This window comes from Tamandua tetradactyla, chromosome 13 (genome assembly GCF_023851605.1).
Source record: "Tamandua tetradactyla isolate mTamTet1 chromosome 13, mTamTet1.pri, whole genome shotgun sequence".
NCBI lineage: Eukaryota > Metazoa > Chordata > Mammalia > Pilosa > Myrmecophagidae > Tamandua > Tamandua tetradactyla.
In genome coordinates this window covers 28,011,481-28,066,995 of record NC_135339.1, presented here as the reverse complement: position 1 = coordinate 28,066,995, position 55,515 = coordinate 28,011,481, and the positions used below count along the sequence as shown (strand labels likewise).

Sequence of the window (55,515 nt, the reverse complement as noted above, 5' to 3'; positions counted from 1 at the left end):
TATACTGGACTCACAAAATTAGTTGGCAAGTGTTCTGTTCTCTCTTCCTCTAGTCTCTTAAAAAGTTTGTCTAAGAAGTTTGGCATTATTTCTTCCTTAGATTTTGATAGAACTCACCAGTGCATTTCAGGGCTTAAAGTTTTATTTTTCTGGAAAGATTTTCAATGTTTTATTCAATTTCTTTAGCTGTATAGGATGGTTCAGATTTTCTATTCTTATGTAAGTTTCAGAAAGCTGTGTTTTTAAGAACATTATCTATTTTTCCTAGGTTGTCAAATTTACTGGACTAAAGTTGTTCATAATATTCCCTTTATCCTTTTGACGTCTATAGGATCTAAAATGTGTCCCCCTTTTCATTCCTAATATTGATAATGTGTGTTTTCTCTTTTTCCCTTGATCAATATTGCTGGAGGCTTATCAATTTTTTTTTATCTTTCCAATTTTTGGATTTATTGATTGTCTATTTTCCTCTATTTTCTATTCTATTGACTTTTGCTCTCTTCCTTTTATTCTTAGCATTTACTTTTTAAAGCTTCTTTAGGTGGAAATGTAGATAACTAATTTTAAGCCACAGATTTTCCTCTGAGCATTACCTCAGCCAAATCCCATAAACTTTACGTTGTATTTGCATAACATTTTTAATTCACACTATTTAAAAATTTCCATTGATTATGTTTAGAATTATATTGGTGAGTTTCCAAATAGAGATGAAGCAGAACTCAATAACAAAAAGATAGCTAGGAAATCCCCAATTTCTGAGACCATATTCTGATTTCAATCCTCCTAAAATTGACAATTGCTTTACAGCCCCGCCTCACTTGATTTTGCTGGGTTATAATTATGGTATGTTCAGAGGATTCGTCTTTTTTTTTTCTTGTCTTGGTTATGTATGGACAGCACTGTGGTAGATCAACACTAGGTTTATTTGTTCTAGGTCCTCAGCAGCATTTCGTTTCTCTGGAGGTGTTCTAGGTTTACAATACAGTGATTTAGGACGCGGGTAAGGCCAGAGGAGTCTTTAGCAGCATCACCAGACTTTTAAAGGAAGGGACATTTTTTTGTTTGTGTAGGGTAGTACAAATGATTTGAGAGCCCTCTGTGGCTCGGGACGGATAAGGAGTTTACAAGCTATCCGACGACTTCAGGAACCAACGGATGTTGATTTTCTTCTCAGCGCAGTATCACAAAGATCAGTTAGTTTTAGAACGCAGAAGCTCTCGGAAGGAAACAGCGCTTTGAAGTCCAAAAAGGTGGAAGAACGCCTCATCCACGGCTCATTGCGAGGTCTCAGGCAGCGCGGCCTCGCACTGCAGACTCTCTTCGCCTCGGTGACTCAGTAACCCAACCACGAGAGAACCTCCCAAACAAACGCATCCCTCCTTCCCAGACACTCAAACTTCCACAGGGAGAAGGAACTGGGTGTGGTAAAGGGGCGGGTCAGAGACAAGTCCGCAACCCGCCAGCCACATGACAGAGGGAGGGCGAAGACGACCAGAGAAACCTACTTCCGCCCAGGCTCCTCCTACTGGACGTCGACCGCGTGGCCCCTCCCCGTCCGCCTAAGGGTGGAGCACGAGGCTCCGCCTGCAACCCTCCTCTCGAAGCGACCACGGTGACCAGTAGGGCGGGGCGAGCGGCCCGGAGGAGGGGCCGGGCGCAGGGGGAGGGGAGGAAAGGAAGGGAGGGGTCACGTGCGGCGGGCGGTCCCGGGTCACGTGACGGGGCGCTGGGGCGGTGGGAGCCGGGACTGGGAGTTCTCCTGAGGGAAGAGAAGTGAAGTGGGGGGGACGCGGCGGCGGCGGCGCTGACAATGGTGAGTGTGCGGCGGCCCGCGTGCTTTGCTTCCCGCCCTCGTCTCGGAGCGCGCGGCGGGCGGGCCAACGGCGGCCCGGGCGTTGCGGGAAAGGCAGCGCGGAGCGGGAGAAGGGGGCAGGCGCGCAGGTTGGGGAGCGGGGCTAGGCCTTTCGGGCCACCCTGAGGGCGTAGAGGAGCAGGCGACGCTGCCTCTTCCCGGTCTCGGCAAGGCCCGAGCTCCTGCGGGCAGCGGCGCGCTCTCCTGGCCATGTCGGAGCCTCTACCAGCTTTTCTCCTCCGGCGTTGGGGGCCCTGGCTGAGTACTCCGACCCCGCCTCTGCGGGGACTTGTCGCCGCCTCCTCCTCCAAGGTAGCCAGTCCCTCTGCTCTTCCCGGGCTGCCTCGCTTCCCTTTATGTTGGGTGACCTGTGAGTCCCCGAGTTCCAGATTCTGGGGGGACTCGGTTATTCTCTGTCAGTATTTCACGAGCTTGATAAACTCCTTGATTTTTTTTAAAAAAACCTGGATACGGTAATATTCTGCCGTTTTTTGACCCCAGTTCAGGGTTGATATTGACACTTGTAGAATGATAGTGAAAAAAGAAAAGACGTTGGGAGGGGTTGGGGGGCTTCTTTAATTTAAAAGACCCTGGTTTTGTGCCCTCCTTTAAAGTATTGACTCTCATTTCCTCCCCCAAGAAATTTCTTTAAACTTAAAGCTTTGGGATGTTGAACTGGCCTAGAAAACGGGAGGGAAGGAAGTCGGTACTCTAATCACAGTTAAGCGGGAAGCACAGGCCTGGGCACGATGGCATTGAACTTTTTGTGTGTCAGTGATCTCTAGATTGGATCGCATTTGGATCATTTTATTATAGAATACGTTTGTTCGATTTCATTTAACAAGCATATGTTTGAGCCCCTACTGTGTGTGCTTTATTCAAGCTGCTCTCCTAAAGCTCATCGGTTCTGTAAACTGAGACTTTTAGGCAAAAGGCCAAACTAGGTTTATTAAAAAAACCAAAACTTTGAATAAATTACTTTTACATTCAGAAATTGTGTTGCTTTAATTTTTAAAAAGTGAAGACAGGCGGGTTTATTCTTAATCTTGGAGCCTTTTTTTTCTTTTTCAACACATAATTACTTAGGCACGCCCTGAGGCAGAGAGCAGGCTGGCCCCTGCCTTCTTGCAGCTTGCAATCTAGGAGGAGGTGAATATATAATTGTGTAATTATTTGATGTGTAAGTTATAATTGTGATAAATAGTAAGAAGGAAGTGTTGGGGGACCTTGCCTACCTTGCCTTCAGGGAGTTAGGGAAGGCTTCTCTAATTGAATAGTATTTGAAAAGAAAACAGGTCCTCCTTATTTTTTGCTTATATTTATATTTGCTATTTTTGAATTATGTTCGAGAGCAGTTTAAAAAAATTTTCAAGTTACTAATGAAACTAACTTTTAAAGCTTTAAAACATTGAAATGGGCATGCATATGTATGAAAATTTGCTGTTTCATTGCTTGTTTATGGGCTAACTGAATAAATTTTGAGTGTCTTGCCCCACCTTGAGTTACATTTCTTTGCATCGTTGGAGTTTGTGAAATTTCTTCAGTGAGAGTTGTAAAGTTTGCTGCTTTTGTTTTCATTTATATATATTTAAATTTATTTATTAATTAAAAAATTTAACAAATGAAATATAACATTAACATAGATAAGTAGTAATTCACATCATCACTTAGTTGCATATTCATCATTTCTTAGAACATTTGCATCTATTCAGAAAAAGAAATAAAAAGACAATAGAAAAAGAAATAAAACGAAAACAGAAAAAAAGATTATACCTACCATACCCCTTACCCCTCGCTTTCACTGATCACTAGCATTTCAAACTAAATTTATTTTAACATTTGTTTCCCCTATTATTTATTTTTATTCCATATGTTCTACTCGTTTGTTGACAAGGTAGATAAAAGGAGCATAAGACACAAGGTTTTCAGAATCACACAGTCACATTGTGAAAGCTATATCGTTATTCAATCATCTTCGAGAAACCTGGCTACTGGAACACAGCTCTACATTTTCAGGCAGTTCCCTCCAGCCTCTCCATTACATCTTGGATAACAAGGTGATATCTACTTAATGCATGAGTAACCTCCAGGATAACCTCTCCACTCTGGAATCTCTCAGCCATTGACATTTTGTCTCATTTCACTCTTCCCCCTTTTGGTCGAGAAGGTTTTCTCAATCCCTTGGTGCTGAGTCTCAGCTCATTCTAGGATTTCTGTCCCACGTTGCCAGGAAGGTCCACACCCCTGGGAGTCATGTCCCACGTAGACAGGGGGAGGGTGGTGAGATTGCTTGTTGTGTTGGCTGGAGAGTAAAGTTTGCTGCTTTTATGTATCCACGTGTAGTTTTGCTAGATGGTAATGCTCAAAGTTGGATTCATGATTTATGTGAAAAACCTTAAAATCAGTGATAAGAAGTTTAAGCTTAGGTTAGAAAACTATAAAAGCAGTTGTAATGTTTTAATAGTCACATATATTGCAGTTTAGTTATTTAAAAGCGACCTGAGATTTTTTACTTGCATATTAATTGTCTAGTATTGCTCCTGAAAATCTCTTATTCTAGATATTCACTTCACGATGGCCTCTCCCCAAGAATTTCGTAGTCTTAAAAGGTCACAAAACTGCCTTCTGTAATTTCAACAAGTCTAATCTTTTTTTACATTAATATATCTTAACCCTCTCTATATCTTATTTCCTTTCTTCTTGTCTTCATCATCCCGACAAATCTGTATTTTACTTTCTCTTTACATATCTGGAGAAGTAATATAATTTGATTGTGAATAATTTAAAAAGGATTTTAATTTCATGACTTACTTGAAATGATAACGTGTACATCTTAAAACTTTCAAGAGCAAGACTTTGGGTTAAAATCTTTTTCTTTCAATTTATTTTTAGAAAACAAAAATACAACTTTTTTTTTTTTTTTTTTTGCATGGGCAGGCACCGGGAATTGAACCTGGGTCTGAGGCATGGCAGGTGAGAAGTCTGCCTGCTGAGCCACCCTGGCCCGTCCCAAACCTTTTTCTTAGTTATTTATTTCCTTGTCTACTTGTTAAATGTAAGACATTCATAACTGTGTGGAGTTTTAAGTATAGTTCATTTTTGATGTCAATGTAAAAAACTGTGTGCTAATCCAGTGCTGCATTCTCATGGCGTAACTAGTTTAACCTTGTTAAAATGGTATAGCTTATTATGAAACTATTATTCTGCATATGCTCTTCCAGACTTTTTATATAACTTCTGATCTCTCCCAGTTTTAGAGTTTTGTGTGTTGAAAAGTGTCTACTTTTTATTTTTTGTTATAAAATATTTCATGCATTTAGAAGCTAGCAGAGGCAGACATATAGTTATTACATACGTTTCCAGTGCTTAGGAAGTTTAACTTCTAAAAAAGTGAAATAAAACTCTTTGCATACTTATATTATTAATTTAATAATTAGTTAAATATTAGTAAATTTCATAAAACTTCAAGTCTGTTTTATGCCATTTTGTTTCATGCTAATTTAGTTTTTTATTATTTGATTTTTTAATATCAGCTTTCAAATGCCACATTCAGCTCTCTGTGCTGAATATGTGAAATAACTTACCATATTTCCTTTTATCTGTAAAACATTTTTCATAGTTTCCTAATCTCATTTTTCCTTGATCAGCTCTGGGAAGTGTTAGGGGGGATGAGAAAATACTCCTGCCTCTATTTTATAACTCAGATGTGTAAATGTATAAATGTTGGTTTCCTAAAGAAGGAGAGCTCAATTGCCAGTTGGCAATTATCTTTTTTTTTTTTTTTTTAGCTAGAGTTTCCAATGTATTTTCTCAGTGAAGTTGTAAATTCCTTGTTATAAACTTCAGTGCAAGTGGCATTTTTAAAGATTTCAAGAGAGATACAAGTAATAGGGATTTTTAAATTATCATATAGTTATAAGGAAAAGGAATTTTGGAAAAACAACCCCAGGAATCTTCTCATGTGAACACAAATACATACCCATCCACACACTTACAGGTTTGATTGAGTAATCGCATTTCTGGAAAAGCATCCATAAGAGATCCAAAATCAGGAATTAAAAAATTTTTTTAAATGCATAATTTTTAAAAACTTTTAAAATTGTATAGTATACAAAGCAAAGAAATAAAAAAGCAATAGTTTTCAAAGCACTTTTCAAAGAGTGGTTACAGGACAGGTCCCAGAGTTTGTCATGGGCTACCTACCATATGATTCTTTCATATTTTTCCTTCTAGCTGCCCCAGAATATAGGAGGCTGGAGGACTTAAATACTTTTTTATCATCACAATCGACTTTTTTTTCCTTCTCTTTTTGTGAACAATAACATATATACAAAAAAGCTTTAAATTTCAAAGCACAGCACTACAATTAGTTGTAGAACATATCTTAGACTCTGACATGGGTTACAATTTAACAATTTTAGATTTTTACTTCTAGCTGCTCTGAAATACTGGAGACTAAAAGAAATACCAATTTCATGATTCAGCATTCATATTCATTTGTTAAGTCCTGTCTTCTTTGTGTAATTCCACCATCACCGTTGATCTTTCCGTACCTCTCTTTGGGGTTTTTGGGCTATTGCAATTCTAAATTTTTAATATTGGGAGGGTCTGTCACTAATATGGAGTAGGAAGATGGAACTATATGATATTTTGGAGAGGCTGGGCTAGGTTTCAAGACTTACCTGGACCAGGGACCCATCTTACGTAGGCAGTTATCATCCTTTTTTTTTTTGCATGGGCAGGCACTGGGAATATGGCAGGCGAGAACTCTGCCTGCTGAGCCACCGTGGCCCACCCCTCAGCAATTATCTTTTTATGTATCTAATTTTGTTTCCCCATTTAAAATAGCTCCTTGGACACCTTGTCTTCTACACTTTTATAATTACTATTCTGCAGCGACCGTCCTACCAGTGTTTTGCACATAGATGATAATTAGTAAATATCAGCTGATTGATTTTGAACTACTTTTCATTCTTATACTTGTAATCCTTAGGTGAAAACGTATAATTTTCATGTTTTACTCTTTTGAGGAAGTTTTGAGTTTAAGATTTGGAGTATGAAAGCTAAGTAGGCAAGGACAGTACAGGTATTTATAATTGGTGCTTTTTGTTCTCTTTTGTAAATTAGTTCAGAGTCATTTAATACTGTGTTCTGATCAAAATTGAGTTTGTTATGTGTGTAATGTTGCCAGAGAAGATAAAAACATCTTGTCAAAAGGAAAATTTGTGGTTTGTATGTTTGGTTTATGTTAATAGTAGTAATCTGGAAGTTCTGTTACTTGATTTCTTGAAATTATAATCCCTTTTGTTAATGTAGGATTAATAAAAACAAAGAAGCAAGTCCAAACTTTAGGAAAACAGTGTCTTGTTTGATCATATTATCATCCTGTGACTTAACATAGCCTTAAAGGGTCATGGTTTACATATATCCTTGATTACTCAGCTCTAGTCTCTGTTCTTATAACTGCTATTTCCTGGGAGAGACCAAGTCTTACTGAATATTCTTGATTGCAGCTCATTTCTTTTGTGTATTTTCTGTTATTAGGATAGCAGGTGTTTTGTTCAAGATTAATTTAACATTCAACATGTATTTGAATGCTTTCTGCTGACTGCTAGGCACTGTCCAAATCACTGTGTCTTCAAGTGATGATCAAAGGACAATGTGTCTATCCCTATGGAGTTTACAGTTCATTTGGGGAGTCAGACATAAATAAGCATGTAGACTATAATTAAATTATAAAGTAAAACTACATGATGTTTTGAGACCTAAGTTTGGAGAACCAAATTTTTATTGAGAAGTCAGAGAAGGCCTCTGTTGGAGGTGACTCAAACTGCAACTTGAAGGGTGAATTAGCTAGGTTCAGGATATATAGCTGGGCTCTTGAACAACAGGGAAGGCTGGCAAATTTGACAAACTATTGAAGAAGAGCTTGAATCATTTGAGGCTGGTATGGCTGGAGAGATGGGTAGGGTTAGTTACATGTAGACCAGTTTAGGGAACATGGGGTGTGTGTATGATTGTGTGTGTGTGTGTGAATATAATACTTAAGTGAAGTAAGCATTACCTAAGTAAAAGGTGGACAGATAAATGAACATGTCTGTCAGGCCCTCAGATTAAAAGCAACAGCTTTACAAGTACTCTGGAACCTACTTTTGTGCTTACTTCCATCTACTTAACATAGTGTAGCATACCTGGTTTTGACTTTTTATTTAAATGAAATCATACAGTGTGTATTCTTTTTGTGGCCTTTTTTCACTCAACATGTTGTGTATATTCTTCTACTATTTGGTATTACCATCGTATGACTATATGCCAAAATTTATCCATTCCGGGCGGGCCACAGTAGCTCAGCAGGCAAGAATGCTTGCCTGCCATGCCAGAGGACCCGGATTCGATTCCCCGTGCCTGCCCATGTTAAAAAAAAAAAAAAATTTATCCGTTCTGTTGATGGATGTTTGGATTTTTTCCATTTGGGGCTGTTATGAACAGTGCTGCTGTGAACAGTCTTAAATTTGTCTCCAGGTTCCGGTGTGTTCGTTTCTGAGTTGGGTATAAACCTAGGGCTGGAATTACTGGGTCAAGGCATAAGTTTTATCTTTAGCATTACCAAATAATGACAAACTGTTTTCTAAGGTAGTTCCAGTTTATGCTCTCACCAGTCCATTGAAGGATCTTAAGCAGGGAATGATATGATGAGATTTATGTTTTAAAGAATCAGTCTGGTTGTTGTGTAGGGCAGAGTAAGAAAGGATGTTAGGAAGATTTGATAGGCCATTCTCTTTGTTTAAAAAAAAATTCTAGAAGACTACCTTTCATGGGTACAAAAATAATCCAGTATCAGAATTGTTAGTGAATTATGTATTGTTATTAGCAGCTAGTGTGTTTTGGTATTTTGAAACAATTGATTTTTTTTTCTCTCCCCCCCCTTTTAAATTTATTTTTTATTATCAAACCACAACAACAACAAAAAACCATGAATATTCTTTTTTTTATTTAATTTTTTAACTTTTTTATTAATTAAAAAAATTAACAAACAAAACATTAAGATATCATTCCATTCTAGATATACAATCAGCAATTCTTAATATCATCACATAGTTGCATATTCATCATTTCTTAGAACATTTGCATCGATTTAGAAAAAGAAATAAAAAGACAACAGAACAAAGAAATAAAACGATAACAGAGAAAAAAAGATTATACATACAATACCCCTTACCCTTCGCTTTCATTTACCACTAGCATTTCAAACTAAATTTATTTTAACATTTGTTCCCCCTATTATTTATTTTTAATCCATATTTTTACTCATCTGTCAGTATCGTAGATAAAAGAAGCGCCAGGCACAAGGTTTTCACAATCACACGGTCGCATTGCAAAAGCTGTATCATTATATATTCATCTTCGAGAAACATGGCTACTGGAACACAGCTCTTCCCTCTAGCCTCTCTAATACACCTTAAATTTAAAAGGGAATATCTGTAAAATGCATAATAACCTCCAGGATAACCTCTCAACTCTGTTTGAAATCTCTCAGCCACTGATACTTTATTTTGTCTAATTTCCCTCTTTCCCCTCTCAGTTGAGCAGGTTTTCTCAATCCCTTAATGCTGAGTCCCAGCTCATTCTAGGATTTCTGTCCCATGTTCCCAGGGAAGTTTACGCCCCTGGGAGTCATGTCCCATGTAGAGCAGGGGAGGGTGGTAAGTTTGCTTGCGTTGTTGACAGATAGAGAGATAGGCCACATCTGAGAAACGAAAGAGGTTCTCGGGGATGACTCTTAGGCCTAATTTTAAGTAGGCTTAGTCTATCTTTTGTGGGTATAAGTTTCATATGAGCAAACCCTAAGATTGAGGGGCTCAGCCTATTGATTTGGTTGTCCCCATTGCTTGGCGAGAATATCAGAAATTCTCCAAATGGGGAAGTTGAATTTCTAGCTTTTCTCACTGTTACCCCAAAGGGACTTTGCAAATACGTTTTTATCCACTGTTCATATCACTCTGGAATTTATCGAGACATCACTCTGGACAAACCTACACAATCTCATGTCCTATTCAAGGTTCCATGTACTTATGGTGTTCAGTTAAACTGTCCATGTAAGTTATATTAGCAAATGCCCTGGTCAAAATATAAATTTTGTGCCAGATAAACATTTTTTGCTTTAGTCTCACACATAAGTTAAAGTTTTAAAATATGAATGACCATCTATTTTCAACACTGTGCAATATTGACATTGCTTTGTTCTTCCACATACAAAAACATTTTTAAATTTGTACATTTAGTCACTATCATTTTACACTCTAGGCATTCCTCGGGATTATACCATCTCAGTCTGTCTTTCCCTCTGGTTCCATATGTGCCCCCAGCCCTCCTCCCTCTGTCCTTCTCACATTCAGCTTCATTCAGTGTCCCAACATTATTGAAACAATTGATTTTTGTTCCCTATATTTTTGTCATAGTCAAGATTTATAGAACAAGGCTTATAAATTTTCTTTACAAAAATTCACATAAATTTCATTTGTCCATTAGGACTAGTTTAATTTCAAGGTTTTATACAATGTACTATGTACTGTTTAGACCTATTTTAATATTAGATTTTACAGTAAATAGTACAGTGTGATATTTATTTGAGTAATTCAGATTGTGTGAGTTCTGCTATAATGAAAGGATCTCAGAGAAGTATAACCAAAGGTAAGTTTTCAAATCCAGGTGTTAAAAATTAACTTCTGGTGTATCAAAAATAATCAAATAATTTTTTATTATTTACAGTGATTACCTGTGGAAATTATAGCAGATTTAAATTTGTTTCATTTTGATGTAGAGTTGGATAAAAGTTCTTATTATTGTTTCCTTATGCGCTCACAGGTTTTCAGTATATTTAACCATGGGTCATAGGTAATTAACTTCGAAGTACAAAATGTGGTAGTGATTAACTAAACTTGGTAAATATGAGCATTTTCCTTTTATTTCAGAGTTTTCTTGGAGGCTTTTTTGGTCCAATTTGTGAGATCGATGTTGTCCTTAATGATGGGGAAACCAGGAAAATGGCAGAAATGAAAACTGAAGATGGGAAAGTAGAAAAACACTATCTTTTCTATGATGGAGAATCTGTTTCAGGAAAGGTAAATCCTTGTTTTGGAGAATTATCCAGGTGTAGGACATTAGAATTAGTCTCAGATAGGCTGTGCCATTTCTAAATTTGAACGATTTTATTAGTGATGAAAATTTTAAAAAAAGTTTATTTGTTAATTAAAAAAATTAAGAACAAACAAAACCATTAACATCTCATTCCGTTCTACATATAGAATCAGTAATTCTCAATATCATCACATAGTTGCATATTCATTATTTCTTAGAACATTTGCATCAATTCAGAAAAAGAAAAAGACAACTGAAAAAGAAATAAAACGATAACAGAAAAAAAAAGATTATGCATACCATACCCCTTACCCCCCACTTTCATTTATCACTAGCATTTCAAACTAAATTTATTTTAACATTTGTTCTCCCTATTCCTTATTTTTATTCCATTTGTTCTACTCGTCTGTTGACATGGTAGATAAAAGGAGCATCAGACACAAGGTTTTCACAAACACACAGTCACATTGTGAAAGCTATGTCATTATACAGTCATCATCAAGAAACATGGCTACTGGAACACAGCTCTGCATTTTCAGGCAGTTCCCTCCAGCCTCTCCACTACATCTTGAATAACAATGATATCTACTTAATGCGTAAGAGTAACCTCCAGGATAACCTCTCAACTCTGTTTGGAATCTCTCAGCCATTGACACTGTCTCATTTCACACTTCCCCCTTTTGTTCGAGAAGGTTTTCTCAATCCCTGGATGCTGGGTCTCAGCTCATTCTAGAGTTTTTCCCAATCCCTTGATACTGAGTCAGCTCATTCTAGGTTTTCTGTCTCATATTACCAGGAAGGTCCACATCCCTGCAATTCATATCCCACATAGACAGGGGGAGGGAGGTGAGCTTGCTTGTTGTATTGGCTGGAGAGAGAGGCCACATGTGAGCAACAAAAGAGGCTGTCTTCTTGGTGACTCTTAGGCCTAATTTTAAGTAGGCTTGACCTATCCTTTGTGGGGTTAAGTTTCATATGAACAAACCCCAAGACTGGGGGCTCAGCTTATAGCTTTGGTTGTCCACACTGCTTGTGAGACTATCAAGAATTCAACTTGGGGAGGTTGAATTTTTCCCCGTTCTCACCATTCCTCGAAGGGGACTTTGCAAATACTTTTCCACTCACCTATCAAATCACTATAGGCACTATAGGATTCATCGGGGCATCACTCTGAACAAACCAACAAAATCTCATGTCCTTCTCAAGGTTCCATGTACTTACGTTGTTCAACTAACTATCTACATAAGTTATATTAGGAGATGCATTAATCGAAATATTAATTTTGTACCAAATAAACGTTTTTTGCCTTTAAAATATTATTTACCATCTATTTTCAGCATCCTGCAGTAATGACATTCCTTTGTTCTTCCTCATGCAAACTCATTTTTTAAATTTGTACATTTAGTCACTATCATTATACACTCTAGTTATTCCTAGATTATACCATCTCAGTCTTTATTGTGTTTCTTTGTGATTTCATTTATGCCCCCAGCCCTCCTCCCTCTATTATTCTCACATTCAACTTCATTCAGTGTTTTAACATAATTGTATTACAGTTAGGTGGTATTGTGCTGTCCATTTCTGAGTTTTTATATTCAGTCCTGTTGCACATTCTGTATCCCTTCAGCTCCAATTACCCAATATCTTACCCAGTTTCTATCTCCTGATGGTCTCTCTTACAAATGGAATATTCCACGTTTATTCACTAATGTCAGTTCATATCAGTGAGACCATACAGAATTTGTCCTTTTGTTTTTGGCTAATCTCACTCAGCATAATGTCCTTAAGGTCCATCCATGTTGTTACAAACTTCATAACTTTATTCTGTTTTACAGCTACATAATATTCCATTGTATGTACATGCACAGTTTGTTTGGCCCCCATCTGTTGATGGACATTTTGGCTGTTTCCATATCTTGGTAATTGTAAATAACCATTGGTGTGCAAATGTCCGTTTGTGTCCTTGCCCCCACGTCCTTTGAGTAGAGACAGAATATAGATATATCCTGTTTTGTAATCCATTTTGCCAGACTATGTCTTTTGCTTGGGGAATTTAATCCATTAACATTTAGTGTTATTACTGCATGGGTAGTACTTTCTTCTACCATTTTGCCTTTTGGATTTTATATGTTATATCTAATTTCCCTTCTTTCTACCTTTACTCATAGTCTTCCTTTCTACACTCTTCTCCACATCTCTCTCTTCTGTCTTTTCGTATCTGTCTCTAGTGCTCCTTTAAGTATTTTTGCAGAGCTGGTCTCTTGGTCACAAATTCTCTCAGGGATTTTTTGTCTGAAAATGTTTTAATTTCCCCCTCATTTTTGAAGGACAATTTTGCTGGATATAGAATTCTTGGTTGGCAGTTTTTCTCTTTTAATAATTTAAATATATCATCCCACTGTCTTCTTGCCTCCATGGTTTCTGCTGAGAGATCTACACATAGTCTTATTGGGCTTCCCTTGTATGTGATGGATTGCTTTTCTCTTGCTGCTTTCAAGATTCTCTGTTTCTCTTTGACCTCTGACATTCTGATTAAATGTCTTGGAGTACATCTACTTGAATTTATTCTCTTTGGGTTATGCTGCACTTCTTAGATCTGTAATTTTAAGTTTTTCGTAAGAGTTGGGAAATTTTCAGTGATAATTTCCTCCATTAGTTTTTCTCCTCCTTTTCCCTTCTCTTCTCCTTCTGGAACACCCACAACACGTATATTCGTGCACTTCATGTTGTCATTCAATTCCCTGAGTCCCTGCTCGTATTTTTCCATTTTTTTCTCTGTATTTTCTTTTTCTGGTTGGATTTCAGATGTTCCGTCCTCCAGTTCACTAATCCTATGTTCTGCCTCTCAAAATCTGACATTGTAGGTTTCCATTGTTTTTATTCATCTCTTTTACCTTGCCTTTCATTCCCATAAGTTTTGTGATTTGTTTTTTCAGACTTTCGATTTCTTCTTTTTGTTCATTCCTTGCCTTCTTTATATCCTCCCTCAATTCATTGATTTGGTTTTTGATGAGGTTTTCCATGTCTGTTCGTACATTCTGAATTAGTTGTTTCAGCTCCTGTATGTCATTTGAATTGTTGGTTTGTTCCTTTGACTGGGCCATATCTTCAATTTTCCCAGTGTCATTTGTTATTTTTTGCTGGCGTCTAGGCATTTAATTACCTTAATTAGTTTACTCTGGAGATTGCTTGCACTTCTTTTACCTAGGGTTTTCTTGCTGGGTGGATTTGTTGTATATCTGTTCTTTGACATTCAGTTCAGCTTTTTCTGGACCTCTAGCTTAGGTTTTGTTTAAGAGAGGAGAATTTTTCAGTTCTTGTTTTTTTGTTTCTTGCCCTGCTTGTATGGTGCCTCCCCCACCCCCTACCCCAGGAGGGTCTACTTAGGTATTATAGACCCCAGCTGGATTTTCCCAGACCAGACTGGCCTCCTATCAGGAGGAAAGAGTCATCTGCATTGGTTTTCCCTGAGGGTGAGACCCAGCAGGTTGACAGACTTTCTTGTGAAGTCTCTGGGCTCTGTTTTTCTTATCCTGCCCTGTGTGTGGCGCTTGTCTGCCTGCAGGTCCCACCAGCATAAAATGATGCGGTTCCTTTAACTTAGGCAGACTCTCCCTGCTGGGGGCGTGGTGGAGACAGAGGAGAGGTTGTAGGCTGGTTTTAATGGCTTCAAATTACCAAGCCCCAGTGTCTGAATTCATTAAGGGAGGGATTCCACCTGAGTTGGGCTTCACCCCTCCCCTGAGGAAGGCACAGTCTCCAGACAAGCCCTCAGACGAGCTTGTTTCTACCTATGCCCGGGGCAGTTGCAGCCTGAGAAGTTACGCCACCGCGTCCAAATGCAGTGAGGCCTGGTTCTGGGGGGGGGTTGCTGTCGGTCCAGCTGATCCAGACTGGGGTATGCTGTGTGTTTGGTCACTGACATGGCCCCAGGAGCTGTTCTGTACTGTTTCTGGTTATTTAGTAGTTGTTATGGAGGACGAACTAAAACGCATACATTGCTAAGCCGCCCTCTTGGCCTGAAAGTCCCTTTCTTCTTTTTTTATATATACATTTAGGGCAATGAATTTCCCTATTAACACTGCCTTTGCTGCTTCCCATAAGTTTTGATATGTTGTGTTTTCATTTTCATTTGCCTCGAGATTTTTCTGATTTCTCTTGTAATTTCTTCCTTGACCCACTGGCTTTTTAAGAGTGTGTTGTTGAGCCTCCACATATTTGTGAATTTTCTGGCCCTTTGCCTATTATTGATTTCCAACTTCATTCCTTTATGATCTGAGAAAGTGTTTTGTATGAATCAGTCTTTTCAGATTTATTGAGACTTGCTTTGTGGCCCAGCATATGGTCTGTCCTTGAGAATGATCAATGAGCACTTGAGCAAAAGGTATATCCTGCTGTTGTGGGGTGTAATGTTCTATAAGTGTCTGTTAAGTCTAGCTCATTTATTGTATTGTTCAAATTCTCCGTTTCTTTGTTGATCCTCTGTCTAGATGTTCTGTCCATTGGTGTGAGTGGTGAATTGAAGTCTCCACCTATTATGGTAGATGTGTCTATTTCTCTTTTCAGTGTTTTCAGTGTTTGCCTCATGTATTTTCGAGAATTCTGACTCGGTGCATAAATATTTATGATTGTTATATATTCTTGTTGAATTGTTCCTTTTATTAATGCATAGTGTCCTTTGTCTCTTTTAACAGTTTTACATTTGAAGTCTAATTTGTTGGATATTAGTATAGCTCCTCCTGTTCTTTTCTGATTGTTATTTGCATGAAATATCTTTTCCTGACCTTTCACTTTCAACCTATGATTATTCTTGGGTCTAAGATGTGTTTCCTGTAGACATCATATAAATGGGTCTTGTTTTTTAATCCATTCTGCCAGTCTATGTCTTTTGCTTGGGGAGTTTAATCCATTAACATTTAGTGCTATTACTGCACGGGTAGTACTTTCTTCTTCCATTTTGCCTTTTGGATTTTATATGTTATATTTAATTTTCCTTTTTGCCTTTACTCATAGTCTTCCTTTCTACACTCTTCTCCACACCTCTCTCTTCTGTCTTTTCGTATCTGTCTCTAGTGCTCCTTTAAGTATTTTTGCAGAGCTGGTCTCTTGGTCACAGATTCTGTCAGTGATTTCTTGTCTGAAAATGTTTTAATTTCCCCCTCATTTTTTGAAGGACAATTTTGCTGGATATAGAATTCTTGGTTGGCAGTTTTTCTCTTTGAATAATTTAAATATATCATCCCACTGTCTTCTCGCCTCCATGGTTTCTGCTGAGAAATCTGCTCATAGTCTTATTGGGCTTCCCTTGTATTTAATCTATTGCTTTTCTCTTGCAGCTTTCAAGATTCTCTCTTTCTCTTTGACATTTGACATTCTTATTTTAAGCATCTTGGAGTACGTCTATTTGGATCTGTTCTCTTTGGGTTACACTGCACTTCTTGAATCTGTAATTTTAAGACTTTCATAAGAATTGGGAAATTTTCAGTGATAATTTCCTCCATTAGTTTTTCTCCTCCTTTTCCCTTCTCTTCTCCTTCTGGAACACCCACAACACGTATATTTGTGCGCTTCATGTTGTCATTCAGCTCCCTGAATCCTTGCTCATATTTTTCCATTCTTTTCCCTATATTTTCTTTTTCTTGTCAGATTTCAGATGTCCTGTCCTCCACCTCACTAATCCTATCTTCTGCCTCTTGAAATCTGCCATTGTAGGTTTCCATTGTTTTTTTCATCTCTTCTACTGTGCCTTTCATTCCCATAAGTTCTGTGATTTGCTTTTTCAGACTTTCGATGTCTTATTTTTGTTCATTCCTTGCCTTCTTATATACTCCCTCAATTCACTGATTTGGTTTTTGATGAGGTTTTCCATGCCTGTTCGAACATTCTGAATTATTTGTTTCAACTCCTCTATCTCATTTAAATTGTTGGTTTGTTCCTTTGACTGGGCCATATCTTCAATTTTCATAGTATGATTTGTTATTTTTTTGCTCGTGTCTAGCATTTAATTGCATTAATTTGCTTATTCTGGAGATTGTTTTCACTTATTTTACCTAGGATTTTCTTGCTGTATGATCTTGTTGTCTGTTTGTTCTTTGACATTCAGTTCAGCTTGTTCTGGACCTCTAGCTTAGGTTTTGTTCAACAGATCAGAATTTTCAGCTCTTGTTTCTTGCCCTGCCTGTATGGTGCCTTTTTCCGCCTTCAAGGGTCTACTTAGGTCCCAGCCAGATTTTCCCAGACCATACTGGCCTCTGTCAGAAGGAAAGCGTCCCCTGCAGCAGTTTTCATTGAGGGTGAGACCCAGCAGATTGAAAGGCTTTCCTGTGAAGCCTCTGGGCTCTCCGTTTTTCCTTTCCTGCCCAGTATGTGGTACTTGTTTGCCTGCAGGTCCCACCAGCGTAAGGTGATGCGGTACCTTTAACTTCAGCAGACTCTCCTTGCTGTGGGAATGGTAAAGACAGAGGAGAGGTTATAGCCTGGTTTTGATTGCTTCACTTTTCCAGATCCTGGGGTCTGAAATCTTTGAGGGAGGGATTCCACCTAGACTGGATCCTACCCCTCTGCTGGGGAAGGCGCAGGCTCCAGACAAACTCTCAAACAAGCTTTATTCTGCCTATATTTGGGGCAGTGGAGCCTGAGAATACTTGCACCTATATCCAAAGAGCAGTTAAGCTGTAGAAACACAGCCCCCAAAACTAAGGAGAAAAATCCTTTTTAGAGCAGGATCCCTATTCCTTGGGTTTGCCAATCAAGAGCTTAAGTTGGTACATTGCTCTGTGTATCTCCAGGTCCTGTGTGCCCCTCCTTTCCTTCAGAGCCTATACCTTTTTCAAATCCAAAGAAAACCTATTTTTTTGTTTTCTTTTTTTTGTCAGCCCTGTCCCCTCTGCGCTGGGTCATGAACCAGCGACTTCAGCTTTTACTTGAGGCTCAGCTGAGCTGGGAGCCTTTTTTTAGTAGTCAGAATTTGAGAATTCCATGATTGGAGTTTGGTTGCGCTCAGCACCTGTTGCTGGTAAACTTTCTTTCTTTTTCCCTCTGGGAAATAGCCTGTGGGGGAGAGGTGCCAGCTGCCGCGGCTTGGAGAACTCGCAGTTCTGAGTGTGTTCGCAGCCGGTCCAACTGGTCTAGACTGGTGTGTGCTGTGTGTCCTGGTTACTGACGTGGCCCCAGCAGATGTTCCGTATGGTTCCTGGCTATTTATTAGCTGCTCTGGAGGACGAACTAAATCCCATGCCTCGCTAAAACTCCATCTTGGCCGAACCCCCGTCCTTAACCACTTTTATATACATCTGTATCTCTTTCCCTCAAAACCAAGAATCCTGATTTTCAAAGGTATAGATGGTGTTATAATTAGCATATCCTATAATTACTGATTTGCAGTATCCTCCATTATACACACAGTCTCAGAATAATAATACTAATGCCACCACTATCAATATTAATAGGAAATTAGTTTTAAAATATTTTGCTTTTTTTTCTGTATACAAATCATTTATGAGATACATGGCTTGCAGTTACTTTCTCCCATTCTGGGTAGTCTTTTCACGTTCTTGACAGTATCATTTATCCTTTGATACACAAAAGTTTTAAATTTTGATGAATTTAATTTTTTCTTTTGTTTCTCATTTTTTGAGATTGTATATAAGAAACCATTGCCTTATCCAAGGTCATGAAGATTTATGCTTATACTTTCTTCTGAGATTCTTATATTTAGGCCTTGGTCCATGTTTTAGATTGGTAATTCTGCCAGAATGTAATAAACCAGAAATTGGTTGGCTTTTATAAAGAGGACTTATTAAGTTACAAGTTTACAGTTTTGAGGCCATAAAAATGTCCAAAGTAAGACATCTAGTGAAAGTTACCTTGACTCAAGAAAGGCCATGGAGTCCAGAACACCTTGGTCAGCTGGGAAAGCACATGGCTGGTGTCTGGTGGACCTTTTGCTTCTGGTTTCGAAGAGCTTCTCCCGCAGTGTTTTCTTTTTGCATCTCCAAATGTGTCTATGTTGGCTCTGAGCTTTTTCCAAGATATTTTTCTCTCATAGGACTCTAATAAGCAATTAAGACCTATCTTGAATGGGCGGAGTCGCACTCCATGGAAACCACTTAATCATAAGATCCCATCTCCAAACTGGGTGGGTCACATCTCCATGGAAACAACCTCATCAAAAGGTCCCACCCTATACAATAGGTCGGCCCCCACAAGACTAAATTAGGAAAAATAGTAGGGCTTTTCTGGGGTACACAGTAGCCTCAAACCAGCAAAATCCACTTTGAGTTAATATTTGTATATATATGAGGTAAGGATCCAACTCCATTCTTTTGCATGTGGATGTATAGGTGTCTCACCACCATTTGTTGAAGAGTGTTCTTTCCCTGTTAAATTGTCTTGGCACTCTTTTGGCATATCCTTTTTTTTAAAATATGAGGTATTTATTTTTAAAAGTTAAAACTAACTGCTGTCTATTAAAGTTTTGTGGAGTTTTTTTTTTTTTAATGCAATTTTATTGTGATATATTCACACACCATACAGTCCATCTGAAGTATACAAGCAGTGGCTCATAATATCATCACATAGTTGTATGTACATTTCCATAATCATTTTTTGAACATTTACATTACTTGCCAAGATAAAAATGAAAAGCAGTACCCAAACCATCTTATAGCCTTGATCCCCCATTATTACTATTTTTTGAAATTTTATTGATACATATTCATATCCATATAGTCCATCCAAAGTTTACAAAGGCTCACACCATTGTTCCATAGTTGTGCATGCATTCCCATCATCAATTTTAGAACGTTTTCATTACTCCAGAAAAGAAACAAGTATCAAAAATAAATCCCCTGTCCTGCCATACCCCCCCCCCCCCGGTCTCCCCATATCATTCAGTCATAGTGTTGGTGTGGTACATTTATTACTGTTGATGAAAGAATATTAAGATATATTATTGTTAACTCTAGTCCATAGTATTAATTAGGTACTCTTTTTTTTTTAATTTTTATTGTAAACAACAAATGTTCTTCACATGCAGGCATTCTTGGTATGGTTACAATTAGTGGCTCACAATATCATTACATTGTTGTGTATTCATCACCATGATCATCTTTTTGAACATTTACATCTCTCCAGCAAAAGAAATAAATAAGAAAAAACTCATACATGCCATATCCCTTACCTCTCCCTCTCGTTAACCACTACTATTTCAATCTACTCAATTTATCTTAACCTTTGTTCCCCCATTATTTGTTTATTCTTATCCATATTTTTTAGTTATCTCTCCATATCATGGATAAAGACACAAGGTTTTCACAGTCACACAGTAACATTGCAAAAGCTCTATTATTGTACAGTCAACTTCAAGAAACAACGACTACCTGAACACAGCTCTACAGTTTCAGGCACTTCCCTCTAGCCACTCCAATACACCATAAACTAAAAAGGGGATATCTATATAATGTGTAAGAATAACCTCCAGGATACCACTTGGCTCTGAAATTTCTTAGCCACTGACACTTTATTTTGTCTCATTTCTCTCTTTCCCCTTTTGGTTGAGAAGGTTTTCTCAATCCCTTGATGCCAAGTCCCAGCTCATCCTAGGATTTCTGTCCCACGTTGCCAGGGAGGTTTATACCCCTGGGAGTAATGTCCCATATAGAATGGGTGAGGACAGTGAGTTTGCTTGCTGTATCGGCTTATATAATCAGTAGTTCAAAATATCATCACATAGTTGCATATTCATCATCATGATTTTTTTTTAGAACATTTGCATCAATTCAGAAAAAGAAATAAAAAGACAACAGAAAAAAAATTCATACATACCATACCCCTTATCCCTCCCTTTCATTGATCACTAGCATTTCAATCTAAATTTATTTTAGCATTTGTTCCTCTATTATTTATTTTTATTCCATATGTTTTACTCATCTCTTGATAAAGTAGATAAAAGCATCAGACAGAAGGTTTTCACAATCACACAGTCACATTGTGAAAGCTATATCATTATACAATCTGTTCAAGAAACATGGCTACTGGGACACAGCTCTACATTTTCAGGCAGTTCCCTCCAGCCTCATTACATCTTCACTAACAAGGTGATATCTATTTAATGCGTAAGAATAACCTCCAGGATAGCCTCTCGACTCTGTTTGGAATCTCTCAGCCGTTGGTACTTTATTTTGTCCCATTTTTCTCTTCCCCCTTTTGGTCAACAAGGTTTTCTCAATCCCTTGATTCTGATTTCCAACTCATTCTAGGATTTCTGTCCCATGTTGCCAGGAAGGTCCGCACCCCTGGGAGTCATGTTGCATGTAGAGAGGGGGAGGGCAGTGAGTTTGCTCGTCATCTTGGCTGAGAGAGAGGCCACATCTGAGCAACACAAGAGGCTCTCTTGGGAGTGACTCTTAGGCCTAATTTTAAGTAGGCTTAGCCTGTCCTTCATTGGGTTAAGTTTCATATGAACAAACCCTAAGGTTGGGGGCTCAACCTATTGCTTTGGTTGTCCCCACTGCTTGTGAGAATATCAAGAATTCTCCACTTGGGGAAGTTGAATTCTCCCCCTTTCTTACCATTCCCCCAAGGGGACTTTGCAAATACTTTTTTATTCACTGTTCAAATCCTTCTGTGATTTATCGAGGCATTACTCTGGAGAAACCTACAAAATCTCATACCCTACTCAAAGTTTCATGTACTTATGGTTTTCAGTTAAACTGTTCACTTAAGTTATATTAGGAAATGCACTAGTCAAAATATAAATTTTGTACCAAATAAACGTTTTTTGCTTTAGTCTCACACATAAGTTAAAGTTTTAAAATATGAATGACCATCTATTTTCAACACCCTGCAATATTGACATTCCTTTGTTCTTCCTCATGGAAAACATTTTAAAATTTGTACATTTAGTCACTCATTCCTAGTGACTAGGAATGATAATTTAAGCATTCCTAGATTATACCATCTCAGTCTTTATCGTCTGTCTTTCCTTCTGATTTCATTTGTGTCCCCAGGCCTCCTCCCTCTATTATTGTCACATTCAGCTTCATTCAGTGTTCTAACATTATTGTATTACAGTTAAATAGTATAGTGCTATCCATTTCTGAATTTTTACAGTCAGTCCCGTTGCACAGTCTGTATCTCTTCAGTTCCAATTACCCAATATCTGCCCTATTTCTATCTCTTGATGACCTCTGTTCTTAACTGAAATTATCCACAGAACTGTAAATTTTAAAATATCAGATACAGCCATGTTAAAAAAAAGACTTCAGAAGCAACCTGTCAAGTAGACTTTTTAATATACTTTTATCATTGTATGCTTTAGTGTTACAAATTAGAGACCGTCTCTAATTACTGACTGGTTTTTGAAATAGCTGGGAGTTACACTCGTTTTATTTGTGGTGTGAACCTAAAATTCAACGTGTTTGTATACGTGGAACTTCCTTTAAAATAATTTTAAGATAATTTCCTTCTTAAAATAATTTTTTTTGACTTTGAAAGTATTATTTTATTAAAAAAAGGAAAAACTAACAACAAATGACAAAGCTACACTAGAAGTAAATGCTGTAGATTTATTTATTTCTGTAGTTTTTAAAAATATAATTGTGATTATACCTATAAACAATTTTGTTTCCTTTAGTAAGATATCACGCACATCTTCTTCACATCATTAAAATTTTTTGACTATTTTTAAACTTTTATGGTCCATCCATATGATATAATATTAATTTATTTATTTATTGCCTTGCCTGAGATTACTTATGTTTTCCCAGCTACTAGGCATGCCCTTTCCAATGTATGTATTTTTTGTTGTTGATGTTTGTTTTTTTTGATGTATGAGCTGGTGGTTGAACCCGGGTGTCCTGCATGGCAGGTGAGAATTCTATCACTGAACTACCCATGCACTGTGCACCACCACCACCCCCCCTTTTTTTTTTTTTTTAATTGCTATTCCTTTTAAAGGCAAGTTACTAACTTACTGTGGTTACTGATCTGGAAAATACAGAAGAGTGAATATTCTAATTTACATAGTTTACAGACAAAAGTAATTGGATCTCTGTTTTATTGGTCTTTGATTTCTAGTTTCTTTTGAGAAACGTCGTTTAGAAGAAAAGATTTTGAGTCATGTTGCCACTGTTTCTTACAGTGAAGAGTAAACCTGAAGCATGCTGTTTTTTTGGTTGCTTTTTTTTGGTGTATGGTCCAGGAATTGAACCTGTGTCTCCCGCTTGGAAGGCAAGCATTCTACCACTGAACCATGAAGCATGCTGTTTTATGTGGAAGAAAGTCTGTTAATTCTTAAACTGAGTGTACTTTTTTTCAAATTAAAAAATTATAATTTTTTACAATTTAGGGATTTTGAGGTTATATCTTTTTCTTCAGAAGTATGAGATAAAATTGTACTGAAAAATTTAAATGTTTAGAAATTGTTTTTAGAATGAATGACAGACTTAAGACAATATGCATAACTTTTAAGGTTAGGAGTTGTAACAATATATAAAAAGCTAAAAGTAGGTCAATTCTTGGAATTAGTGATCACCTCACATTAAAGTTATTATTATTAGTCATAAAATTGTTTTACTTTCTGACCAGAAAACACATTTGGATAGTTGGTTTTCCTTTTCTTTCATTGAGTCTTTTTATGTTTTTTCAACTATAAAGAAAGATTCCCTCCTAACAGACACTTTAAGTGTATGTGTTAAGTGATAGATTCATTAGTGATTGTATGTGAATAAATTGTACCTTCTTTGGTGCTGTAAGGTCATCCTGATGTAGGTGGTGATGGTGTCTCAGATTTTGGAAGTGAATACCTGAAATACTTACATATTGCATTCATCTGGAAAGAATCTACTAGTAGGCCCAGTGAAAGAACTGTTAACATCTCTTACATTTCATGTTTTGGCAGGTAAACCTAGCCTTTAAGCAACCTGGGAAGAGGCTAGAGCACCAAGGAATTAGAATTGAATTTGTAGGTCAAATTGGTGAGTTTTAAAATAATATTACTTTTTTTTTTCTGTGATAACTGAGTGTGAAGAGGGTTGGATTTGTCTTTTAAATAATTGAATTAAAGCTTAGTTTTCTGGAAGGAAGGAGTTGATTTTGCATAACAAAAGGACTTTATGAACATTATATCATGTTTCTTTTAATTGTATTAAATGACGTTTGGTTCCTCCTGCCTTTATGTTTACTGGATTAAATTACTAAAAATGAAAGGAGTTATGTAAACTATCAGCCTTGAAAAATAATTCAAGTTGACACACTGAAATTTCCATCTGTCTACATTTTTCAGTAGCCTTACAATACGAAGTCTACCTTCATCTTTCCCTTTTTAATTACCCATTCCATTTGTTTTCCTGACTTAGTGTATGCCTTTATCCAGACTAACGTTTCAACAGAAAATTCTGTGTGAAAAGGAAAAGTGTAATTTTTTCTTGACTGAGACCGTACTGTACATTTCCATACATGCGTTTCAGAGATATTCTTGATTGAGTAGAGAATTTATGTTATGGTACTGCAGAATCAGAAAAGAAGGGGAGAAAAACCATGTTTGTATAATACTCCTTACATAGTTTGGTTTTGAATTTAGCTAAATTTTACTGTACATTTTCAAGGTATCAAAATTGGAAAGTATAGATATTTGCTCATCTGTTTTGGATGAAATTGTACTTAAAGGGTAAATTATAATAATTAAATGGTAGTTGGTTTTACTGTTTTCTGCATAATAGTTTATTAAGGAAATATATCTGCCTAACTGAAAAAACCAAAACAGACTTTTTGCCTTGAAGGGAGAAAGTTCAAATAATTGATGATAATGTGTTAAAAGAGTTTCATATTGGGGAAGTCCTAACTACATCAAAGGAATGAACTTATTATTTTTTTTTAATTTTTTAATTAAAAAAAGTACCAAAAAACACCAAACAAACGCAAACATTCTTAAATTCTGATCATTCCGTTCTACGTATATAATCAGTAATTCACAATATCATCACATAGTTGCATGTTCATCATCATGATTATTTCTTGGAACATTTGTATTTATTCAGAAAAAGAAGTAAAAAGCAAACAGAAAAATATTCATATATACCATACCCCTTACCCTTCCCTTTCATTGATCACTAGCGTTTCAATCTAAATTTATTTTAACATTTGTCCCCTATTATTCATTTTTATTCCATTTGTTTTACTCGTCTGTTGATAAGGTAGATAAAAGGAACATCAGACACCAGGTTTTCACAATCACACAGTCACATTTTGACAGCTATATCATTATACAATCATCTTCAAGAAACATGGCTACTGGAACACAGCTCTACATTCTCAGGCAGTTCCCTCCAGCCTCTCCATTGCATCTTGACTAACAAAGGTGATATTTACTTAATATGTAAGAATAACCTCCAGGATGGCCTCTCGACTGTTTGGAATCTCTCAGCCACTGACAGTTTATTTGGTCTCATTTCACTCTTCCGCCTTTTGGTCAAGAAGGTTTTCTCAATCCTTTGATGCTGAGTCTCAGCTCAAGGAATGAACTTATTTTTTTAATAACATAAATTTTCATTGTGCCTATGCTACTTTTTTTTTTTATGTCTAGGTAGAAAATAATAATGAAGGTAATGGAATTCAGATCAGAACTTAATTTAAAAATGCAGTGTCAAATCCAACTAATTTTTTTTGTAAAAATTATTTGCTTTGGAGGTGAAAGTTTGGGTTTTATTGGATGTTTGTTAAATATAATTGGTCTTTTTCCTTTTTAAATTCCTTAGAACTTTTCAATGACAAGAGTAATACTCATGAATTTGTAAACCTAGTGAAAGAATTGGCCTTGCCTGGAGAACTGACTCAGAGCAGAAGTTATGACTTTGAATTCATGCAAGTTGAAAAGCCATATGAATCTTATATTGGTGCCAATGTTCGCTTGAGGTATGAATGTATATTAGAAACTAAATAAAGTCAAAACTGGAAAGTAATGGCTACTCTTGAATGTCTTATGAACTTTCAGTTATAACTCTGGACTGGAGGACTTCAGATTTTTAAAGATTTTGTGTCTTTACAAGGATAGAAAAGATATCATTATTTCTAGCATCACAGATTTAGGAAATCCCATTATGTGATGTTTAGTTACATATTTTCCTTGTATGAATTGTTCCATAGGTATTTCATTTGTGATGTAAACTTAATTACCCTCTAAATTTGTTAGTTTCCTAGCATTTGCTTCCAAGAATCTCATTTAGTATGTGGTTAAGAAAGATCTAGAGAATGTAATAACTGCACCAAATTATATATTTGAATGTAGTTAAAGGAAAATTTTAGGTTGTATATGTTGTTAGAATAAAAGTTTTAAAAATAAACGTAGAACTCTACAAGACAAAATGGGGAACCCCATGAGTTAGTAGTTCAGTTATAATAATATTCTTTAATTAGTTGTAACAAATATACCACAATAATGCAAGGTGTTAATAATAGGGGGATATATGGAAATCTTTATTTTCTGTATGATCTTTCTTTAGACTGATGTCTCTTTAAAAAAGAAAAAGCAAAGATATTTCCAAGTTACCTACCAAACTCATCTGAAAGTGCAAACACAGTTCTTTAAATGAAGAAATTTTTTTCATGATATAGTTTTCTTTAATTAGAACTTCATCAAGTCAATAATGCTGTTAGTTGATCCCAGAGGAGTTTGAGCAGGAAAGAGAAAGCTGAGTTGCAGTCAGTGTTCGCTTATTTAAGACATCTAAATTTATCACAGGAGATTTAACTTGTCCTCTCCATTAATTTTGTAGGTATTTTCTTAAAGTGACAATAGTAAGAAGACTGACAGACTTGGTAAAAGAGTATGATCTTATTGTTCACCAGCTTGCCACCTATCCTGATGTAAATAATTCTATTAAAATGGAAGTGGGCATTGAAGATTGTCTACACATAGAATTTGAATATAATAAATCAAAGTAAGTACCTTTCACAAACTGACAACTTTTAAATGTGCAGGGAAAATTAATAAATAAGCTTTTCAGATCCTTGTAAACTCCTCAAAGTAAGGATAGAATTGACATTAATCTGGTGTTAGCAGATCAACAGTCTCTGAGTTGAAAGAAACTTTAGGAACTCCACCTGACTTCCAGCCTGGGACAGGTGTCTTTCATATTGTATTCCTCATAAGTCTCTGCTTGGCCACTTGTTTTAGAGGAACTCAGCATCTCATAGGAAGCAAGTCCCATCATCTCTGTAAAAATTTGTTGCACTGCCTTGACATGTCAACCTGGCCATCTCTTTAAACAAAAACACTCTTTCTGACTAGGATTTCCTTCTTTGTGTTGCTTTAAAATTTGTTTGTATTGCCTGCCATGCCAGGGGCCTGGGTTCAATTCCTGGTGCCTGTCCATGCAAAAAAAAAAAAGGTATTTGTAGAAGAAACAGTGTACCCGGTTTCACCCTTACGTTACATGATTTTATAGTGGGTCAGGCTTCCATTAAGAAGTACCCTGATTTGTTTAATTAGTCTCTCTTGTTTGTCTACACCTATTATCTAACATATGAATCAGACATCACTCTTGCAGGTTTGATTCACTGAAAATAATACACATACCTACAGAATCTTAAACCATATTGCTGATAAAATTAGCAAATAGTTTAGGACCTAAAGACTTACAACTGGAAGCCTCCCTATACAATGGCATATGCACTAATAAATTCTTAGGATATTGTTTTGAGATCAGACCTTGTACTGAGACTAAAATCCTCTAGCGATTCCCAGATTTATTACTACTTAATTTCAAGGTACATGCAAAAGGTCTTTGGTTATTAGATAGGACGACAACTCAACCTATGGAAGCGATCCTATTATTTATTTATTTATTTTCATTTTTAAGCAGTTTTATTCAGAGGCTTTCCCTCTTAAGCTCTGCTTGTGACCAGGGAGTTTAGGTTAACTGTAGTATTCCAGCACTTAGACTAAACAGTGCCACTAAAGTCTTTTTTTTAAATTTTTTAAATTAATTTTTAAATTAAAAAATACACATGACAAGAAAGAAACACAAACATTCCTAACATATGATCATTCTGTTCTACATACATAATCAGTAATTCACATTATCATCACATAGTTGCATATTCATCATCATGATCATTTCTTAGAACATTTGCGTCAATCAGAAAAAGAAACAAGACAACCGAAAAAAATTCATACATACTATATCCCTTAACCCTCACCCTCATTGATCACTAACATTTCAGTCTACTAAATTTATTTTAACATTTGTGTCCCCTATTATTTATTTTCATTCTGTATTTTTTACTCGTCTGTTGATAAGGTAGATAAAAAGAGCATCAGACACAAGGTTTTCACAATCACATTGTGAAAGCTGTATCATTATACATTCATCTTCAAGAAACGTGGCTACTGGAACACAGCTCTACATTTTCAGGTAGTTTCCTCCAGCATCTCCATTATGTCTTGACTAACAAGGTGATATCTATATAATGTGTAAGAATAGCCTCCAGGATAACCTCTTGACTCTGTTTGGAATCTCTCAGCCATTGACACTTTATTTTGTCTAATTTTGCTCCTCCCCCTTTTGGTGGAGAAGGTTTTCTCAATCCCTTGATGCTGAGTCCCAGCTTATTCTAGGATTTCTGCCCCACATTGCCAGAAGGTAAACACCTCTGGGAGTCATGTCCCATGTAGACGGGGAGGGCGGTGAGTTTGCTTGTTGTGTTGGCTGGAGAGATAGGCCACATCTGAGCAACAAAAGAGGTTCTCTTGGTGGTGACTCTAAGGCCTAATTTTAAGTGTGCTTGACCGATCCTTTGCGGGGCTAAGTTTCTTATGAACAAACTCCAAGATTGGGGGCTCATTGGCAATCCTTTTTTGATTATGTGCTTAATATACTCTGGAATATACCCAGGCATTACATTAAGCTATACAGGATTAAAGGTTCTCATTCTTCCTTGTGGCTCCCTGTGTTTGGATTGTTTAAATGATCTATCCAGATAGGTTGAGTTAGATTATATGCTATAGGAAATTTAGGTTCAGGACAAAATAAACCTTTCTTCCTTTGGTCTCAAAGCGTAGATGAGGTTCTAAAATATAGACAGTGTCTTCCTTACTCCTTTATTCTGAATTACCTTAATCCCTACCTGATCGACTTTGTTCTTATCTCTCAGTACCAGGTTATTCATATATAAAACAGCCCCTCAAAATCCAGAAATAACAATTATCACTCTGGACTAAATTTGACTGCTCTAAGAGATTACAATCTAGGCCCCTGTTTTCTTATAAGTATTTTCTAAATGAGACCATACAATATTTGCTCTTTTGTTTCTGGCTTATTTTGCCTCACCAGATGACCCGCATGATGCCTCATAAGTTCATTCTTTTTTGTAGCAGTACAATATTTTATCATATGTATATGCCATTGTTGCCAATCTGTTTCTTAGTGAAAATAAAGTTTATTCTGTAATACTTTCAAATTTACAGGACTGTTACAAGAATAATACAAACCCCTTGTGAGAACTCTGACATACCTATTTCTCCTCAGATACCCAGATTTACTAATTTTAGCATTTTGCCACATGTCATATCATTATGTCTATCTTTTTAGCTGTGTCAGTGTCTGTTTCTCAGTCCATTTTCTGAAGACTTGAGTATAGGTCGTACACGTCATGCTCCTTGAACACTTGACGTTGCTGTGTATATTTCCTAAAAACGAATATATTCATCTGTGTAACCACCTTTAACGCAGTTATCAAACTTCACAAAATTTAACATTGATATAAAACTTATGTCTGTATTACAGTTTTTTCATGTGTCTACAAAAATCCTTTTGTGCTTTTTCTCCTTCCTTATTAGATTCCATCCAGGATCCCATGTTGCATTTGTCATGTCTCTTCAGTTGCTCTTCTTTCTTTGTAAACTGTGGAAGCATATATACAACATAAATTTTCCCATCTTTGCCATTCCCAACCATACCATTCAGTGGGATTAATCACATTCACCATGTTTTGGTACCCTTACCATCTTCCATTACTAAAAGTTTCTCATCTCCCCAAACATGTTTCCTATACCCATTATGCATTAACTCTCCATTCCCCCTACCTTCCACCCCTGGTGACCTGTGCTCCATCCACTTTTCTTTTTTCTGTGAGCTTGCATATTCTCTGATACTTTCTTTATAGTTACCGTAAGGCTTAAATTTAACATACTAAATCTGTAACAGTCTTGCTTGCTTTGATACCAATTTAACATGAAGTATACAAAGAATATGTTCCTGTACTCCTCTGTCTTCTATGTAGTTCTTGTCACCAATTACAGGTTTATACAGTATATGTCCAAAATCACTGATTTAGCATTACTTTTCTTTTGTACTTTTGCAGATTTTATTGTAATATATTCTTTTGTCTTATATTCCATCCATATTATACAATCAGTATCTCGCAATATCATCACTTAGTTGTACAGTCATCACCATACTCACTTTTAGACCATTTCACTAACTCCAAAAAGAAAATTATCAGGTAGACACACAAGAAAGAAAAGCCCAAACACCCCATATCCCTTATTATTGACCCCTAGTATTGGTGTGGCACACCATTACTATTAACTGTATTCCTTAGCTTGCATTATGTATTTTTCCCCCATGTACCACTCTGTTATTAACTCTTTGTACCAGTCTCATACATTTGTACCAATTCATGCAAGTACTTACTTAACTTTGTAGTGTTAATTGGTGATATACATAACTCTAAACAATTCCTTTCAGTCAAAATCACCTACAGTATAGCCCTATTCCTTATATTCCCTCTAACAACTACCCTCACCCCGTATTTATTTCTAAACATTTTAAGTTCACCCTCATACATTCTGAACATATTAGGTTACCACTCCCCTTTCTCTAACATCTGTCTATTTCTAGGGTGTCCTATATTCTACATTTTTAGACTCTGAGTTTATATATTCTAGATAGTTCATATTAGTGAAATCATACAATATCTATCCTTTTGTGTCTGATTTATTTCACTCAGCATTGTGTCCTCAGGATTCATCCATATTGTCACATGCTTCAGGACCTCATTTCTTCTCACTGCTGCATAATATTTTATTGTCTGTTTATACCACATTTTGCTTATCCCCTCAACTGCTGATGGGCATTTGGATTGTTTCCATCTTTTGGCAACTGTGAACAATACTGCTATGCACATCAGTGTGCAGATGTCTGTCTGTTTCCCTGCTTTCAGATCTTTTGGGTATCGACTGAGTAGCGGAATCGACTGGTCATATGGCAACTTATTGTTTAGTTTTCTGAGAAATTACCAGACTGTCTTCCACAGTGGCTGTACCATTTTATACTCCATCCAGCAATGACATCCAGCAATGAATAAGTGTTCCAGTTTCTCCACATCTTCTCCAACACTTGTAGTTTCCTGTTTGTTTAATAGTGGCCATTCTTATAGGTATGAGATGATATCTCATTGTGGTTTTTATTTGCATTTCCTTAATAGTTAATGAAGATAAACATCTTTTCATGTGCTTTTTGGTCATTTGTATTTCCTCTCTGCAGAAATGTCTATTCCTATCTTTTGCCCATTTTATAATTGGATTATTTGTCCTTTTCTTGTTGAGTTGTAGGATTTCTTTATATGTAATGGATATCAGACCCTTATTAAATATATGGTTACCAAATATTCTCTCTCCTTTAGTTGGCTGTCTTTTCATCTTTCTTTCTTGTTTTTTTTTTTTTTTTTTGCCTGGACAGGCACTGGAAATTGAACCTGGATCTCCAGCATGGCAGTCGAGGATTCTTATCTTGAGACGATAAAAAAAATTTATCTTTTTATTCTTTTGTTGCTTGTGCTTTGGGTGTAAAGTCTAAGGAGCTACCTCCTATCACTGTGTCATGAAGAGTTCTTCCTATATTCTAGGAGTTTTATGGTACTGGCTTTTACATTTGGGTCTTTGATCCACTTTGAGTTAATTTTTGTATAGGGTGTGAGGTAGATGTTCTCTTTCATTCCTGTGAATACAGATATCCAGTTCTCCCAGCAGCATATTGAAGAGACTATTCTGTCCCAGTTCAGTGGATTTGAGGGCCTTGTTAAAAATTGACTGACTATAGATCTGAGAATCTGTTTATGAATTCTCAGTTCCATTCCATTGATCAACATGTTATAATTACATTTTATACATTTGCATTTTACATCTTGTGGAATGTAAGTAGTGGAGTTATAAGCCAGAAATACAACAATACTGGCATTTACCTCTGTTTTTTTTTTTTTCCAGCACTTTAAATATGTCCTCCCACTGCCTTTGTGAATCCATGGTTTCTGATGAGAAATTGGCTGTTAATCTGATTGAGGATCCCTTTTACATGACATTACTTTTTTCCTGAGGCTTTCAGAATTCTCTATCTTTGGCACTTGATAGTTTCATCATAATATATTGTGGAATGGGTCTATTTGGGTTTATCCTATTTGTAGTTTGTTGAGCGTCCTAGATGTGTACTCCATGTCTTTTATTATATTTAAGAAGTTTTCAGCCATTATTTCTTTGAATACTCTTTCTGCCCTTTCTCACTTTCTTCTCCTTCTGGGATTCACACAGTTTATATTGGTATGCTTGTTGGTGTCATATCAGTTCCTTAGGCTCTGTTCACTTTTCTTCATTCTTTCTGCTCCTCAGACTGGATGATTTCAGTTTTCTTATGTTCAGGTTCACTGATTAATTCTGCCAGCTCCAGTCTGCTTTCGAAGCCTTCAATTTTTAATTTGTATTACTATGGTCTTCAGTTCTGTTTGGTTCCTTTTACTAATTTCAATCTCTCTTTAATAGTCTCTGTGTTCATCTTTTGTTCTCCTGATATCCTTTAACTCTTCATTCATGTTTTCCATTAGCTCTCTGTGCATGTTTACGACCTTTTTTTTTTTTTTAAGTCTTTGTCCGGTGTGTCTCAGGTCTGGTCTTCCTCAATGTTGGTTTCAATGCTTTAATCTTCTCCTTTGCCTGGACTGTTATTTCCTGTTTCTTCTCATATGGCTTGTATTCTTTTGTTGAAACATGGACATTTTGATATTTTAATGTGTTATTGCTGGAATTTAGACTCTGAGGCGTCTGTTCTTAAGCGTGTATCCATCTGGTGTTATGACAGAGTGTTTCTTGAATTGTAGGAGCTAACAACAACAAAAAAATGCAAGGGAAAAAAACCTCTTCCCAAGTCTTTGCAGATTACCTGGCACCAGTACTCTCATCTTTCAGAGTTTATCCGAACAATGAGTTTTGAGAGTAGCTTGAGGCCAAAGTATAGGGGGCCTCAGTGATTCTTTCTGGGCATGCATCTTGTCTTGGGCATTTGTGTGTGGCCTAGGAGTTCCCCTATTAAAATGGATGGAATGTCCCCTCTTTTCTTGGGAGCAGTTTCCTCACAGCCCCCAGCGCTACAGTATGTTCTACAGCTAGCAGTCCTTTACCCCAGGTAGCTCCAATGTGGCTACTCTCTCACAGTGTTCTGTAGGTCAGCTATGTGAGCTGCTTTCTACATACTGGGCAAATTCTGGGATGGCAAGCCTGCAAAGACTGTCTTGGTTCAGTCCCTCTGACTACCACCAGAGAGATTGGGCTAGACATACTTGCTCCCAGTATGAGTACAAGGGTCACTCTCCTCCCTTGCTGTGTGGGGACTGGTTCCATACCAACCTGCTAAGGGAATGGGGAGGGGCTAGCCAGTGCACCACGAGATTCTACCTTTTTTTTTTCCTACCACTTGTAAGTTGCCTTTTTCTTGATTCGGTGCTCACCCTATTACTGCAGTCCTTTAACTGCTTCCTGGAGCTTTGAGAAAGATGTTTCTGCCATTTCTTGCTGATTGTTCAACGCTTCTGTGGGGTGACAGACCCCTGCAGCTTCTCACTCCATCATCCTGATCCAGGCTGATACAAAACTCTTGTGTAGAACTTTTTTTTTTAATCTATTTTTTTTTATTAGAGGAGTTATAAGGTACAGAAATATCATGCAGAAAATACAGAGTTCCCTATATCCTTCTCCTTCATTAACATTTTGCATTCATGAGGTACCTCTTCTAATTAATGAAAGAATATTATTAAAATTGTACTATGAACAGTAGTCCATAATCTCTATCATGGTTCACTTTTTTGTTTTACAGTCCTGTGTTTTTATTTTCTAGTAACATATATTCAACCTAAAACTTCTCCTTATAGCCACATTCATACATATAATTCATTGTGTTAATTTCATTCATATTGTTGTGTTACCATCATTGTCATCCATTACCAAAAGGTTTTCATCACCCTAAACAGAAACTCTGTACAGGTAATCATTAATTCCCCATTCTGTATCCCCACCCCAGCACCTAGTAACCCCTATTCTAGTTCCTGATTCTGAAAATTTGCTTACTTTAATTATTTCATATCAGCTGTAAAAGGAAATTAAGTTCTGATAAATGCGACAACATGGGTGTACCTTGAAGACATCATATTGAGTAAAATAAGCCAAATACAAAAGGACAAATTCAGTATGTCTCACTGATACTGATTAACTGTGTAGAGCTTTGAATGTTCAAAACCATCTTCGCCCATGAAATAGATATTTCATGCAGAGATTTTTCTATTCCATTTATATAGGTTCTCTGAAAAGTAAGTTAACCTCTAAATAAGGATCAACAGTTAATCAGACTGAATCTTCTCCTTTGAGGCATAGGTCAAGTAAAGGTCTCATTTCTTATTCACCTCTGAAATAAATACTTCTTTGACAAAAATGTGCATTAAACAATATGAATCAAATTATTTGTTCAATAGTTATTATCTTAAAAGATGTCTAATGGAGTTTTTCAGAAGGACACATTTTTTTTGTTTTGAAAATTGATATTTAGTAAATGAGGTATTTTCTTTCCTTAAAGGTATCATTTAAAGGATGTGATTGTTGGAAAAATTTACTTTTTATTAGTAAGAATAAAAATCCAACATATGGAGTTACAGCTGATCAAAAAAGAGATCACAGGGATTGGTAAGTTGAAAAGCATTTGAATTAAAATTCTTTGTTTTAGTTGAATTTTAAAAATCTTAATGTACTATTTAAAAAAAAAGTCCATATTGGATATTTACTTTGATACTAGCATTGTTGATAAGTTACTGAGGATTGTTTAAAAATTAAATAGGTATATTTAGGTATATATAGGTATATTTGCATGGTTTGAATAGGTATATTTGCGTGGGTCAAAAAATGTATAAAAGGCTATACAATGGAAAATATACTATTTCAGTTCTGTAAATACTCATAAGTAATATGTTTATTATAAGTTTTAAAATCCTTTTAGCACAGGTTGTTCAGTGGCAGAATTCTCACCTGCCATGTGGGAGACCTGGGTTCGATTCCCAGCACATGCATCAAAAACAACCAAAAAGCTTACGAAATTACCTATGATATACATATCACATATCTGCTTCTCTGTATGTGCATGTATAGATATAGAAATGCATATATGCAGGGAGACATTTAAAAAATCCTTCTAGGTATTTATTCACATACAAGCATATTATCCTCTCCTTTTTAAAATCATTTATATGGTGGCATACAACACATCTTCCTTTGCACTTAACATACCTTAGAGATCTTTCATTAGCACTGTGTTGAACACTTCCTCGTCTTTTTTATAGAATTTCATTTTATGGATGTACTAGAATTTATTTAACCATTTTCCTATTGGTGGACACACAAATTGTTTCCAGTCTTTTGCTATTAAAACAGTGCTTCTTAAAGAATGTCATTTTGCATGTGCATATAAGACAATAGCTTAGAAGTGGAATTGCTGAGTCAAAGAGTATATTTATTTGTAATTTTGATACATACTATCAATATGTCCTCTTTAGGAGTTGTGCTAATTAATTAGCATTACTGCCAGCAGTGAATGTAGGAGAGTGCCTCTTCTTCCCATCTCTCATCAGCACAATATTATAAAAACTTTTAGCTGATCTGATGGGTGGGGAAAACTTGATTGTAGTTTTTTTGTATGCTATATGGCGGGGTCACATTTCATTCTTTTTCCACGTGAGTATTCTTTTATTGCAGCACCATTTGTTGAATTTTTGTTTGGTTGGTTTGTTTTTGTTTGTTGGCTTGCTTCTTTGTTTTTTGGGAAAGTGCATGGGCCAGGAATTGAATCCGGGTCTCCCACATGGCAGGCAAGAATTCTATCCCTGAACTACCCTTGTGCCCCTCTTGATTGTAGTTTTAATTGACAGTTTTCTTATTCTGAGGGTTGAGTATCTTTTCATATATAGAAAAGACATTTCTATTTCTTTTCTGTAACCTATTCCTATTCTTTGTCCTATTCCCTATTGGATTATTGGCCTTTTTCTTATTAATTCATAGAAACTCTTTGCATATTAGAGAAATCAATCCCTTTTTCTGTGTTTAAGAATAGTAAAAACTTCATTTTTTGAAGTTTATGTAGTCAAATTTTTCAAATTTTCCTCTTACGGCCTCTGGATTTTGTGCCCCAGTTAAAAGACCTTTCGCATGGTGAGGTTTTGAAAATAATTTTCTGTGCTAGATTCTACTAAATAAGTTTTATGACTTTGTTTTGCTTTTTGTTTAAATTCTTAATTCATTTGTAATTTGTCCTGCTGGAGGTTGTGAGATATGTATCTAACTTAATTTTCCAGATGGCTAACCACATGACCCACTACTTTTTCTTTTGTTTTCTTTTTTCCTCCCTTCATCCCCCTTCCCCCTCCTTCCCTCCCTACCTCTTTCCCTGCCTCCTTCCTTCCTTCTTTTGACATAATTTCCGATTTAAAAGACAGTGGCAAAAATAACTACTTTTTAAAATCCTGTTTTATTTATTAAACATACCAACATACAAACATTCTTACCATATGATCATTCCATTCTTCATATATAATCAGTAACTCACTTCATCACATAGTTGTATATTCATCATCATGATCATTCCTTAGAACATTTGCATCAATTCAGAAAAAGAAATAAAAAGAAAACAAAAAAAATTCATACATACCATACCCCTTACCCCTCCCTTTCATTGATAACTAAATTTCAATTCCTACTAAATTTATTTTCAGAAAGCATTTCAATCTAATAAATTTATTTTAACATTTGTTCCCCCTATTATTTATTTTTAATCCATATGTTTTACTCGTCTGTCAATAAGGTAGATAAAAGGAGCATCAGACACAGGGTTTTCACGTTCACACAGTCACATTGCAAAAGCTATATCATTGTACAATCATCTTCAAGAAACATGGCTTCTGGAACACAGCTTTACATTTTCAGGCACTTCTGTCCAGCTTCTCCAGTACACCTTAACTAAAAAGGTGATATCTGTATAATGCGTGAGAATAACCTCCAGGATAACCTCTCGACTCTGTTTGGAATCTCTCAGCCATTGACACTTTATTTTGTCTCATTTCGCTCCTCCCCCTTTTGGTTGAAAAGATTTTCTCAATCCCTTGATGCTGAGTCTCTGGGAATATTTAAATTAATATTTTCATTATTGCACTAGGACCTAGTACAACAACAGAAACAGAAACAATTGCCAAATATGAAATAATGGATGGTGCACCAGTAAAAGGTAACACGCTTTTAAGTACTTTGTTTTTCATAAACAGCAGTGTTTGTGCAGTTTAGTTTGAAAGTAGCTATTCAGTATGAAAGTGTGTTTTTAAATTTATTCTCATAATGATGGTTCTTGAGATCATCTTTGTATAGATGAAAGATGACTATATACTTCTAAGTAATCTGAAATAAGATTAAATTTTTCACTCAGCATGAATTTAGAATTTACAAGAGACATTGTGTATAGCTCTTCTGTAGTTTGGAATCTGTGACATTTTGCTTGTCTTCTGTTTTGTTCCCTCCCCCCGCCATGGATGGGCACTGGGAATCGAACCCGGGTCTCTGGCATGATTGTCTGAGCAATCTGGCAATCTGCCCTTGATTGTCTTCTGTTTTAATAGTTCATTTCAGTAAATTTTTTTTTCTCATGCTGAACATAAGATGCAGTATAGCTGAGCATTAATTTTTATGCGATCTTGGAGTCCCTGTTGCTCCCAAGAAAACAAACAGTGCCATTACTTGTTAATCTTCAAGACAATGAAATCAATATCATTTTAAATTTTTATGTCTTTGGATTTTATTCACTCTATTAATAATTACTTCAAAAGGTAGTTGAGTGGCAATTACAGATGGGACTGTATGCTTTAAAGTTCCCAACCATCCTTTTAGTTAGATGGTGGTGGTGTTTTACAGATCAAACAAAAGCAGTCCAAAGAAGTTAAAAAAATTTTTCTAAAGGCAATAGATTTAACAATTACAGAATTTGGGGTTTGAGCCTAGGCCTTTCTATCTTCAGTCCCCAAATTGTGTACTCTTGTGTTATGCAGCATTACTTTGTAAAATTCCAGCAGCTGCAAATTTTTATGTAAAGAGATAGGTCTATCTTTCAGGAAGATTCAAAAGAAAGTATGCAAATAATTATCTTTCTTTTTTGGTTGTAAGGAAATGTTGACTGTTCTGTACATGTCTGTTGCTTTGGATGATTTATAATAGATATTTCAAGAATTTATACTTATTAGAAATTATTGAGAAAACAGAAAATAACAAAACTACTTATACAGTACTTACTTGCTAGTGCTATGTTAAGCACTTTACATGTTTAACCTGTATGGTCCTTATACATTCCCTATGAGTTGGGTATTAGCCCCATTTCACAGATGTGAAACTTGAAGCAGAGATGTGACTTGACCAAGGTCACACAGCCAGTAAGTGGGAGAATTGGAATTTGAATCCAGGCATTTTGACCCTAGAGCCATGGTTCCCATCCAGGGGAATTTTGTCACATACCCTCTCTGCCAGAGGACATTTGGCAATGTCTGGAATCATTTTGCTTGTCACACCCAGGGATATAGTGGGTTAGAGGCTAAGGATGCTGTGCAACATCCTAAAATACATGGAAGAGCTCCCACAACAAAGAATTATCCAGCCCTAAATGTCAGTAGCACCAAAGTTGAGAAATCCTGCTCAAAAGTATTTATTAAGGTGCATCTCATCTGAGGAACTGAAGCATTAGTGTTTTCTCCCTAATGCTTGGGTCCTAGGTATTATGTGAATGTATTTAATGATCTCTTAGAATTAAATGAAAAGTGCTTTTCTTCTAGGTGAATCAATTCCAATAAGACTATTTTTAGCGGGATATGACCCAACTCCAACAATGAGAGATGTGAACAAAAAATTTTCAGTAAGGTACTTTTTGAATCTAGTCCTTGTTGATGAGGAAGACAGAAGGTACTTCAAGCAGCAGGTATGGTGCCGCCCAAGCTGGTATATTTTTTTTGCTGTTATAGTTTTAAAAATCCTAGAAAGTACTCACTCGCTTTCTGAAGCTTTAAAACTGTACTGGGCAAGTAGGGGTTTTAAGTGAAAACATTGGGGTGGTATGTTAAGGAAATAGTCAAGAATTTAATCCTGTTGTGACAGATCCCTCTCCTAATCATTCTGCAGGACTCAGGAATGGGCTATAATTAGCAGGACTTTTCTTTTTCTTAAGGAAATTTGTAATTAAATCAAAGCAGTACCTGCTGTTAGTTTTTTAAAAACAGAAAAACTTTATGCAAGAGAGTTGAAAACAGAGAATGAACTAAGAGTTACCAGAAATTCTATCACATTAGTTTTCAAACTGTGTATGTGTATTTAGATTGTATCATGTGTGTTGGGTGCTTTTTCTCTCAGTAGTGTCTTGAATATCTTTCCTTTATCAACAATGTAGATTTCCATTATCACTTTTAATGGCTGCTTAGTACTGTCATTTACTTGATATAATTTTGGGTTTGTCATTTTCCCTTATTAACCAATTCTGTTATGACCCAGTTCTAATACTTTCAGATCTAGTGTTTACCATAAAACTTGTCCTCATTTGAACATCAGTTAAAAACCATTGATGAATTTTGAGTGAAGACTGTGATTAAGATAGGCTTTTACTTTGAGTCAGATTAATAAATATTTGAATTTTAGTTCAAAGTGAGATTAGAAATTATTCTGTGCTGAAGTACTGTGAAGAATACAAAAACTATTTTTGTAAACATTTGTCCTCAAGGTCTTTACATTGCGGGTATGTGGGAAAAAGAAAAACTTTGTAAGTTAACAGAAAACTTAAATAATGCTTTGTCTTATTGCAGACAGATTGCTGCTATAATACTGTATAATTAAACTTAGGGAATTTTAAATTACAAAATTTTTCAATTTCAAAATCAGTTACATTATTATGGCAGCACTGTTGAAGTAAATGTATTGCTTCCAGTGGGAGTCATGTTCATATTCTTATATGTTGGTGAAGTAATAAACAAAATAACTACAGCCAGTTGTGAATTTATGCAGCAAATAATTTTTGAAATTTAGAAGAAAGAATTCAGGGTGGTTTGGTTAGGGTAAAATTTAGATAGGCAGAGAAATAAGGATTTGAAGAACATATGTAAGAGGTAGGACAGATTTATTTGGAGTACGTTGGAGGCTGGTGAAGGGAGGAGGGTGATGTTGCTAAATTGGGTAAAGATTTACGCAATTTACCAAAACCAGGGAGATTTATCCTGAAGGCAACTGAGAACTACTAAACAGCAGTCCAAGCAGTGTTTAATTAATCTGGTACTGATGTATAGGATGGGTTAGAAAGCCTCAGGCAAGAAGGGCAGTACTATCTACAAGGAAGTTGTTTTAATATTTAAGGTTGAAGACGAGATTGAATTTATATGAGGGCAGTGGAATGGAAGCAAAGGACAGATTTTAGGAATTTTTTAAATCAATAATATTTTAAAACTTTGGGCCTGATTGGATTGGTGTGATGTGCTTGCGTGCTGCTGGGGAGAGCAGGAGAGGCAGAAGGGGTAGTCCAATATAGGGTGGAAAGAAAAGTGGATCAGTCAGGAAGGAAAAAGCTTTTGTAGGGAAGAATTTAGTTTTGCTATAGTTAAAATTGAGGTGGCAGTATCTCCAAGATGAAATGTTAATGTATGAGAGAACATTAATTTGTTGATATCTTGCATTTTTTTTAAGGAGATCATTTTATGGAGAAAAGCACCTGAAAAACTGAGGAAACAGAGAACAAACTTTCACCAGCGATTTGAATCTCCAGAATCACAGGCATCTGCTGAACAGCCTGAAATGTGAACTGAATGGGAGTAAGAAAGAAAAACAAAAAACTCCTGTAACTATTGAGATTAAGTTCAGCAGGTTGAAGATGGTTGCGGCATGTAGGGGTAAAAGGCCAAAACTCCATTTATAATAGTCTTCCTTTATCCTACAGTGCTGCATATATTTTATGATATAACTAAATGTTCTTCGTGTATATACATTTTAAAAAGTGCTTTCTTTGAGACACTGGAACTTTCTTAAGCTGCCTCCTTTTTTTTTTTTTTTTAATTAACTGCACTTTGATTTGATGATAAGCACTCATATACTTAAGCATAAATATTAAAGATCTTCCTCTGAGTAGGCTGGCTATTTATAATTTTGCTTTCTTTCTGCTTAGTGTTGATTATAAATATTTTTCTCCCTTTTCATGCGAATGAGTACTTACTCTTTTCATGCAGAAACATATTTTATGTCCAAGTAAAATGAGAAAACCTGAATAGCCCTTATATTGTGCAGAGATTTAAAACAGCATCTCAATTTTTTAAAACAACTAAATTGTTTTTACATAACTTTGAGAAACACATATGAAGTGTTGAATTGTAGGTGCCTCTGAGTCTACCATTCCATGGCTTCCTGAATTTGTATCCTCTTAGAAGTCTTCTGTCATATGAATATTAAATTTTTTTTTCAAGGGAATATGTGGCATGTTACTGTAATCATTGTCTTTTTTTTTCCCCCAAAAGTAACCATTCTGCTACTTTTCAGTATTGCCACTATATGTTTTCTGTAATGTGGAATTGACCCTATGTTGGTGTTTTAAAATTTGTTAAACTGTGTAATTTTTCCATAAATACTCTGAAATGTGTATGTGTATTTTTTTAATTTAAGGAATCTTTTTGCCATATATGCACTATTTTCTTGGCCTCACAAATTTATTCTCTTCACATTTCAGGTGAAAATTTTGGGATGGGGGACTCAGGAGCATATGTGAAGCATGTATTTTCCAGATCTGGACAATTTCATGTTTGTTAAACTGGAACATTGGTTAGTTCAACCTCAAATTTAAATCTTTCCACCTGTTTTAATTTTTTTAACATTAAATTCAAGTCATTTATTCAACGTCTCTGAAAAAGAAGGTTGCAGTCATCTGATTCTGTGCATGGGATCTGATCTCAAATGCAGTAAATGTGGGATGCAGATACCAAAACAAAGCCTGCTGTGTGGAAACTACTTTCATTTATGGCTCATTGGTTTTTGTACCAATATTTTTATACACTTCAGAGTAAACCTTGTCAGGTAATACTTTGAGTAAGCTAAATAATCCAAATTAATTTCCTTAACCTGTTTTACTACAATGGCACTTTGATAAAATGGCCGATAAACAACTTCTCTATTGGCAAAAAGTTCTATGCTGGAGCATCTATTTTAAATATAGACATCTGTGAATGGTAACATTTCCCTTCATGTAAGTGCCTGTTCAGAATTTTAAAACTTAATGCCAAATATTTTCGTGATCACTTTACATGTAGTAATTAAAAATATTCAAAGAAATTTTGAAAACTATTTGTATTTAACCAGCCTCAAATTGTGCAACCATGACGTGTAAAAAATAAATTGAAACATACTAAGCTTGCTCTTTGAATGATTAAAATAGCTTTGTTCTCAAATCTGTTCTCATTGTCAGATTTTTTGTTGAGGATAAGTTGCTCAGTGATTTAGAACGCTATAATTGTAATGCTTTTATAAATATTATCTGCTTAAATTTTAAATGCTTTTACTTAGCTGGCTTACAACACAGTCTATATACACAGGATACTTCTCACAGGATGCTTACTTTTGCTTGAGACTTTCTGCTGCATGACCAATTTGAAAAATAAAAATTTAAATTCAGTATTTTGGTGATCTGAGTCAAAAGTCTGCCAGTTAATTAGAAATAAACTGAGAAAGGAATTGTCTTTAATAAAATGTCTGTTAATCCAGTGGTTCAGGCACACCAGACCCTTGGAGAATGCTGATCTTCCTGCTTGCTCTCCAGCTGACTTTTACTAAGGCTCTCCTGGCAGCTCTTGCCTGACACCATCTCCATGTCCAAATCAGGTAGTGAAATGACCCTCTCCTGTGCTACAAAGGCATACTAGACAAAATATGAAGGGGAGGAATCTATCTATTAAGTATGTGCTTTCTGAAACCTTTTATATCAGGTTTTGTAAATATCAAAAACAAAGGCAAAAAAAAAAAGCAAAAGCAAGCCACAGCTAACACCATACTTGGTGGTGAAAGACTAAAAACTTTCTGCCTAAGAACAGGAACAAAACAAGGATGCCCAGTTTTACCACTACTACTTAACATTGTACTGAAACTAGCTGTTCAGTTACACAAGAAAAAGAAATAAAAGATAAATTGGAAAGCTCTATTTGAAGATGACAAAATTCTGTATTTAGGAAAATACCAAGGAATTTATGAGAAACCTACTATAGCTAATAAAGAATAGCACATTTGCAGGATATAAGATCAACACACAAGAGTCAGCTGTGTTTCTATACATGAGCAATGAACAATCTGAAGAGGAAATCAAGAAAAAAATTCCATTTACAACAGCATCTACAAGAGTAAAATACTGGGCAGTGACATCTGGGAAGATGGTGGAATAGAATAGGCTGAGTTCACCCCTGTTCCAAGGAACAACTGGTGAAATCATAGAAAAACGACTGGGGCAGAAGTTCCAGAGTGGGAGTGGCCTGAGATGGTCTTATATACTCTATAGGGAGGTCCTGGATGAAAAAGCTGAGGAATTGGGATATAGAGAACAGGGTGGTTGGGCTCCATGGGGACTCCACCCGGGACAAAATGCTGGGCTTACAACTAACAGGGTATCAGCCACCTCAGCTCCACAGCTTGGAGTCCCCTTGGGGAACCTGGAAGCCAGTAAACTTGTTTTCCCTGCTCATAGAGATCATCCAGCTAGTGCACAGAGCCTACTGCTCCCCTTTCCTAGCTCAGAGCACTAGGAAGACAAGGACAAGCAGGCAGGGATGAGGAAGCAAGTCACTGTGCCCCAGTGGCCATGCATGCACGCACACCACCCACGCACCACACCAACCCACCCATGCCCATGCCCCCCGTGCCCTGCTCTCCTGTGTTGCACCCTTTGCAGTCATTCTCCTGTGCCCCATCCATGGCCTCCCTGTGCCACATATCCCCACACTCAAGTTACGTCCTATGCCACCCCATGCATCCTGCCCCATTCCCCATGCTGTGCCCCGGCCCTGTGCCCCCTTGTATTGCACAGTGCCCTTGCACCATGCCCTGCCCCACAGTAATAATTCCCATCCTGTGCTTCACCTTCCCTGCACCCACATGTCCCAGGTGCTGCCAACTGCACCCCCTGTGCACTGTGCCCTATGCCACAGCTAGCTAGCAGGCATTTCCAGTTTGGCTGTGGGCAGGGGCAACTGACAAACTCTCTCACATAGTCCAAGTTCATTCCAAGTGGGAGCCTGGAAGCTACTAGTTTGATTGGGCCTATAAGCGGAATCTCTGCTAAGGTGCACACTGCCCACCGCTAGCCCTAGGGTTGGCAGCTTTCAGCATGCACTGGGATCAGTGAACCTCACAGGAATTGCACCAGGTCCCCATCCAGCTCACCTGGGTGCCAAAGCTGGGGAGAGGCAGGCCAGAGGAGAAGAGGAGGCCTCAGAGTACCATCTTCTGGGAAGAAATGGGAAATGCAGTTTGGCAAGCTACCTATCTGTCTAGCTTCAAACAGATCCTCAAGTAGAGTTGCATCTCCTGCATGAGGTACAGACCTTGGTTTGGGGGGAATTACTGATAAACCAAGTGCAAAAGGAGACCTTCAGTACAAACCCATGAAAACACAAAACCTCAGAAAACTGAGGGAAATCAACTTTTTTTTATTTCCTTTTTTTAATATATTTTTTATTAATTAAAAAAAATAACTAACACAACATTTAGAAATCATTCCATTCTACATATGCAATCAGTAATTCTTAATATCATCGGAAATCAACTTTTAAAATAATCCTATCAAGATAATCAAATACCTCAAATCTAAGAAAATCTCAAAGGATATGAAGATACAGGCAGATATGGCTCAGCCATATGACCAAATTAAAACATAAGAGAAGACATAGACTTTGAAACAACTAATCAAATGTATTCATACAACTTTCCTAAATGAATTCAGTGGGTTGGCTAATGACATAAAGGATATCAAGAAAACACCAGAAGAGCATAAAAAAGAATTTGAAAGAATAAGATAAATAGCAGATAACAGAGATGAAAGATACTGTAGACCAAATTAAAATTATACTAGAGACATAAAACAGCAAATTTGGAGAGGCAGAACTAAGAATAAATGAGCTAGTGGACAGGACAATTGAATTCAAATGCACAAGGGAACAAATGGCAAAAAAGATGGAAAAATTTGAGTTGAATCTCAGGGAAATGATGGACAACATGATGCGTACAAATGAAACAATCATTGGTGTCCCAGAAGGAGACGAGAAGAGTAATGGCTAGGAAGATTAGTTGAGGAGATAATGAAAAGCTTCCCAAACTTTATAAAAGACATAAATATTCGAATCAAAGATATCCAATGAACCCCAAATAAATAAATCAAAATAGGCCTACTCTAAGACACATACTAATCAGTCTGTCAAATGTGAAAGAGAAGCAGAAAGTCCTGAAAGCAGCAAGAGAAAAGCAACTCACCACATACAAAGAAACCACATGAGACTGAGTTTGGACTACTCAAAAGGCACCATGGAGGCAAGAAGGAAATGGTATGATATATTTAAGTTCCTGAAAGAGAAAGACTTCCAGTGAAGAATTCTATCTCCAGCTGAGGTGTCCCTCAAAAGTGAAGGAAGGGTGGTTCAGTGGTAGAATGCTCACCTTTCATGTGGGAGACCCATTTTAAGGACTAGAGTCCTTTAAAATGGAAAACATTTTGGAGAAATGTGGGTCTTTCATGTGGCAGACCCGGGTTTGATTCCCAGAACATGCACCCCCCCCCCCCCCCCCGTTCTAGTTTGCTAGCTGCCAGAATGCAATATACCAGAAATGGAATAGCTTTTAAAAGGGAGAATTTAATGAGTTGCTGGTTTATAGTTCTAAGGCCGAGAAAATGTCCCAATTAAAACAAGTCTATAGAAATGTCCAATCTAAGGCATCCAGGGAAAGATACCTTGGTTCAAGAAGGCCAATGAAGTTCAGGGTTCCTCTCTCATCTGGAAAGGCACATGGTGAACACAGTCATGGTTTCTCTCTTGGCTGGAAGGGCATATGGCAAACAGCGTCATCTGCTACTTTCTCTCCTGGCTTCCTGTTTCATGAAGCTCCCCGGGAGGCATTTTCCTTCTTCATCTCCAAAGTTCGCTGGCTTGTGGACTCTGCTTCGTAGTGCTGCAGCATTCTCTGCTCTCTCTGAATCTCTCCTTCTCCAAAATATTTCCTCTTTTATAGGACTTCAGACTAATCAAGACCCACTCAAATGGGTGGAGACATGTCATCCCCTATCCAGTTTAACAACCATTCTTGACTAAATCACATCAACCAGGGAGATGATCCAATCACAGTTTCAAACATACAGTGTTGAATAGAGATTATTCTACCTTATGAAATGGGACTTATATTAAAACATGGCTTTTCTTAGGGGGCACACTCTCTTTCAAACCAGCACACCCCCCAAATAAAAAGTGAAGGAGAGATTAAAATTTTCACAGACAAGGGCTGAGAGAATTTGTCAACAAAAGACTGAATCTACAAGAAATACTAAAGGGAGTTCTGTTGGCTGGAAGAAAAAACAACAAAAACAGGAGAGGGAGGTCTGGAGTAGGGCACAGAACTGAAGACTACTAGTAACAGTAACTATGCCAGTTTGAAACTGTTATGTAACTTAGAGAACCATATTTTAATCCTGATCCAATCTTATGGGGCCAGGCTTATTGGTTAGGGTAGAAACCTTTGATCAGATTGTTTCCAAGGAGACTGAATCACTCAGTTGTGAGTGTGACCTTAGATGGAGATGTGACTGTACCCATTCAAGGTGGGTCCTGATTAGTTTACTAGAGTCCTTTAAAATGGAAAACATTTGGGAGAAACCTTAGATGCATATGCAGATGGATATTTGAAAATACAGAAGCCCCAGGAGACACCAGGAGCTGAAAGAGCTGACAGACATTTCGAGGTGCTTAGAGTGCCAAGAGAGATCAGATGCCTAGACACAGATGTTTGGAGATGGAAAGCCCAGTAGACGTCATCATATGCCTTCTCATGAGATACTAGCAAGTTAGAACCTAGAGTTTTGCCCTGGAGCAGCTAAGTGAAGGCCCACAGATACTTAGAGAGGGAGCCACTGGAATCAGGAACTGGAAGCAACGGAACCAGGAGCAGGGACATCAGATACCAACAATGTGCCTTCCCAGCTGATATAGACAACAATCAGCCCTTCTTGAGTCAAGGTATCTTTCTCTGGATGCCTTAGTTTGGACATTTTTATAGCCTTAGAACTGTAAATTTGTAACATAAGTTCCCTTTATAAAAGTCATTCCTTTTCTGGTATATTTGCATTCCAGCAGCATTTAACAATCTAAAACAGTAACTTAAAGGATAAGAGGAGAAAGAGAAAAAAGAATATATAGACCTGACAAATAAAAACCAAAGGATATAATTGTAGATTCAAGAAATGCCTTTACAGTAATACCTTTGAATGTTAACGGACTAACTCACCAATTAAGAGATACAGATTGGCAGAATGGGTTAAGAAATGTGATCCATCCATATGCTTACAAAAGACTCATATTATGCCCAAGGATACAAATTGATTGAAAGTGAAAGGATGAGAAAAGATGGTCTTTGCAGGATGTAACCAAAAGAAAGGAGGAGTAGCTATACTAATACTAGACAAAACAGACTTTAAATGTAAAGATGTCATCCTTCCGTGTCAAGAAGGCGGCTTAACAACGTGCGCATTTTAGTACGTCCTCCAGAACAACTACTAAATAACCAGAAACAGTACAGAACAGCTCCTGGGGCCACATCAGTGACCAGACACACAACGTACCCCAGTCTGGACCAGCTGGACCGGCTATGAGCACCCCCACAACCGTGAGTTCCCAAGATGCAGTGGCCAGTGCCCCTCCCCCACAGGCCGCTTCCCAGAGGGGAAAGGAAAGGACTTTACCAGCAGCAGGGACTGGGCACAATCAAACGCCAATTGTGGAACTAATTAACAAATTCTGACTACTAAAAATAGGCCCCCAGCTTAGGTGAACCTGCTCATTTTTACCCCGGTGCCAAGGGGGCAGTACTGACAGAAAAAGGGGGAAAAGGAAGAAGGAAACAGAAGTTTTTGTGGCTCTGTACCTACAAAGGCTTGACCGCCTCTGGATACAGCAGCAGGACTTTTCAGGCTGCAACTGCCCCAGGCATGGGCAGAAGTGAGCTCTTTGGGGGGCTTATCTGGAAACTGTGCCTTCCCCAGGGGAGGGGTGAAGCCCCACCCAGGTGGAATCCCTCCATCAAGGAATTCAGACACCAGGGCTTGGTAATTTGAAGCCATTAAAATCAGCCTACAACCTCCCCTCTGTCTCCACCATGCCCCCAGCAGGGAGAGTCTGCCAAAATTAAAGGTACCACATCATCTTATGCTGGTGGGACCTGCAGTCAGACAAGCGCCACATACTGGGCAGGATAAGAAAAACAGAGTCCAGAGACTTCACAGGAAAGTCTTTCCACCTGCTGGGTCTCACCCTCAGGAAAAACCAACACAAGTAACTCTTTCCTCCTGATAGGAGGCCAGTTTGGACTGGGAAAATCTGGCTGGGGTCTATAATATCTAAGTAGACCCTTCTAAGTCTTTGTGTGTGGGAAAGGCACCACACAAGCAGAGCAAGAAACAAGAAAACGAGAACTGAAAAACTTTCCTCTGTTAAACAAAACTTAAGCTAAAGGTCCAGATAAAGATGAACGGAATGTCAAAGAACAGATAGACAACAAATTCATCCAGCAAGAAAACCCTAGATAAAAGAAGTGAAAGCAATCTCCAGAATAAACTAATCAAGGTAATTAAATGCCTAGACGCCAGCAAAAAATAACAAATGACACTGGGAAAATTGAAGATATGGCCCAGTCAAAGGAACAAACCAACAATTCATATGATATACAAGAACTGAAACAATTAATTCAGACTGTACGAACAGACATGGAAAACCTCATCAAAAACCAAATCAATGAATTGAGGGAAGATATAAAGAAGGCAAGGAAAGAACAAAAAAAAGAAACTGAAAGTCTGAAAAAACAAATCACAGAACTTATGGGAATGAAAGACACAGTAGAAGAGATGAAAAAAACAATGGAAACCTACAATGGTAGATTTCGAGAGACAGGACATAGGATTTCTGAACTGGAGAATGGAACATCTGAAATCCGACAAGAAACAGAAACTATAGGGAAAAAAATGGAAAAATACGAGCAGGGACTGAGGGAATTGAAAGACAATATGAAGCGCATGAATATACATGTTGTGGGTGTCCCAGAAGGAGAAGAGAAGGGAAAAGGAGGAGAAAAACTAATGGAGGAAATTATCAATGACAATTTCCCAACTCTTATGAAAGACTTAAAATTACAGATCCAAGAAGTGCAGCGTACCCCAAAGAGAATAGATCCAAATACACATATCCCAGACATTTAATAATCAGAATGTCAGAGATCAAAGAGAAAGAGAGGATCTTGAAAGCAGCAAGAGAAAAGCAAGCCATCACATACAAGGGAAGCCCAATAAAACTATGCACAGATCTCTCAGCAGAAACCATGGAGGCGAGAAGACAGTGGGATAATATATTTAAATTATTAAAAGAGAAAAACTGCCAACCAAGAATTCTATATCCAGCAAAATTGTCCTTCAAGAATGAGGGAGAAATTAAAACATTTTCAGACAAAAAAATCACTGAGAGAATTTGTGATCAAGAGACCAGCTCTGCAAGAAATACTAAAGGGAACACTAGAGACAGATAAGAAGACAGAAGAGAAAGGTGTGGAGAAGAATGTAGAAAGGAAGACTATGAGTAAAGGTAAGAAGAAGGAAAATTAGATATGACATATAAAATCCAGAAGGCAAAATAGTAGAAGAAAGTACTACCCATGCAGTAATAACACTGAATGTTAATGGATCAAACTCTCCAATCAAAAGACATAGTCTGGCAGAATGGATTAAAAAACCGGATCCATCTATACACTGTCTCTACTCAAAGGACACAAGGCCAAGGACAGAAATGGACATTTACACACCAATGTTTATAGCAGCATTATTAACAATTACCAAGAGATGGAAACAGCCCAAATGTCCATCAACAGACAGTTGGCTAAACAAACTGTGACATTTACATAAGACGGAATATTATGCAACTGTAAGACAGAAGAAAGTTATGAAGTATGTAACAACATGACTGGACCTTAAGGACATTATGCTGAGTGAGATTAGCCAGAAACAAAAGGACAAATACTGTATGGTCTCACTGATATGAACTGACATTAGTGAATAAACTTGGAATATTTCCTTGGTAACAAAGACCATCAGGAGATAGAAACAAGGTAAGATATTGGGTAATTGTAGCTGAAGGGATACAGATTGTGCAACAGGACTGAATATAAAAACTCAGAAGTCGGCAGCACAATATTACCTAACTGTAATACAATTATGTTAAAACACTGAATGAAACTGCATATGAGAATGATAGAGGGAGGAGGGCTGGGGCATAAATGAAATCACAAAGAAAGATAGACAATAAAGATTGCGATGGTGTAATCTAGAATGCCTAGAGTGTATAATGATAGTGACTAAACGTACAAATTAAAAAAATATTTTTGCATGAGGAAGAACAAAGGAATGTCATTACTGCAGTGTGCTGAAAATAGATGGTAATTAATATTTTAAAATTTCAACTAATGTGTGAGACTAAAGCAAAAAGTGTTTATTTGGTACAAATCTATACTTTGACTTGTGCATCTCCTAATATAACTTATGTAGATAGTTGATTGAACACCTTAAGTACATGGAACTTTGCATAGGATGTGAGATTTTGTTGGTTTGTCCAGCTGATGCCCTGATGAATCCCAGAGTGATTTGATCAGTGAGTGGAAAAGTATTTTCAAAGTCCCCTTCTGGGAATGGTCTGAATGGGGGAAAACTCAACCTCCCCAAGTTGAATTCTTGATATTCTCACAAGCATTGTGGACAACCAAAGCTATAGGCTGAGCCCCCAGTCTTGGGGTTTGTTCATATGAAACTTAACCCCACAGGGGATAGGTCAAGCCTACTTAAAATTAAGCCCAAGAGTCGCCCCCAAGAGAACCTCTTTTGTTGCTCAGATGTGGCCTCTCTCTCCAGCCAACACAGCAAGCAGACTCACCACCCTCCCTCTGACTATGTGGGACATGACTACCAGGGGTGTGGATCGTCCTGGCAGCGTGGGACAGAAATCCCAGAATGAGCTGAGATTCAGCACCAAGGGATTGAGAAAAACTCTAGAATGAGCTGAGACTCAGCATCAAGGGATTGAGAAAACCTTCTCGACCAAAAGGGGGAAGAGTGAAATGAGACAAAGTGTCAGTGGCTGAGAGATTCCAAACAGAGTCGAGAGGTTATCCTGGAGGTTATTCTTATGCATTAAGTAGATATCACCTTGTTATCCAAGATGTAATGGAGAGGCTGGAGGGAACTGCCTGAAAATGTAGAGCTGTGTTCCAGTAGCCATGTTTCCTGATGATGATTGTATAATGATACAGCTGTCACAATGTGACTGTGTGATTGTGGAAACCTTGTGTCTGATGCTCCTTTTGTCTACCTTGTCAACAGATCAGAGGAACATATGGAATAAAAATAAATAATAGGGGGAACAAATGTTAAAGTAGATTTAGTTTGAAATGCTAGTGATCAATGAAAGGGATCAGTAAGGGGTAAAGCCTGTAAAAAAATTTTTTCTGTTTGTTATATTTTTCTGTTGTCTTTTTATTTCTTTTTCTGAATTGATGCTAATGTTCTGGGAAATGATCATGATGATGAATATGCAACTATGTGATGATATTGTGAATTGCTGAGTGTATGTGTTGGGAATGTTTGTGTTTCTTGTAATTTTTTTAATTAATAAAAAGTAAAAAAATAAAAAATGAATGCAAATATGTGATAAGGGACAAAGAAGGACATTACATATTGATAAGAGAGACACCTTACCAAGGAGAAATAACAATAAAAAATGTTTATGCTCTATATCAAGGAGTTCGAAAGTACATAAGACAAACATTGGCAAAAATGAAGGGAACAACAGATGTTTTAAAAACAATAGTGGGCCACTTCAATATGCACTGTCCTCTATAAGTAGAACAACCATATAGAGGATCAACAAGGAAATAGAGAATTTAATTGATAAAATGAATTAAGCCTACCAGACATATATCAATTGTTATATTCCTTAACATGAGGATACACATTTTTCTCTAGTGCTCATAGAATGTTCTCCAGGACAGATCATATACTGGGATTTTATAAATTTTATTTTTATTTATTTTTTTATTAATTAAAGAAAAAAAGAAATTAACACAACATTTAGAAATCATTCCATTCTACATATGCAATCAGTAATTCTTAACATCATCACATAGATGTATGATTATCATTTCTTAGTACATTTGCATCGATTTATGAAAAGAACGAGCAAAACAACAGAAAAAGATATAGAATGTTAATATAGAGAAAAAATAAAAATAATAATAATAATAAAAAGAAAAGGAAAAAGAAAAAACATAAGACACAAACAAACAAACAAACAAACAAAAAACTATAGCTCAGATGCAGCTTCATTCAGTGTTTTAACATAATTACATTACAATTAGGTATTATTGTGCTGTCCATTTTCGAGTTTTTGTATCTAGTCCTGTTGCACAGTCTGTATCCCTTCAGCTCCAATTACCCATTATCTTACCCTGTTTCTAACTCCTGCTGGTCTCTGTTACCAATGACATATTCCAAGTTTATTCTCGAATGTCGATTCACATCAGTGGGACCATACAGTATTTGTCCTTTAGTTTTTGGCTAGACTCACTCAGCATAATGTTCTATACGTCCATCCCTGTTATTACATGCTTCATAAGTTGATTTCTCTATTGTTTTCAATTTCATTTATTTCTGCTCTAATCTTTGTTATTTCTTTCCTTTTGCTTGCTTTGGGGTTAGTTTGCTGTTCTTTCTCAGTTCTTCCAAGTGGACAAGTTAATTCCTGAATTTTTGCCTTTTCTTCTTTTCTGATATAGGCATTTAGGGCAATAAATTTCCCTCTTAGCACTGCCTTTGCTGCATCCCATAGGTTTTGATATGTTGTGTTTTCATTTTCATTCACCTCGAGATATTTACTAATTTCTCTTGCAATTTCTTCCTTGACCCACTCATTGTTTAAGAGTGTGTGCTTGAGCCTCCACGTATTTGTGAATTTTCTGGCACTCCACCTATTATTGATTTCCAACTTCATTCCTTTATGATCCGAGAAAGTGTTGTGTATGATTTCAATCTTTTTAAATTTGTTAAGACTTGCTTTGTGACCCAGCATATGGTCTATCTTTGAGAATGATCCATGAGCACTTGAGAAAAAGGTGTATCCTGCTGTTGTGGGATGTAATGTCCTATAAATGTCTGTTAAGTCTAGCTCATTTACAGTAATATTCAGATTCTCTATTTCTTTATTGATCTTCTGTCTAGATGTTCTGTCCATTGATGAGAGTGGTGAATTGAAGTCTCCAACTATTATGGTATATGTGTCTATTTCCCTTTTCAGTGTTTGCAGTGTATTCCTCACGTATTTTGGGGCATTCTGGTTCGGTGCATAAATATTTATGATTGTTATGTCTTCTTGTTTAATTGTTCCTTTTATTAGTATATAGTGTCCTTCTTTGTCTCTTTTAACTGTTTTACATTTGAAGTCTAATTTGTTGGATATTAGTATAGTCACTCCTGCTCTTTTCTGGTTGTTCTTTGCATGAAATATCTTTTCCCAACCTTTCACTTTCAACCTATGTTTATCTTTGGGTCTAAGATGTGTTTCCTGTAGACAGCATATAGAAGGATCCTGTTTTTTTAATCCATTCTGCCAATCTATGTGTTTTGATTGGGGAATTCAGTCCATTGACATTTAGTGTTATTACTGTTTGGATAATATTTTCCTCTACCATTTTGCCTTTTGTATTATATATATCATATCTGACTTTCCTTCTTTCTACACTCTTCTCCATACCTCTCTCTTCTGTCTTTTCGTATCTGACTCTAGTGCTCCCTTTAGTATTTCTTGCAGAGCTGGTCTCTTGGTCACAAATTCTCTCAGTGACTTTTTGTCTGAGAATGTTTTAATTTCTCCCTCATTTTTGAAGGACAATTTTTCTGGATATAAGAGTCTTGGTTGGCAGTTTTTCTCTTTTAGTAATTTAAATATATCATCCCACTGTCTTCTAGCTTCCATGGTTTCTGCTGAGAAATCTACACATAGTCTTATTGGGTTTCCCTTGTATGTGATGGATTGTTTTTCTCTTGCTGCTTTCAAGATCCTCTCTTTCTCTTTGACTTCTGACATTCTAACTAGTAAGTGTCTTGGAAAATGCCTATTTGGGTCTAATATCTTTGGGTTGTGCTGCACTTCTTGGATCTGTAATTTTAGGTCTTTCATAAGAGTTGGGAAATTTTCAGTGATAATTTCTTCCATTAGTTTTTCTCCTCCTTTTCCCTTCTCTTCTCCTTCTGGGACACCCACAACACGTATATTTGTGCGGTTCATATTGTCCTTGAGTTCCCCGATACTCTGTTCAAATTTTTCCATTCTTTTCCCGATAGTTTCTGTTTCTCTTTGGAATTCAGATGTTCCATCCTCCAAATCACTAGTTCTAGCTTCTGTCTTTTTAAATCTAGCATTGTAGGTATCCATTGTTTTTTCCATCTTTTCTACTTTATCCTTCACTTCCATAAGTTCTGTGATTTGTTTTTTCAGTTTTTCTATTTCTTCTTTTTGTTCAGCCCATGTCTTCTCCATATCCTCCCTCAATTTATTGATTTGGTTTTTGAAGAGGTTTTCCATTTCTGTTCGTATATTCAGCATTAGTTGTCTCAGCTCCTGTATCTCATTTGAACTATTGGTTTGTTCCCTTGACTGGGCCATATCTTCAATTTTCTGAGCATGATCCATTATTTTCTGTTGGCGTCTGGGCATTTAATCAGATTTCCCTGGGTGTGGGACCCAGCAGGTTGAAAGATTTTTCTGTGAAATCTCTGGGTTCTGTTTTTCTTATCCTGCCCAGTAGGTGGCGCCCGTGGCGCTTGTCTGTCTACGGGTCC

General features: G+C 36.9%; 1 protein-coding gene across 5 annotated transcripts; it reads left to right on the top strand.

Annotated features, from left to right (window-relative positions):
• Positions 1–1,696: 1,696 nt before the first annotated feature.
• VPS26A (VPS26 retromer complex component A) lies at positions 1,697–43,080 on the top strand. 5 transcript variants are annotated; one of them, XR_013161532.1, is made up of 10 exons: positions 1,883–2,164; positions 10,825–10,974; positions 23,892–23,967; positions 25,747–25,903; positions 26,764–26,928; positions 34,885–34,991; positions 37,507–37,575; positions 39,161–39,303; positions 41,049–41,251; positions 42,079–43,077. XR_013161532.1 is itself a non-coding variant. In XM_077125077.1 (10 exons), the coding sequence occupies exons 1-9, from the start codon at positions 2,063–2,065 to the stop codon at positions 41,160–41,162; spliced, it is 1,083 nt and encodes a 360-aa protein (XP_076981192.1). In that variant the 5' UTR covers positions 1,883–2,062; the 3' UTR covers positions 41,163–41,173; positions 42,079–43,080. The 5 variants fall into 5 exon arrangements, 4 of the variants coding, with proteins under 4 accessions (XP_076981194.1, XP_076981192.1, XP_076981191.1 ...); XM_077125077.1 differs by having other exon boundaries at positions 41,049–41,173; positions 42,079–43,080; XM_077125079.1 differs by lacking the exon at positions 1,883–2,164 and adding an exon at positions 1,697–1,813 and having other exon boundaries at positions 41,049–43,067.
• The last annotated feature ends 12,435 nt before the right edge of the window (positions 43,081–55,515 follow it).

Bases quoted from the DNA above. Each gene is read 5' to 3' on its own strand.
- VPS26A (XM_077125077.1), top strand. From the start codon at position 2,063: ATGTCGGAGCCTCTACCAGCTTTTCTCCTCCGGCGTTGGGGGCCCTGG. The intron at 26,929-34,884 runs GTAAGTACCTTT...CTTTCCTTAAAG, and splicing joins TTTGAATATAATAAATCAAA to GTATCATTTAAAGGATGTGA. The intron at 37,576-39,160 runs GTAACACGCTTT...CTTTTCTTCTAG, and splicing joins GGATGGTGCACCAGTAAAAG to GTGAATCAATTCCAATAAGA.